Source organism: Euwallacea similis, chromosome 24 (genome assembly GCF_039881205.1).
Source record: "Euwallacea similis isolate ESF13 chromosome 24, ESF131.1, whole genome shotgun sequence".
Lineage (NCBI taxonomy): Eukaryota > Metazoa > Arthropoda > Insecta > Coleoptera > Curculionidae > Euwallacea > Euwallacea similis.
In genome coordinates, this window is record NC_089632.1 from 1,148,576 (window position 1) to 1,205,881 (window position 57,306).

Below are 57,306 nucleotides of genomic sequence, written 5' to 3' on the forward strand. Positions count from 1 at the left end.
AAGGTCTAAGTAATCATGTCACCGTTGGGAAAAATAAAAACGGTAAAATCGTTATATAGGAATACTAAAATAAAAAAAATAGAATTAATTGAACGATCTCTGTAGAATTGAAGTTTCTGATATAATTAAAAGGATTAATTCTAGTGTTAAATAAAGCATAGATTTTTTCCTAATTTCATTTTGACATTTTGAAAATCTTATGTGATGGGAATCGATATGTATTTTTAAGCGCCATATTACAGGAGATCTTTATCTATAAAGAAGGATTTCTTTTAACTGTGAAACTTTTTAAGTAACTCCAACAAAAAAACTAAGAGGTGCTGAATCAGGAAATCTTGCTATCCATTCGATGGAATATCATCTTTCAACAATCAACATACATTATCTAAACTTTAATGGGATATTGCGCCACGTTATAAATTTTAATTTAATAAGCTTATTTTTTTTCGCAGAAAACAAAAAATGTCTTTAATTTCAAATTAAAACTATTTCTTACAGAAAATAAGTAATTTATTATTGTTAAAAAAATAATCAATATTTTTGTTTTATTCACTATTTGATATTTAACTGATAAGCCTGTCAGTTTAAAAAGATAAGATGAAGATTAAAGTACAGTAAGAACTTCTACCATTATTTGATAGAGAAGAGGTAGTTTAAATTTTCCAAAATTTACTTACGAACGCTATCACATGCCATTCCAAAACGTATATTAAATTCGAATTACTTTTAAAATTCTAAATGACAAACCGCATTTCTCATGCATCACAGCTAAATGTTTGTAGTTTTTAAAGAGATTAAAGGTAAAAAGATTCATATTCAAGGTTAAAAGGATTAAAGTAAAAAAACGTTGTCTAAATGTTTTTTCACAACAAATTTCTTCTTTCTGGTGCCCTTATGACATTTATTTGATGATAAGTAATTAGACTTCATTATACCTTTTCAGTGTGCTTAGAAAGATATGCGACTTATACAATACATTTTAGAAACAAAGAATTCCTAATTTTGTAAAAGTAATTTACGCATTTCACGCTAAACCCGAAAAGTAAAAGGTGAAGGCCATCAGTTGGTTATAATTGAGACATTTGACCATGGTAATGACGGTGATTACAGTACGGACTAATAGTTCCTTGATAATGGTTTCGCCTTTCAGGTACTTGAGATAGCACAGTAATTTGCAGTTATTTATGTGTAATACCTGACAAAGTGATTAAAAAACATGCTATAGACGCTCATTTTTTGTGAGTAATTTTATATGTTCTCTCTCTCTCTCTCTCTTTCTCTCTCTCTTTCTCTCTTATCCATAAGGAGTTACAGATACTCAAAACATAAAAAATTGTGAAGTATGTAGACTGTCAAAATTCTGAGGAAATATTTTACTACATTTTTTGTTACTTTCAATCCAATGCGTGAACAGTCAGATGTATTTCAAAAATGGGCAATTAGGTGGTATGGTATGACATTATATAATGGACTTAACAATTATGCAGCTTAAAATCCGGAGAACCAATTATGTCCGCTCCCATTTAATTCTATTTGAAGGGTAACGTGTCATTCAACGGAAATCTCAATATTTGCACGTGACTGTTGGCTGTGTTGAACCCAACGAACATGTACTTTCCTATCAGTTAAAAACTATCTTATTGAAGAAGGATTGATTACATTATCCCTCTTACATTTGACGTACTAAATAAAACCGTATTTTGTCAATTGTTGCGATACATTTTTAAAAATAATTTTCTTTCTGCAATTACTGCAAAAATTGCGTTTTGTTTCAGCCAGACTATTATTTAAAAATTACCATGTCGAGCCCCGTGAAAGACTTCTATAAGAACAAAAATGTGCTCCTCACTGGTGGCACTGGTTACTTAGGCAAAATGATGATAGAAAAACTCCTCAGAACTACCGAAGTAAAAAATATATATATTGTCGTACGTCCAAAACAGGATATAGATGTTGAAAAGCGAGTAATCAAAATGTTCCAGGAACCTGTAAGTAACAAATATCAGAAATTGATTCACAATCGTGTTGCATTTATGAATCATTTTTAGATATTTGCTGATATTTCTGAGAATCTATTTTTGGAAAAAGTTCATCCCGTAGAAGGGGACTTAAAAATGAAACTCTTAGGGATTTCGAGCGAAAAAATGTTACACCTTAGGGATCAAGTGAGTACTTACAAATCTCCAACTAACTCAATTTTATTTATTACACTTTTAGGTCAATATTGTGTTTCACTGTGGTGCCTCTTTAAACATGGACGCGAACTTAGCAGACGCGGTGTCGACTAACGTGAACGGCACTGCAGAAATTTTAGAAATCATCAAAGGCGCTCAATCTCTTGAAGCCTTCATCCTTGTCTCCACCGCATACTCTAATTGCTTAAATAACGTAATCGAAGAAGTCTTTTATGAGCCACCTATCGACTCTAAATTACTCCTCCGAATCACCAAAGAAATGAAACCTGAGCATCTGAGTAACATCAGTAAAGGGTAAGTTCTCAATCTCTATTTTAAACAGCTGAAGAAGTTGTTAATTAATAATTGCTTTCATGGGCGGCACAGTTCCACGTTGTAATGTAAATAATGAAGAATGGCGTTGCGGAAATGTTGGCTAATTTGAATAATGGAATAGCATTCAAAAGAAATACAGATAAAATTGCTTGTTAGGACTACTAAATCAAAGATATTGTATCTGTGAATTGCTTGGTTTGGTGGTTTCTTTCAAATTTCATCAATATTTGCACAGCAATGTAAGATGATAAACATAATTGTCAACTATTAATCCATTTCTACTCCATTATTAACACTTTAATAACACTTACAATTCTTGAGTTCTACTATAGTTTCTACGTTTTCTACTTTTGTGGTTTTGTGTGATTGGTGAAAAATAATGAAATAGTAAATTTGTAACTTTGAGTATTTAATTTAAAAAGATAAACAAAGAAACATTAACTAGAGCTTAAGACCAACAGTAAAAAACGACCGACTCAAGAGCGGTTCAGAAAACCATCAAAATGCTGCATCATCTCAATCGGTTTTCTGTTACCAAAACAAAACGAAAAAGCTTAGCGTCAACCAAATCTTATAAACCATGGAATCAGTCAATATTACTTTTATTACTTTAACATATACCACCGTTTACGAGCTCTAATAATGAATGAATGAATGTAATAAAAATCAATATTTTAAGATTAATAAATCATTTTAAATGGATTACTTTACGCCAACAAATTGCAACAACTAATAACTGGGATATCCTCCTCTAACAAGGTGCAACGTCGTTCTTAACCTTAATTACTAGGTTTTCCAAATATTCCGGAACAATTTTCGCACGAAGTTTCAATGTAGAACTTTGTTGACTTCTCGTAAATAGCTTTTTATCTAATGCTAAACATTTTTAATAACATTCAAATCGGAAGTGCTGGAGGGCCAAAACAGAACACATAAATTATGTTCTGCAAACTACTGTCTAACACTTTTTGCCAAAAATAAAAGTGTAATTTTTGTCTGACCGAACAAACGTTTTATTTTGTATGAAAATGACACCTCACACACAATTAGAAGTTGTTACAGTAATGGAATTTGACACCATTCTCAGCTAAAACTAATTGAGAATAACATTCATTCTTTAAAGGGCTTGGACGGAAACCCTTGTTAACGTTTCAATGTCAAATCTATCACTGTTTTCAGAACCTAGGAAAAATGATAGAAAAACAAAACATAACAGAACTGAAGGGTATCAAATGTCAGTTTAAATAAATGTATGAAAAACCCGAAAAGTTCTTCGTTTCAATCGCTAAGGATAGTTTTCAAGATGAGTTCCGTTATTATATTAAAAGATTTCTTAGTAAAAATACAAGCATCATTTCATTTAGTGCTGTGACCCATAAAATTCTCTTCATTTTTAGTATAATTTTATGAAATGTGATAAATGGAATTATGAAATAAAATTCATTTTCTGTAATTTTATATATACCATTTTTTATACGTTCATTTTTATTTTGTGGTTGTCCTTTATCAGCTTTGAACTTGGGTATTTTCTGTCCTAAAAATTGTTTTAATATTTAATTTATTTCCTAATCGTTTGACTCGATACATGTATACTTACTAGATATGATATAAAAAGGTTTGTAAAAGATTTATTTTTATTTTTTTACTGCATATTAATTTTGGTCAATGCATAAATGTTTTACAATTCTTTTTTTTTACCACAATTGCATAGTTGTATTTATAATTCAAGGAACTGTCTGTATGAGATAAATCCTGGAACATAGTCTTGTTTTATCAAAATTTGATACATTCAAAGTATATTTTTCATATAAAAATAATTCTTCAAATAAGTAATTATTAAGGCTCGGATAGTATTACTATTCAACAACAGCTCCTCTTACACCTCAAAAATATTTCAATTCCTGAGTAATTCGCGAACTTCTCCAATAGTTTGTTCAGATATAGATAATCTTAACATGCATTACGATCATCACGAATTTGTTACGACAGTCAACTACATTTGCGTCTTACATATGTTTTAACTGGCCATCACTGCATACTAGGAACATGCCAGTTTCAAACTACAAAAAAGTAGAAGTAGTACCTTCAACTTTAACAACGGACAGAGTAAAATATTTTGAGATAATTCTATATGAATCTTGTCTTAGCAAGCCAGGATGGTTTCATGAAGCTGGGCTAAAATATCTTTTTTCTTCAGGATTGTTGACAAATTCAGAGAGGAACGTTTTTCTGGTAAATTTTTTTAATCTTAATAGCCTTTTAGATCTTGTTCTTCAACATATTTGCAACATATTTGTATTCTTCAACATATTTGCAATTTAATAAGTTATAATTAATTCAAAAGTTACAGCAATAATTTTGATAATATAAATAATTAACTTTTAAATGTAATCTCTCTCAACTAGCCTATTTGAATACATTTTTCGATTTTTTTGCCATTTTGTTTAGCAACGCGTCAAAGTTCCTGAATGTGTTGAATTATTACTTTCCAAGGCACTCGTATTACGAAATAAAAAAGTGAATTTGTAATAATTTTGCATAAGACCAAAACGATGAAAAAACTAAAAAAGGGAATTTTGTCATGAAACTTGGTATATGGGATTAAAATAATATTCCGAACAACTTTTTTAATAATTTTTTTCGATATCTCTAATGTGATGCAAAATATCGAGAATTAACTCTGCTTGTGAATTTGTAGTAGGCAGAGTTTGCAGTTCAGATATCAGTTGAGTATCTTAAAAAATGTGACTCACCAACCTGTACGCCTATGCAAAAATTCAAACCTGTTCCCTTTCAAATAGCGAAAATATGGAGGTGTCTTCATTTTAAATGCGACACACTGTATATTCATTGCTCGGGTGGCGATAAAGACATTTAACTTAATAATATTCTGTTTAGTATGCAGTTGTATGCTTCCAATGACTTCCAAAAATCCCATATCAGCAAATATCTCTTTTTGTTTCTTCAATGTAATCACGAGGAATACCTAAATGATTAATAGGTATAACTTTCAAAACAAAGCTAGAGTATTAACCGCCTTCATTTCAATCAGAAATTTTTGATAAATTTTCGTTACAAAGTTTGTAACTTTTCTGATAACTCTTGAGCTTTCCTTAAATAATATCCTGTGTGATTTTTGCACCACACCTGGATGCGAGAGTTTTTGTTCAGTTCTATACTCGAAGCTCGAGCTATCCAGAGAATAATTAATGGCTCTTCTTTATAGAGGAGTAAACATATCTGGCGCCTCAGGCGACAGTAAAAATACTTTATTCTCGCTTGGAAAAGAGTAATTTATACGCTACCGTAATTTTATTTCGCTCTAATGCGAAATTTACTTGCATTTAGAGTATTGGACTTCAGTATTACAATTTTTAGGTTCAATTTAGTGAAATATAAACTAAATAATGGCAGTTATTTTCTGTGAAAGCGTTTAGTAGCTATAAGTAGATGGGAATATTACAGAGCGTTGTTCTTATAGTGTTTACGCTTTAACAAACCTTGTACAACATACCATACTACGACAATTACATAAAAAAGACTAAATTTTTCTATAATGGTATAATTGGTCATCGGGTCCAAATAAATTTGGTCATTTTTGGTCAGTAATTTGGAAATTCATGAGTTAAATATGCGGAAATTTTCATATTCCCTGCATGGAGGATTCAAAATTTTAATATTTCTGCTCATATCCATTTTGAGTCTTGATATTTTTTATAAAAGTCAGCAATCCAATGCTGCTTTGTAATTGCATTAATTCAGGGCCTTGTAGCAGTAAAATTTTAAAAGAACTTTATCATGATAAAGCGATTTTACATTATTTTATTTTTTATTTCAGAATATTGGGGAAATGGCCAAACACATACTCATTTACAAAGGCTATAGCTGAAAGCCTTTTAATAACAGAAGGAAAAAATATTCCTGTGGCAGTTTTTCGGCCAACAATTGGTAAGTTTTGATTTTTGACAATGAATTGTTAAATTGTTAGTTCACAGCATAATACAAGCATATAATAACATATACGTTGTTAATTAAGTACGAAGACAAATTTTAAGAGGTGAAAACATTTAAGATAAGATGTTCCTATTAATATGAGTTATTAAGCTTCCTTCGATAAACGAAACCACGAAAATAACAATTTGGTTTACGAAAGTGGACTGTATTAATTTTCACTTATTTTAATCCCTTAAGTACTAAACCTGAGGAGCTCCAACCAGGGGCGCACCACTACCAAGAGCCCTTACGGGCTATGGCCGCGCCTGATGTCATAAATCGCAACCATCGGGTGAATACCTAAACAAATCGCTCTTATTGGAATATTGCAGACCCATCGAATTGCAGATCGAAGCAATAATCCAATTTAGAAAGCTTCTTTTAAGAAGAAAGATAAAGAACATTTTGATATGGCCTACGGCTTGGGTACGGTTGTCTGACATCCAGATGGAATCCTCTAAATAAATGCCGATATACATGGGCGTAACTTAAGGGATGCAAGTACGAATAAATTAACGAAGCAAATTACACCAAAAAACAATAACCTAAAGTCCTTAACATGGGTAATATAGGCACCATAGTCAAGTTCTCAAGATATCATCGGGTATTCAAATGAAAATTTTATTTTTGCTTTTGATTTTATTTTTGGACAATAAAGCATTCTGACGAAATTTTGCATAAAGGAATAGTTGATGAGGGCTTGAGAAGACGTCGTATTTTATGATATACCTGAGTTTAAATATGCATAATTTTTTTGTATCTTTTACTGGTAAAAATAAATGCAGAATAAACTTTCTCTATTCAAAAGTTACATACAGAGAGCTACAATAGGATTATGGTTATTTAAATTTAGATATGTTACAGTAATACAGTGCTGGTAAAGAAAAAACTGAGTAAATATTTGAGTTTCCCATAATAATCCAAAAATATAACAAAAAAAGAAAATTCAAATTTTAGTTTCAATACTCTGCATCTCGGAAGCTTATCCATTGTGCATCCGTAGTAATCTGAATTCGTTATCATATAATTCTGCAAGGAAGCAACCGTTAAAGTTTGTCTATATGTATATTAAATTAACACCATCGTAAGTTTTAGTAGATGGCATCTTGAACAAAAAAGACATGTGTCTTTCTAACTAGTGTCCCTTCCTGTTTTAAAGTTCACTGATATGTACTAAAAAAGCCCTTCTATAGAATTCATATTGGAAATGTCCAAATCTACGTTGACATTGTTCAAGTTTTCTATTTTAATTTATTATTGATGTTGTCTTGCTGTGTGTTACGTTACATCCATTAAGCGCACTGCCTATTCGTATTTAAGCTCAATAAAAAAATTGAACTCTTCCTAATAAGTTCGTGTTTGTGCTCCAATCCAAACATAAAGTAAGATGTCAAAATGGGTATTAATGCATCTCCACTCCACCTAATACAGTTTCAGTCAAATAAATTTCTATTTGAGATCTCTCAATGGCCCTTCAGAACTCCCAAAAATGCAATTACAAGATACTTTCAGCTACCTTATGAATTTTTCAGTTACCTCTACGGTGTCAGAGCCTGTGGCAGGGTGGACGGACAACCTTTACGGTCCCTTGGGCATACTTTTATCCTCAAATTGTGGAATCCTGCGTGTAGTGCAAGGAAATCCCTGGGTAAAAGCGGACACTGTGCCCGGCGATCTGGTCATCAACGGACTATTGTGTTACGCTTGGGAAGTGGCCACTCAATGGTTTGTATCTTAGAGCGTACCAAGAACAATAGCGAATTTGAGGAGGGTCAAATAATGACTTCTGACGTTCGGCCTCGACACCTTTTCGAAGTGCTTATTGATGCGTGGCAACTAGGTCTGCTTCGTAATCATTCGATCTAGATTATCATTAAGGTCTCTTATCAAACTCTAAAATATTAGAGAATAGGTCATCGTTTAAAACCCTTAATTACGCTCTGTAGGACGTCCTTTATTTTAAGGACGCCAAACACATTTGGGAAGCTTTTATGTTTAATTACCTAATAAACGCTAGGGCCTCGCTTAGACTTGCTCTTAATATTTAGTTATTTATCTAACAAGTCCGGAAAGTGATACTTTAACGCGCTGAATGCAGTTCGCTTCGCGTCGTTCAGTCAACAACCGAAAGTTCAATGTAGTAAAAACACTCCCGCACGTGTTAGGTGCCAGCACATTACACAATGAGCATGAGATGTTATCTTTAGTCGCACACGTGCGGTAATATTATTTACTGCATGCATTGCTCACAAAAATTGCAACACTGGCAAATGCCACCTTGATTTTTCGCAAAATGATAAAACGTATTTTTCCGTAAAAAGTCTATTTTACTAACTTACCGTACCACAGTGATGTTTGTAAATTTGCTTAGAACTTGAAAATGATTTAAGTAATGGAAAAAATAAATGGGTGTATAAGTTGTATAACACATGTTCCATTATTAGATTTGGATGTTACGTTGGTAGTACTTAATCGAGTACATTTATAACACTACTACGAGCATAGTCTTTAACCAAAACATGCATGTACCATTTAATGTGTTAATGAACATTTCTTTCAGAAACTGCGAAAGAAGAAAAAGTATTTTAAAAATCAGTTTCGTTGGCATTACGGAACTAAAGTTCTTCTGATCAGTCTTGTTAACTTTTGAACCAGATGAAGACTTAGATTTTGAGTTAAAAAAATGCGTTAAAAAAATCGTGATCATATTGTTCTGAAACATGTTGACATACAACTGGTTCCAAAGCTTAAAAATAAAAATCATATAAACGCTACAATTTTAAAAATACGATTTCCTAGGAAAATTCAAATTGGCTGTTTTCAAGAAACTGACTCTTTCACATACATCTTGAATTCAACGCTGAAATGTGATTGCGTTGCAACTCTACTGTCATGTGAAAATTCCAGTAGCGAGTTAAGTAAACCGTTACTTGAATGTTCGTTAAGATGAAATGACTTACTGAAGGTGAATGACTTGCTTCAGTTGACCTTTTCACATTGCAATTTAACTGATTAATAGGATACTATTCCAATACCTCGAACTCCTGAAGCCAGAGCGTCTCTTTTCAAAGAAATTGCGAATGAAAGTCTCGCTGAAAACCTTATGTATAGTTGTTTACCTCTAAGCATCCAACTGCTTAAGGCTCAATATATCAAGGCAATTTTACCAACGAGATATTTTCCATAGAAATAACGAAATTCAAACAGTTTGTTGGGCATTTTTTCCATTTCCATGGCAAATATCTTCTCCAAACCATTACCATTACTTTTATATGTTGAACCTTAGGTCTTAAGGGATCCATCAGAAGCTGCTGGAGAAGCCAGGTGCGTCAACCTGACATTTACATGAGTGTTGGGCTTACATTAGTTATAACTATGCCTGGCATATGGATTCTTCTTTACAAATGACAACATGTGACAGCATGACGACACAAAATGACAACGCCAGGAGCCAATGAGCCACTTACGACGGTATGCTACCACCAAAGGCGTTGCTGTTTGCTGCTTTGAAGGGGTTGCCATTTGCAGCTATCTTGATTTGTGGGCCATGATTAGTCTCTGTTTTCTTCAACATTCTGGTTTTCAACCGCTGCTCCGTTGCTGCTAGATTCAAATATTTTTATTAATCTGCTAAAATTATTGCAAGGCCTTTGTCCAAATGTTAATATTACCCTTCTAAAATTGGCCGCATTTTCCTGATGCAAACGATGGCTCCAGTGAGAAAAACAGTCATCAGTTCTTATCACTTTAATATCGAGACCACAGAACTAAAATTGTTATCGCAAATGGAAACCAAAAAAATACTCGCAGATAAATGTCTCTATTTTTATTTATATTAGTAATGTATGTTAGAAAAGCCTTTATTTACATTTCTAACAGACTCCTTGAAAATGTCAATATAATCTAAAATCCAGTTCGGAAATGTGTACATTGAAAGTGTGTGGGCTCAATCTAGAAACAAGATAAAGGAAAGGCAATGCTCTTCTTATTTGACTGATGCTCAACTTCAGCTCGGGGTGTAGGGATAATTCGACCCTTACACTTCTTAACTCAATTGTTAAATACGTATGAGTGGAATACTAATTAAGCTATCTTTTTTTAGGAATTCGAATCGTTCCAACTATAAACCCTGCGTCATGAATTTTTCTGGGAGTTCGAGTCCATTGTATGTGTCGATAAAAGAGTATTCGTCAACTGCTACAAACAGCGGGTAAGAGAAGGACGCCTACTATTTACGATTCACAAACTCTATATAGTTCTTTTTTATACACCCATTACAAAATACGAGCAAATCAGGGAATAGAAAAATGTCTATTTTCCGATAAATGCGGATATGCCACTTTATAACTCAAAAGCCCCGTCGGCTCCAAAATTCTTGACCGAGACCATTTTTCTTCAACTCCATAAGAAGGAGGAAAGACAGACTTATTCTCCGTAAAAGTCCTGAGAGAGGTGTAGTATTTTCTTCATCCTTAACTGTCACTTTTTGAGAAAAATCTAGGTAAACTTTATCCAGCGAAGTGTTAAGCTTGTTCCCTATTAGCAGTCCCATCTGCGACTTTTCTCTTTCTCTTGTCGGGAGAAATATGCTGAGTCAATAGATATGTCGCTATATTTTTTTTCAGCCATTTTCTTTAATGCTCTCTTTACACTTTCCACCATCCTTTTAGATAGGCAATTACTACTTGCATTTGCATTAAAAGTTCTTTAAATTGTTGAGATATAAAAACTTCCATTATCGAAAATGCACACATCATGAATGACATGTTTCCTGCCTCATCATCAATCCTGACCATGATTACAGTTGATGTTATAGAGGCCTGTCTCTTTTCCAACTACTTGAAATAGAAGGATAACACTATAGGGAAAAAATTTCCCTCCACTCCGTCGAAATTCAGATGGAGACATGTACACAGATCTTTTATCCACTCTCCAGGATACATTAGAGATGTTTTTGACATTTCTCTGGATTCTTGACATACTGCACGAATCTTTATTACATTTTTCACCTCCTTGTCCAAATTCAGCCACCCTACATGGGAGCAGGGTAGACTCTTTACTTTCACTATGCCGGAATGAGCCTCATGAGAATCTATTCTAAAATTACTCCATACAAACGGTAAAATTTTAAAATATGAGTTAAAGTGAACATATAGAATAAATAAATGGAGAAGGATAAAATAAGTTTTCTATCCATTTATTCCATATATTGACTTTGACTCTCATTTCAGAACCAAATAGATATACGAGATTTAACAATAAAATTCCCGAAATCTACTCCTAAAAACTTTATTTGCATCTATACAAACTAATATCTATGATCGCCTTCAAAGTACTTCCCTTCCGCGACGATACATTTTGTTAGAAGATGATGCGTTCAAAACATTTTTGGAATTCCTCTTCCGGAATGCTCTTTAGTATTCCGGCCACGAGCCTTTGAATGTTAGACACATGAGAAAATTGGCGTCCTTTTATTACACTTTTCATTTTTGGGAAAAGTCAAGAGTCGCAAGGTGCCAAATCTGGCGAATAAGGTGGATGGCCCAACTTTGCGATTTGTTTTTTAGCCAAAAAAGAGTTAGTGGTTAGTGCATTATGTGCTGAAACATTGTCATGGTGAAGGAGCCAAATGTTCAGCCAAAGTTCGGGGCGCTTTTGATGAATAGCTTTGGGAAACCTTGTCAACACATCTAAGCAACAATGTTGCTTTACTGTCTGTCCTTTTTTAATAAACTCAAAGTATACAATGCCCTTGTGATTTAAAAAACAAATAAATACGGTTGTGATTTGTGATCGTAACATTCGCGCTTTTTTTGGTCTGGGCGAACCTTTTGTTTTCCCTTATCTGCTCTGGCGTTTTATTTCTGAGTCGTACTGAGAGCACCAAGTTTCATTTCCAGTAATTATTCTGTCAAAAACATCCAAATGGGGATCAGATGAAATATCAGGGCACCTCTCCTTTTGCTTGTCAGTCAAAATTCCCGGAATCATTTTCGCAGACACTTTTCTCATTTCTAAATTTTCGGTCAAAATCTTTCTTACTGTTTCCTGTCTAAATGTAACTCCTTTTCAATAATCCGTACCCAGCCGTCTATCAAATCTTACTAGTTGTCGTACCTTTTCCACATTTTCACATGTTCGATAAGTTTTTGGACGCCCGGACCTTCTATCATCTTTCACGTTTTCCCCTCCTTCTTTGAATTTTTTGTGCTATTCAAACACTGCAGAGTTTTCATAGTAGCCTCGCCATACGCCATTTTTGTCTTATTTGTCTTAGCGTGTCTAAAGTTTCACTTATTCTTTTGCCTAATTTAACACAGAATTTGATATTAACGCACTATTCGAACATTTTTATGTCCGATAGAAAAAACGGTTTTGAGTAATTGGCGCTATAGTTTGACAGCTGACAAGTTGATTTTGTTTTCATTAATCAGAGCAGTAGTAGAGACATATTGAGTCATGGCAAGTGCAATAGTTCGACATAGATTACTTTATCTAACAGGCGATAGCGGTTTTCCGGGAATTATATTGTCAGACCTTGTATAATATTTGCTTAATGTATTCAATTATCTGCTTTATTTTGTGGCAATTTATACTCAATTTCGTTCCCTGTAATAATCAATTGCAACTAATGCAATGGTTGCAAAGCAGATTTGCTTGTAATTCCTGATTCTGTAATTTTATTATTTCATATTTATCATACCTGCTTCTGCACAAACGCTAAATTATAAACTTGCATTAAATCAGAATGTTCCAACTTTCATCTTTCAGGTACATACCATTCAAGAAGACAGTTTGGAAACCAATACTATTCATAGTGAATAACAAATGGTTGTATATGGGTATGAGATTCCTCTTACATAAAATTCCCGCTTACTTATTTGATTTATTCCTCGTCATCAGCGGAAGAAAACCTCAGTAAGTAATCTTCTGCAAAATAAATATAGTGTAGTGCAAATTCGACGAGATTTATGGTTTTCATAGAATCTTCACAGAAGGTTACGTTTTAAGTGAAATGATGATAATCAAGCATTTTATTAGCGCAATTATTCAGACAGAGAGACGTTTGTGACCCACTTGGAAGGTAACATGTCATGTATCTGAGAAAATAAAGGTACTTCCGCCATATTTTAATTTTTGGTAGTACTAAAGAGCACTTAAACCATAATGGGCATGAACTGTATTCTAATCTCTCTTATTATGGTCACTGCAACTTTGTGCTGTGTCAATTCTTTCTTATATACGAACGATCTATAGATTGAACGTATCTTCATTCGGTTGCTGTTAAATTTCTTCATGTCCCTTACAAATTCATGAACGAGGCGGAATCTCTCTTCCAAGTCAGCTGCGTAGCCAGGAACTGTGGTTAGTTCATCATTGGGAAAGAGAGCATACCAAGTATGAGGTCTACAAGTAGCTTCATCTCCTTCTCTTTGCAGCATCGATGGTTTGTCCTGTTAATTCATGTCGCGAACTATGGTGAGCCAGGAGGAATAGATGTTGTTTGGTCCAGATATGGCGCGTGTACGTGGTTGGGTTGATTCACCCTTTTAAATACGAGAACCGTGAACTACGAAGATCGTGGACTGGATGGATAGTTTATGAAGGATCACCCTGAGTTCGCAGTCTCAGAGACACTGTTTTTCGCGTAAATAAGAGAAATCAAACCCCTTAACTTAACTAAGGTTTATTGGTAACATAAACAACTTAGACTATAGACAACATTGAGAAATACGTAATATTAGGTCAAACGAGTATCGCGTCGCTTGTACAGGTCAATGGTTTCGTTAAGTCTTCGAGAGTAATTCGTGAATTAAAGTGGTAACTTGAGAATAGCGCGTGATACAAGCGAGAAGAGTCTAGTACTCTCGAGTTCGCGAAGAGATAAAAGAGACCCATTTCCGTTTCGCACCCTCCTTAAGTACTAAAACGAAGGTTCAACACCCATAGACGTACCCCCGATAAAGCCCCACTCACGGTTTCTAGGCTACTTTGTCGTGTTACAGCGTAGCACTTAGAGGCATAGTCGATGAGCCTTTATTGGAGCACAGCCGTTATATTCGCTAGGCGGTACTTTGAATTGGACACGAAATTTAAGTCCGCCAAAGATAACTGTTGGAAATCCCACTCATAAACTAACTCCCATCTGCAGAAGATGGGTGTTAAGCGCGGGAATTTCTAACCTACATACCAACTGGCTAGGGTTGTCCATGGGCGTAACATAGATTTGTTAAACTTACCCTAGACATTTAAATTAATAAATAACGTGATAACCTATACTAACAATATGACGCAAGTCATAACAGATGTAGTATCCCAATTTTTCTGGGTGTCATCGATAAACATGCAGAAGGACTGATTTATGGTCCTTTTATGTCTCTCGATCTTTCGAATTATGAAATTTTAAATGCCATTTCCATATTTCACATTCAACATTTCTGCCTTGATCGATATGATCATGGTTATTCGGTTTTCAGTAATGCACGCATAATTTAGTCGAACCATAATTTTTCATCACCAGGGAAACTGGAAAAAATTGTAAAAGAATTTTGTCGTTCTTTAAATATACACTTTCTTGAAAATGGACAGAGCTCCGTGACATCTTAACATGACGAAACTTGGCGCAGGGATAGACGTCGAGGATATGCGTTTCTAATACTTTTTGGTTTTGCTGTGCGGTTTAATAGAAGCAAAAGAAAAAGAAATCCGAAAACTTCATTTTTCAAGGAAACGCTTATGTCCACGCGGAGACGTAAGTGCTCCCTCCATTCCTAGGAGACACTGGTAGATCCGCCCTATAGCATCGAAAAGGTTATCGTCCGGACTAGTTTCGCCGTATTTATTAGTTGCTTGGGGGTGCCCGTCTAAGGAAAGTAAATTAAAGTTAAAAATTTCGACGTCAACATCGGCCTTATTTTTAGCGCATTTTCGTCCGTCACGGGTCACGAAACACTTGAAAAAAATCGCTCCTTTAATGGCCTACAGCACGGAAAAAAGAAACTTATGAGAGGGTTTGCATAGCTATTATACTAGGCGTAGTTATTTAACCTTCAATTTTTCACTTTCGAGGCTCATTTGTGATCGTTTTACCACAGTTCACTCTATACCTTCCGAACGCAACGAACTAGAAATTTGAAAAACATTTTAAAAATCTTCCTCATATTCCTGCGTGAGCCTGCCAAAAATGGAAATAATCAGATGAAACTGGAATTTGCGACGAATTTGTTAATTTCACTTATCACCGTCTGATTTTGCCACTAATTTTAGAATTCCCCATAAGAGCTAAGAATTCCCTTATAGGCCCAGATGAAATCTCCATAAAGGGTCATATCAAATCTTGGAGATTTACCTGTTTCCCTTGAGAAATCAATTAGGGTCCATAATTCTCGCGTATCTGCGTCACTTTCAATGAAACGTCTCTTTGGAAATTTATTCACGTCAATTCGTAAATATTCAACTTTGATCGCTGGTCTTACGAAAACGTGGCCTCGATCCGGATAAAACTTGGGCGACGAGTGAAAATTGGGATTCTTATATGAAGGTTTTCCAGGCTTCACCAGCAAGCCCCGTGTCCTTTTTGACAATGTTTCAAGTCTATGGAAATACCGTATCGAAATGTATTCGTTTACATGCTGCAAATGAACCATTAAAGCTATTAGACAAGCATGAAACGGCTTAACCGTATGTTCTTTACATTTATTTATTAATTATCCTTATTTTTTTAACTTTTTCGTTATTGTTCAATGTTTTGGACTAAATCGATTTTTTCTTTTTTTGTTAGTTTTGCTATGTTTAGGTAGGAAAAGACTACTTCATTTCCAATTCTTAATAATTTATTCTTACCAATCCTAATATCAAACTGTTCCATTAGGTCTACTCTCAGAATCAATGTGTCCACAATATTGGCAAAAGTAGCTCTTCATTCATGTTCCAGGCTACCGATGAAGATTTTAACTACTGCTTCCCCATGAACAATTTTCTAAGTTGTTATTACTAATTCAAAAATAGGTATTTGTTGTAGCGCCTCTGTAGATGTACAGGGTGGTCCAAATTCGAGGCGTATCATTGGGATTTCAGAAACTATAAGAGATACGAGGTCGCTTAAATTAGGGCAAAGTCGCGCAATTTAGTGTCCAACTAAATACTACTTCATATGTGGAAAAATTCCGAATACTTTCGGAGATATCCATAAAAAATCGAAATTTTGCTATATCAATTTTATTTTTCCCTGACTTTATTTGAAAAAATATTCCAAAACAGATGTTACTTCATTATTTCCACTTTTTTTCCCTACAAAATGGCGTTGTGAAATTTTAAATCCGACGTTTCATCTTTGAGCAACCATCATCAACTTAATTTTTTTAAATACGGACCTGGATTTTTTATCTTTCCTTTTATTACCTTTTGCCCTTCTTAGAACAATGGCCAAGAAAATTTGTAGATATGATAAAAATACCCTCTTAAAAGGTGCATATATCTAGCACTCTCCCACATCTTTTTTAATATAGGTTTGTCTTCCTTGTGCTCATTGTTTTATTGAGAAATTATATACAAACTATTCATGCGAGGTTCTTTTCGCGTAATAGATGTTTTCAATCAATTTTAATATATGAAATAAATAACATAAATAATTTTATATAAAGTATCACAATAGATAGGACTTATTAGTATTAAAACAACACATATGGACAAGCAGGTGACTATGATTGAGTTCGTTCTACTTTTGTTTTAAACAAGTAAACAATAATTATTGAAAATTTAACAATTATTATCAAATTTTCGTTCTATTAAATGGATTCAGTAAATTATAGTTTATAGGTTTAGTTAAAGTTGATATTAATGATTATTAAAGTAAAATAAAATGTTTTCATTACTTGAAAAGCATTGAACATTTTATTTAATCTTATTTAGTATGTATCATTATTATTATATAGTATAAGCATTATTTAGGCAAGTAAAATAGGATTTAGTTAGTAAATAATGAATTTTCTAAAAAAGTTTAAGAAAATTAAAATTTTATTATTTTATTTAATATTATATTTAATATAAATTTAATAATATATTTAATAAAAAATTAAAAATTTTAGAAATTGTTTAAAACTTTCAAACTGATATTAAAAATGATCTAGTTGAATCTAATTGAATTATTTAAAATGAATATGTGGAAGAGTGCTAGATATATGCACCTTTTAAGAGGGTATTTTTATCATATCTACTAATTTTCTTGGTGATTGTTATATGTCATTGTTCTAAGAAGGGCAAAAGGTAATAAAAGATAAGATAAAAAATCCAGGTCCGTATTTAAAAAAATTAAGTTGATGATGGTTGGATGGATAACCTAAAGTCCTTAACAATAGTAGTCTCCTTACTTTGTCCCCAGGATATTTTAAAGGACCTCCAGAACTTCTCAAAATGCCAAATTTAACCCAGTGGTGTTTTGAACGCACCTACCTCGAGCTTACGGTTGTGTGCAGCTTCTACAGCATTTCTCCGTCGAAGTTTGCCCCTTTCAAATTTCCAGGTGTTGAACACTATCAGTGTGTGTCACTTTCCAAATGCGATGTTTCGACAGATTTCTTAAAGGCTTGGTCGTTGGTTTTCTCGGTTCCTATCGAATAGTTTATTGTGGATATGTCTGCCACAGAATCTATAGGTCTTAACTAATCCTTTACTTTTGTCAAAAGCTAAAGAAACATACTCCCTGCAAGGTACCCCCTAGGATTTCTCATGATCTAGTGAATTTCCCTGTCGAGTAACAGTATAGGGAAACTATTAGAACCGGTAAATTCTTGTTAATTTAGTGTAATTATAGTATATGTATAAGATAATTTAGAATTAAAATATGCAATTGTCGGGCACAGCGCCTTCGTGATACGCTTATGAGCTTCAGTAGTTTAAGTTTCACTCCCGCCAAACCACCGACTCATGAGTCCTCTTACTCGTTAAAAAAATGCCTCCCGTAAATTAATGTGTGAAGTGGTTCCCGGAGGGTCGAGCAGAAATCCTGGAGGAAGTCGCTGATTCCGACTGGTTGGTCTCATGACGGATTCTTCGGAAGTTCAAAGTTAACACGCCTTAAACAGTAAGTTCAGGAAGTGTTAGCGCGACATCCGGCAACAGAGAAGAGACACAGGTTAGTTGTAGTTTACCTAGCTTATGCTATAGGGGCCGTTGTTATGAACGGCCCCTATTGTACAATTAGTTTTAAGTTGTAGAATGTCCAAGAGAAAACTTTCTTTCTTGTAATCCGGTTAGTTTCCAAACTTTCTTAGGTTAAGCTGTAAAAGCACCGTTAAGGGATCTTTCAGAAAAACTTAGGTGGTACCCCTTGCAAAACAAAGATAATACACGATAAATTTTTTTCTTACGTAAATAAATTCGTTATACAGTAAAAGAATGGCCTACAATAATCCAAGAAGCAACAAACAGGCTTTCTTCGATTCGTTAAGAGGTGAAGAGGATGATTCCCCAAGTACCATTGAGAAAAGAGTAAGTTTGGCCGGTATGCCAGCGACAGGATTGGCCCGAACGACACCGGTGCCCCGCCCGCGACTCTTCAGTAACCCCAGATTCCACAATAAGTTCTGATTCTTTATCTAAAAGTCTCTATTTGGGCGTGTGAGCGTCTATTGGGCTTCTCTGATCGACTGGTTTATGTAACCCTGTTGCCGATTTAAAATTGGTCTGGTCGTTAAGTTCTTTCTTTTCTTCTTCCAGATAACGTTTTTCTCACTCGTCTTTCTCTAGTCTCCTTCGTTCCTCTTCTTAACGTTGTCCCCTTTGTCTTTGTACCTCTCGTCTCATGATTAGCTCAGGCAGTTTCTTAATTTCACTCATCTCGCCGCAGTCGTTTGATCTCACCTGACCATATCCGAGTACAGACTGAGCAAAAAATTCTGATGAGTCGCTCTGTATATCGCCTAATTGTTACATTGTTTATTTAAAACTCCAAATGATGAAACATTAGTAATTAATAGAATAACAAACACATTTATGTCGATTTAGCGGAAATATTTAGGAAATAACTGTATTTCATTTTATCCCATTTAAAGCCACAATAGCCATACCATAACAGTGAAATTTATCAAAGAAAATTAACTCCACTCGCCGAAAATAATTGCGGCAATAAAAGCTTTTTTCTTCGATGAGATCGCACACGAAATTGCATAACGAAATCGATAGCTCTTTGTTTCCAGTCCGGATCAGTTATCAATTGATCCTGTGCAAACGGGTTTCGGCGGATTAGGCGGTTAATTTATTTTCATTTTATTTCCTAACTCCCTTGATAATTGTCTCTCATTCTTTGTCCCGGCGATTGGCACATTTGTCATTCACTACAAAGCGTCTCCGGTGTTAAATTGAAACAGAATGGTCGAGACATAAGGACCGATTTACAGTTGAATTGTTTGACCCATAGTTAATCAATTTTTGTTTCAGGATGAAAAAACTTTATGTGAAACTGGATAAAGTGACAAGAGTTTTCCATTATTTTCTGACGCAGGAATGGACAATTAAGAATGATAATTTACAGTCTTTATGGCACAAATTGACTCCCAGTGATCAAGAAAAATATAATTTTGACTTGACAAAAATCGAGGCCGACCCCTATTACAGGAACATGATGATAGGTTTGAAAAAGTATACGCTCAAAGAAGACATGTCTAAAGCCCAATATCACAAAGCTAAATTTCAAAGGTAACGATCCATTAGCCGCACCTGACACTGAAGATACATTACGAAGTGTAAAAGAACCATTGATGATTTTAGGAAACCGTAATTGTATTTCACAGACAAACTAATACACTAATGTAATCACAGCCGATGCATGCTGCTTCGATAATTGTGCATTACTTGCGATAATAATGTCCTCGATGTGCATGTTCCGCATGACTTTACTAGTTTGCCACAAATAGTTCTAGCACACTTGTAACTGTCTATTACACGTATTGAACATTCTGATCTCTTCCAGGTTGCAGTTGCTTCACAACACCCTCAAATACATAATCGTTTTTCTAATTAGTTATCCAGTTCTCCGAAATCTGCTGCTCAGATGGATCTCTCTAGCCAAACACCACTACAATTTATAATATTTCCTATTACTCTCTTAACATCTGGTAACATCATTTTTTACCAAAGGAACGAAATGTCTGTATTTCAAAGGTAAAAATGTCGTGGCCCATCAAAATCTGCAAAGAAGATATTACAGAACATACATCAACATACTCAACCTTTAATCTGAATTTGATGTGCTGCGGCAGGTAAAAGTATATCCAGCCGAAGCCCGATACCGTGAAACATATTATTAATAAGAAATACGAGTCCTCTCCAGACATTTTCAGTAAAGATAAGATCCTAAGAGTGGATTTTATAAGGGCGATTCTCAAAGAAGGAAGTTTAAGATGGGGCTGTAGAAATAACTGCCCTTGCAAAGGTTAACGTAATGCAGAGGTTGAAATAAAATTGCCATTTTATGTAGGTACTTTAGGTATACGAATTCCAGGATTTATTTTTAAACGTTTTCTGCATGTTTGACAATTTCATTATAACAACTAATGCAGATGCTTTTGTATGTAAATGTAAGTTTTTCCTCATAATGACTCTGATATTCTAACTGTTAAAGATTGCAGATGAAAGAGTGTAAGCATGAATAGGCCTTACTTAATTTGTTTGTAATTGTAAATGTAATCAATGAAGAGAATGTCCCAAATCGAATAATCTCTATCGCTTAGAGGTTTTACAGTTTATAATAAAAATTTGATAGGTTACTCAAACAGATTTAATCTCAATAAAACTTGGTTGATGGTCCGCTGTCATCATTTTCCTTATCGCAATTAAAACGCAAGTAAAGCGAACAACCTCCTGCTTTGAGCCATCATAGGCACCTTCGTGAGTGGGGCAAAACTCAGCTCATACATGGACATAGACTGGATGAATTGTCCTAAAGTCCAGTTAGTGGTAATTATTTCAACATTTTGTAACGTGCCTTTTATGTTCGTCTTGATTATCTTAGCCACCGAGAAAATCTAGGACGCCCTAGATCTTAGGTCGCCGGACATATATAGGGTGTCCCAACTAAAAGTTGCACTCCATGAAATCTCTGATTTCGTCCAAATGTGAGAAAATGCTAAAATATGTCAATTTTAACTTGAGAGGGGACCAAATTTTATCTTGATTTTGAAGTAATTTCTGCATCCCTTTAGCACCCAGAACCACCAGTTTAAAAACTTAAAATGACAAGAGGAGTTACTTCCATTCTCTATGCTGTATTTTTTTTCAAGTTTGAGCGATTTATTTTTCAAAATCACGAAATTGTTGTAGGCTCATTGAAAATTTTAATATTGTTAATCCGATATGCTCTCGTTCAAATTGCAAACATTTTTTTTTTTTGTAGAGCCAGACTAAGAAATATTACCTTATCTACGCTACTGTGCGAAATTTTTAATTCCCTTAGATTTCTTTTTCTGGAGCTTTCTAAAGTCTAAGATTTATGCCACACCGCCTGCTTCTCTACAAATCCTTCGAGAACATAGAGTATAGCTTGATCACGCCAGAAATATTGCAAAACGTTAGAGAAGCATTTCAAAATTGCTTGTACTATTGTATGGAAGTTTGTGGTGGACATTTTGAGCAATATATTCGTGAAATTGAATTGTTTTTTCATAACCGCTTTAATTTCTTTTCACAGTCATCTAGGCAGTGTTTTGGAAAACCAATCGCTCAAACTTGAAAAAAAAAACATACAGCATAGAAAGTGGAAGTAGCTTGAAAATGATGTATCACTCGGCCCCTCTTGCCATTTTAAGTTTTTGAAGGAGTGGCTGTAGGCGTTAGAGGGATGCAAAAATTATTTCGAAACCAAGATCAAATATGATCCTCTCTCAAGTTAAAATTGACAGATTTTAGCATTTTTCCCATATTTGGGCGAAATCGGAGATTTCATGGAGTGCAAATTTTAATTGGGACGCCTTGTATATATTTCTCACTAAAAAGTCACTTAACTGAACGCACGAATACATTCTTGATAACTCGACTACATCTATCTCTTGTCCGGAACTCCCACTGGAAGCAGCCAAAGGAACAACGGCATTTACGACCTGATTTTGCAAGCTTTATCGACATTGCGCCTTGATCTAACTAAATCAAAGTTCTGATGCCGGCTGAACTTTCTGTCATAAATATATGTTCGGTGCGTGTACCATACAGTACTCGTCAAGTTTTAGGGCCAAAGGCGTGAAGTCATTGCTGGCCTTGCTCAATAGACAGGTGGCGAAATATTTTATGCCTTTGTCTGTCTTGCTGCTTTTCAGGGGTAGATCGAGTCTCTGCAAGCATTGAACTGAAGGTCAGGGGTAATCTGAAACATAAATCCATCTTCTTTAGTAGTAGCAGCTACATCTCGTTAGGCATCGTCGGGAGTTCAAACTTGAAGGTCAAGTACCCTAGAGTTTATCTTATGGGATCGATTTTCGCATCAGTATTCATAGCAAGATGTAGAACTCAAAGTTTATCTACCCATGTAATCTGGTTAAGTTTCGTGAAAATGGCCATCTGGGCTTTTAGGTCCCTATTTTTTCTTTTTAAATGGATTAATTTGGGGATGGTAGAATAGAGAAAGAGCCTGCTGGAAGACGAAAACGTATAAAGCTTTCTGCATAGCAGTAGTTTTTGGTAGGCACCAAATTAGTCCATTGGTATGACATCGAATCATTGTGCCTGAATAGGCATTTGAAGTAAAATGGATAACTTCACGTTGGTAACTTATAGTTCAGAAGCCATCGAAGAGCTTGATGATCACTTTACATAATCACCGGGGGATATTTAAATTTTCCTCTAAATTTCTGTACTACGAAAAAATATAATCACTGGGTGCTGTTTCGGAGATTTTTTCATCCAGGCCCTTCCCTTCTGTCACCAATTAAATCTTCAACCACTCAAACGCTATCTGCTTGGTTCGACCGCATTTCCATTTGGAATTTTCCCTAATTAACTCAGAGACTCAGCATCCCGAAAAAAATTGTAAATAAACCTTTTAAACCAATGAGATTTTGCGGAGGGCCGGAGCTCACCTGAAATACAAAGAGGTACATTGGGGAGTGAAAAAGGACCCTAGGGGGCTTAATGACAGATTTCAGCTAAACGATTTACTGCTATTATATCTACGGCAAAAGTAGTACGTGAGGAAGACCAAAGCGGAAACGATCCATAAATTTGAAATAAAATCCATAAATCTAAAGCGAAGACGTGAGCGTAGATAAGCCGAAGAAATCAGAATAAATTCTGAATATGCCAAGTGGTATCACACTATTCATATCAAAGTCTTATTCCTGTCCCTCGGTTTAACGTCAATTTAATGATAATCACTCTTAAAGTCAAAGATATTCATGAATTTTACTTATGGGCCTCGGAAAGTACTTGCGTAGTGACACTGCCTCGAGAGTATCATCAAACAAATCAAAAACATGCTTGCCTAAGGGATTGGTTTACTGCTAAGCTCCAATGAACCGTTATCCTCTGCAGCACACTGTTCAATTATTCTCTCTGATCGGCATTCAAGAGGAATTTCTCTCATAATTCCTTAGCCTTATCTCCTCAAATTCCACAGTATTGATTATTTTAGTGCTGGTATCTGGATTCAAGGCAAATACGCATGTATCACTGAATGATCGACTCTCTAGATAACAGTAACTCTTAGAATACGCTTTCAAGATGATATTGATGGCTTGTAGGAAATCTACTCTCATAAAAATACAACTGTGTAGAAACGACTGTGGCAAAATTATGACATTGAAAATCAACGAATCAGAGTTATATTGGTGAGTTAGCTACCGTGTAAAAAATGCCCTCTTGTAGAAGCTAACTCTCATCATTGGTCGGGCTGTACTCAATTGGTAGATGTGGTAGTTAGCACATTGTTGTAGGGAAGTTAGGAGGCTATAGTACTTTGAGGTTTGTATCTGAAATTCCATGGGTACACAATTTTCTGCCATATTTACAATAGGACTCTGAGTTCGGAGAGACCTTCGCAGTATTTGAGGACAAATTCAAAGGGCAATTCAAATTTTGTTCCATTAGTTCCTTGTGGAGTATCGACTCGTTCCAACAACAATCATCCTTCGTGTGTTCCAGGTTCTTGAAATAAGCACATTTTTTTTGTCTTCGTAGTCAGGTTTGGGATCAGGAGATTTCTCCTCTTGCTCTTTGTTTATAAAGATCTCTCCCAAAATAGATGATTGAGTTAGAACATATTGGAAAGGAATGGCTTTGTCTAGAAGCACCATTTCTCGAATTATCCGGTTTCGCAGACCATAAATTCTCTCAATTTGTGTTGCGTCGGTTAGTATTCCAGGAGGCAACTATATCTCGGGCTTTGTAAATAAATACATCAGGTTTAATTTAGAGGTTGTATTCTTTAGAAAATAGCTCTTTCTAAACTCGTATGGGCGTTTAACAGCGCCAAATGTTGTCTTTAGCAAGGCTACAGAGTCTGCTCACGTTGTTAGATGTACCTTAACGCTCATGTACCACGCTGCAGCAAATCCTTCCAGTAGCATAGGCAAACCTATCAGTACTTTATCATCACTAACTCTATGAAATGTTTCTTATAGATTTAAAGGGTGACATGTTTTCACATCTGCGTTCTTCGTTCCATCAAAAAGTAAAAGGCACTCGGAAAAATCTCTTGCGTAAGTTTGAGTGGTTTGCAGAGATTGTTGTTGAACCATCGATACTGCACCAACAGTCAACGCAGTTGTTTTTCTGTGAAACTTATCCTTATGGTGGGATGCTGGTTTCACCGAAATCGAAGCAAAAACGGATTTAGCTTTTCACAATTCATAAACACTGAATAACTTCTACAGAATTAAAAGTGTTCATATCGATATACAACACCCATAAAGTTCATTCAGCGGAATTGGACGTTTTCGTCGACTGAGTATTAACAAGTCCCTTTAATGTGCAGGAAATCGTTCATTAATGATCCCCACGATAATTTTTATTAATACACGACTTTAAGCAACTTTGGAATTGGTTTCCTCTCAGACAAATGCGCAAATCCACTTAGAGCAATTAAAATTACTTTTAAATTTGAAGTAAAGACGGTGTAAAAGTTCAAAAAATTTCAAAATTAGATTAATAACACTTTTTCGCTAATTAGTATTACTTAAGACTTATAATTATGATGAATAGGAAATTATTTAGCAATCCGTATTAACTTCAAGAGACCACAGTAATAGAGCAATAATCACACCGGTATCACTCGGAATGAAATTTATGGGTCGTTTGGCACTGAAAGGTGTAAGTTTATGATTGCTTGGAGAATGCCTGGCTCTGCCTTATTTATCATTTTTATAGGTACTTGAAAGCTTTCTTTATCTGCGAAATGAGAAGGAATGAAATGCATCACTATCATATTTCTTGCATTTATTATAGGTCTAAATTCTCGCTGCACAATGCCAGTTGATTTGTCTGTGTCTGGTTTGCAAATTTGTCATTGTGCATAAACTGATGTGCATAATTCCCAAGGATAATTTCCGCATCGTATAGCTCCAGCTTAGCCAGCCATAATTGTCTCAATTTAGACAAATAACAGTCGAGCATTATATTTCATATAGGGGACTTCATTACTTTGGCAAAAAATTGGTTCTTACAATAGAACTCGGGTCAAGATTAATTGTAGCTATAGTGAGCCTGTGGCGCCAATAAATCACTTGCTCTAATTACTGTGAGCTTTAAAGTCATTAACAAAACCACAGCTTTGTATTTATTATTATCTATCTGTCTCGGGGAGAGATTTTGTAAAACGTTTTCTGTTTTTTTTAGCTTAAATAAATATCACGGTTGTTGTAAAAGAAGTATTTAAACCTCGGATTTGGATTATCCAAACATGATTTCGGATTTTCGGGGAATATAAGGGAGCGATGCTTTAGCGAAAAAATAAAACATAAATCTCCGTGAAGTAACAGTGAAATTGTATTAAAGTATTAACTAATATGTAGCAAATCTGTAACAGTAAAAAATTTCATGGTGCGTGTACATATGTTTTTGGAAATTATGTGAGGTACATGAATTAGAAGGGAAAAACTCTCGAGTCGTCCGAAAGAGTCATTCTGATGTTTGCAGAACATGGTTTTTGACTCTGCTTTTTAGTGAGAGGAGGGAGAGGCATTTTAGAGAATTTCGGATTGTGAATTTTCAAAAAACAACTGTAACAACTTTATATTCAAAAATATTTCGATCATTGGTAGGAAATTTTGAATAAGCAGAAATAAACAAAGTCATAATTAACAACTACTACGTATTTTGCTCACCGCCTAATATACTCCAAGTGATATAACCATTAAAAACAACCCCATAGTTGTTATTTTATTTTCTGAACAGTAAATTCTAATTGACGAAGCCTTCGAAGTAACCAAAAGAATTTATCAAACAAAAAAGATGTCACGACGACAATATTGCACCTGTGAAAAATCAACCATCAAATTTATGATTAAATATTGTGGTTTTTGATTAAACTGCCTTTCGAGAAGTGATTATCTGTTTTTTATTATGTTTGCTTGAACATTCGAAACGCAGTGATTGTTTATGACGAACGATCAAAATTGTTGTCATTGTCCGCCTACTAATCTCCTATGATTGATGCTTATGAGGTTATTCCATGATTGGGGTGCTATTTAATTACCTTCCCGGTAGTGTATCCAACGAACAAAAGGTGGCTTCTGCATACCTTATTGATATTATGGACTATAGCTCATCCAAATATAATTGAAAATAATATAATATAATATCAACTGAAGAGATTAATTATCATGATAAGTCACAGAAAAATAGGTCAGAGATAAACATGCATTGCAATTACAGTGGTTCAAAATGTTGCTGAATGGTCAAAATCAAAACCACATTAACTGTATATACAATGTGTAACATTTAATCTGGAATATTGAAATATCTCGAATACTAAGCATCCTCTAAAGAAATGCTTAGCATCAATGTATTAGTGCTAAAGTTGATTCCCCTTCACTCCCCGTGTAGGCGGGGTAGGGGTTAACTTTTTAATTTCAAATGGTAATCCTCATTTTTTTACAGATTTATATAATACTGTTGAAAATATGAAAAATGTGTTGGAAACATTTTTTCGTTTCACGCTAGGAAACACTTTAGTTAATGAAATTCGACTTCCCTTTCGCTTATGATTTACCGAAAGGCTAGATGATATCTGCTTTAGAATAAAAACTTGAATTTTTATATAGTTTTTATTTAAAGTAAATACTTAAAATGGGGTCCCTAAATTTCAATATACCTATTTATTCGTGTTTTAAAGGACTCTTTACATGTACGAAATGTGTCTCTGAAAAATTGACACAAACATTTATAATTCGCAGAATCATATCGTCACGTGTCGTCGGTATTTCTTTATAAACCTGATCTTTGAGATATCTCCACAAAAAAAATCCGGTGAAATAAAGTCTGGAGATCTAGCAGGCCGATTCACCAAACCAACTCTACCAATCCATCGACCGTTAAATTTACGATTATGGACTTCCTGTGCCACCGCAGAATAGTAAACTGGACAACCATCATGTTAAAACCGCACATTCTGACGTATTTCTAAGTTTATGTGCTGGCGTAATATGGACAGTTAATTTTCCTAAATATTCCGGTACATTTCGTCATTCAAGTTGGCTTCAATTATGTGGGGAGCGATAAATTTACTGCCAATGATTCCACGCCATACGTTGATAGTCCAAGAACGCTGGTGCTCAACTTACCGAAGGCAATGTGAATTTTCAACATTCCAGTAATGTGTTTTATGCCTATTAACTGTACCATGATTTGTAAGCTATGACTCATCAGAGAATAATACACAACGGAAAAAATTGAGATTTCGTTCTATTTGTCCAGACCCCCATTCACAAAAGTTTAAACTGTTTTGAAAATCTTCCTCACGGAGCTTTTGGTGTAAAGAGATATGATAAGAATGAAACTCGTGCATCCTCAGTATTCTTCACATCTTTATATAAGAAATTCCTGAGAATACTAATATTTCTCTTGTGCTCACTTGGAAATTAAAAGTTACAAAACCTAGGACTGTAATTTGATTGTTTTCTTCACACACAGTAGCTGGGCGAATTCTTTTTTTCTGATTTACAGTCCTGTCATTAATAAATTTTTTAATTACATGAAAAAGAAAGAAGTTCAGGATAATGGTCTTTCAGAAAAACGCTAAACGTAGAGATTCACAGCATTTTCTAAATGTCTGCCAGCTTCTCCATATACCAAAACCATTCCGATTTTCTCTTCTATGGTCAAATACTTTATCGTGAAGCAATATTAACAACAGAATGTTTAAAAGTAGATGTTTTATTTGTCTATGTTATTGTTTATCACATTTTATGACCATAGATTTTTTTTGTCTCATAGAAATTTTTTAAAAGTAGTTGCCATTTAAGATGTGAATTGAATTTCGTTAATTAGAGTGTTTTCTAGCACGAATAGAAAAAATGTTTCGAACAAATTTTTTTTATTATTAGCCGTGTTATCCGAATCTGTAAAAAAATGGAGGTTGCTATTTGAAATTTAAAATTTAACCTCCACCTCTCTCACAAGGGAGGCGGAGGGAAATCAACTTTAGCATTAGTAAATTTTCCCCTCAGAGTGATTAACTAAACATTTCTTTATAGGATGCCTAGTATTCGAGATATTTCGATATTCCAGGTTAAATGTTTCGATTAGCACTGCTACTTTTTTTAGATAACTAAAAACTGAAGAAAACTATGTCCTTTGTATCTTTTGGCAGCGGTGACTTTCTAACTTTTTCACTACTTTCGCTACGCACAGTTTCTTCAATTGTAAGAACACCCGAACACTTTAGTTTACCACAAACTTCACACGAATTATAATTTTTTATTCGCTAAAATTTTTTTTAATTAGAAGAACTTATTTGTTTCACTTAAACTAAGTATAATGAGGATCAAATTAACACCATAACTACCAGTAGAAAATTATAAAGCAGAATCATCATGTCTAGTAATTGAAGGGCGGTTGTTACCCTTCACCCTTGACTCCTAACGGACTTCGCTTGTCCACGGCACCAAGCGTCCATGTGTTAGATAATATATGGACAAAGCAAAATGCGAAGAAATACAGATGACCACATGATGATCTAGATGGCCTTGTGAGGTTGCAGATAGTTCTGCGATGTTACGGATGGCTACATAACTCACGTTCAGATATAATCGGAAATTATCAGGTGCGTACAAACAAAGATTTATTTTACCTGGAAGAGCTATAGGTACCTGAATAAATGCTTAACTAAAAAAACAGCATTTATTAGGGCCCTCTGTTAAAAAAAAACTGTACAGTGCGGACTAAAATTAAGGAATAATGGATATTTGTCATAAACTACTAAGTGTAAAAAAAATCGCTGCAACATGTATCCTATATTTTTTCTTGGGCTCCAAGTACGACTAACTCTCATTATACAGGGTGAGTCACAAAAGCAGGGCAGTAATAATCTTCAATTTTTTAAACCAATACTCTACAATATTATTACCTTTTCAGATTCTCTGGTCAATTCTGCACATTTTTTCTGTACCATGTCCTATGTCTATCTTCTTTTGTTAGAAAAAAATGTTTTTATTTGTATTATTATTTATTATAACAAAAGCTGTCAAGAACACTTTCGCTTTTGGTCGACACTGTGTATGAAACGCACATTGAAATTTACAATTAATAAGATGTTTTAACATTTTCGATAGGTTGGACCACTGAACGCTTTATCAGGCGTCTAGACATTTTTGCTGCTGTTTTTGTATGGCCTATGGCGATGAACACTTTCTCCAATATTTAGATGAACTATAAATGGAATAACGCTTTTTAAGGAAAATTTATTCCTACATTACTCTCGTGCATACGAGTACGTTTTATAATAACTTCAAACCTAAATAATTAGTAAATGTTAATTGAACCGCTGCTGCCATAAACAAAGGCTTGGCGAAATAATTACCGCGCATATTGTGACAGAAAATAACGCGGTTTTTCGTAATTTACTTGTTTTTGCTAATGACTGGGAAACAAATTATTCTCTATCCCATTATATTGCGTTTCGCCTCCCTTGTTCCAAACATTATGTTATACTTAAGGAAGAATAAGGCATTTGACACCTAATTTATATTGTTAATTGAATTACGCCAGAAAGGGAACAAGAGCGAATCATAGTTACTTAAAGCTTACACCTACCTACGACTCTTTTAACAAGTATTAAATGTTGGCTTAATCCAAACCTATCAAAGCTGTTTGCGAAAAAATATATCAGTATTCAAGGCACGCACTTTTGCGACAGCAAAATGGCGGATGAGTAAAATGTATACCTTCACCAACCCTGTGTTAGCGTATCTAATCAGATCGTGTTAACTAATGCGTTCCCTCCATTAGCTTTCCCGATCACTAAACTTGTATAAACGAGCAAACCTTTCTCTCCATTTACGTGATCCACGCTTTAAATGGACGTGGGATGCAAAAAGATATGAGCACTGATAGAGGGGATATTGTATTGCTCAGTTAGGAGATAATAATGAATCCTTAACCGCAAAGCATTATTGCAGAGGAATGATTTTGTTACACAGGTCAACGGCAATATCGCAAACAAAGGGTGGAGTATAAAAAATTGTTTAAAATACACGGCTATAATAGTCGTGTAAAATGAGTGTTTAAAAAAGGTCAAACTTGGTAAAGGTAGAAAAATCACTTAGTAAGTTGCCAAATTCCCGTTCGATCATAAGGGAGAATTTTGAAAAATAGATATTGTACCCGTCGAATACATTTACAAACGCTCACAAGGAAAAAATGAAATATATTGAAAATCAGAATCAAAATTTAAACAGCCTTTTTGGCAAAATTGATAAAATCTCCAAAAAGACTTCCATAGTCTGAAAGCTCTTCCTGGTAACCACGAAAACTTGATTCAGATCGACAGATATTAATTACACGTTGACTCAAAAAACTCTACAAAAATGTGGAAAAATAAAATCCTTTCGTTTTCTGAAATGTAATAGAATTATATTGTTTTTTTGTTTCTGTATTAAGCCTTGTGTCTGTTAACAATGAATCAATTTTTATCTTAAATTTTAAAAAAATTGTAGTCCATTCGATCAAAACTGCATTATTGTGAATTGATGTACTATCATGTTGCTTTCTAAATCAAAAATTAATTTTGTGTTAAAAAAATCATACGGGTCATGGAAACATTATTATTGTAACTATTTTTCACAATTTTTTTTATTTTTGAGCCGCCCTGCACAAAATGTTTCACAACGAATTCAGCAAACCAAAACCAAATTCAAGGTTTTTTAAATATGTAACTTGAGCATAAATGCTAAATTTATATAATTACTAATGCGCTTTCCAATGAAGGACAACCTAATCATTTATTTTTATATATTTTTGACATTTTTGATTAATTAATTACTATGTGCAATTAGGTACGGTGTTAAGGTAAAAAAAAAGCCGAAATAAAGTGGATGAGGGAAAAAATTTCGCACGCTATGTGGGGGGAAATGGATACAGATTTTATGTTCTCCATTATCCCCCGACAGAGAATATTAAGCATGTTATAAGGAAAGCGGTGTCGAAATGGGGACATCCATAAACGAGAAGAAGACAAATTCAAAAAGCGTGGACTTCTTAAGATCGCTTCATAAATACTCACAAAATGGAATTTAAAAATGTAGGCTAGAAATAATAAGAACGTGCTTATTATAAGACAGAAAGAAAAAAACACCCTTTAAAATTAACTAAGAGGATAGTCTCAGAAGTATCCAACCTAACACTTAAAGAAAAAAAAATGGAAAATGTTACTTTGTTTCTTATAGTCTCCTTTAAGATTGACACACTTTTCCCAGTGATGTTCCATGGCTTCTATACCTTGTTTATAGTAAGAAGGTTCCAATATTTAAAAATAGGCATCAATCTCAGACTCCACCTCTTCATTATTGGCAAATGTCTCTTTCCGCTGAGTCATTTTTTTAAAGTTTGGGAATAGGAAATAATCTGAAGGAACTAAATTTGGCGAATAAAGTGGGTGAGGAAAAAGTTCAAAACCAAATTGATTGATTTTGGCTATCGCGATGACAAAAGTGTGGACTACGACTTTGTCTTGATAAAACAAGGCCTTCTTTTTCTTCAAGTGCGGTCGCTTTTTTCTAATTTCTTTGCTCAAAACCTGCAATAAATTTGTGTAATATTCTTCGTTTATTGTTTTTGCTTTAGGAAGGTAGTCAATAAAAATTATCCCCTGTGCATTCCAAAAAACTGACGCCACCACCTTTCCTGCACGTGGAACCGTTTTCGGCTTCTTTGAAGTTCACTCTCCCCTTTAAGTCTTTTGTTTTGACTGCCCTTTCATTTCAGATATGAAATGATAGACCCATGTTTCATCGCTCTCTTGAAATATCCTCAAAGCACTGTTTTTGTTTAATTGTGGGTAATCGCGGCACCCATTTTGCGCACAACTTTCTCATATCCAATTGTTAGGTTAAAATGCGAGGTACAGTACTTTTTGAAACACCTATCACATCTGCTAACTCTCGCCATTTTAGCCGACAGTAGTCTAGTACAGTTTTGTGAATTTTCGCCACAATTTCTGAAATGGTCACTTCATTAAGTTGACCACTACGGAAACTCTGCCACCCAATATTTTATAGTGGTTAACGAAGTACCAAATTTTCCGAGAGCACAATGTAACTCCGCTTTGATATTGGATGGACTAAGACCTTTCAAATGAAAGTATTGAACGCATCGACGACCAATTTTTTCTATGTTCACAAAATCTCGAAAAGCGTTCACTAAAAACTGTTCCGAAACGAACATAAATCAACATAGTACCCTCAAACTTTAAACATAAGCTTTTTAAGGTTAGGTTTTTGTAATATAGGCAAATTTTTAATAAAAGAATCGCTATCTATATGTCAAGCGGGGTACTTCTGGGACTACCCTCGTACATAAAGTACTTTTCGACCGCCCTATGGTAACAATTGAGGGCCAGAAAGCCGGAGACACGCTAAGTGTGTATCTGACTAGGGGAAATTAATATATCATGAACGAAATTTCGATGTGGAAAAGATATATAAATAATTTATGTGGAAATAATTATCTTAGTAATTTTACATATAATTAGTAATGAAACAAAATCAGAATAGACCTATTACTAACCCTTTTATGCCATACATAGCAAGTATATCAGACAAAACCAAACAATTAGAAAATAAATACAATATTAGGACAATTTTTAAAACAGAAAAAGTTACTTCGTCGAAACTACAAAACGAAATGAAGTCACAAAAAATCTAATACATAAAATTCCTTGTACCAAGAAAACCAAAACTACGAATACATTCAAAATAGGGTCTTTTATAGGCAAAATATATGCAAACATGCATTTGATAATGGTCACAGAATTAAATGGAACGTTGCATGCATCGCTAACAAGGAAACGTTACCGAAGAGCGTAAAACGAAAGAAATTGCATGTACTTTCCTCTATAAAAACCATGTGTAGCCTTTTATTAGGAAGCATGGATAATACTTGGTTACCTATATCAATAAATATCACTTAGAGTAATTGCCAACATAGAAAAGAAAGTTTTAAACAAAGGCGGTATAAATTAGGTGCAATGATGAAACACCAATCACTTACCCTAAATTAACCTATAAATAAAAGGGAGACATGACTCTTGTCAAAAAACTGTCATTTCTCAGTGATTGAGACGAAAAATTTGAGAGCATTTCACATATTTTACATATTCAAAATTTATACGCTTTAGCCCTCTTACTTTTTCGTATTTTTAAATACTTTTTCTCAGGTTTTCGCCCGAATCTTTAGTAAAGGATGAATGTTATTCTCACGCTTAACTGAGAATAGTATGCTCCAACTTCACACATAACTAAACTTCGTTCAGGTTAGTGTGTGAAGCGTTATTCTCAAACAGAATTAAAAAAAAAAATTCACAACCCGCCTCGAACATATAGAACATACTTAAAATTGTTTAAACTAGACCAGGAGCTTGCAGATAGATTCTACTATTGCATAAGAAACTTTCAGGATTATTAGTGGCGATCTGTTCTAATAAAGTATTTCTCTCTTCTAACGAAACTAATTCCGACACGATCACTTCATAACACATTATTTTATGCAGCTTCTAATTTACACTACTTAACAATTAATTGTCATTCTTCAAATAAAAGTGTAATACCCATCAGTCTGTTTCAAGCTGTATAATGGTGGGACAAGTGCGCTTCGTTAGAGCTTGATCGAAAGGTCTCGTACATTTGTTCTGACCGGGAATTTTCATAGTTTTTTTTCGAACAAAAGGAAATGCCTGAATATAATAATAATTGTTTTTCTATTCCGCCAAAGGTGTTCGCCCAAGAAGTAGAGTGGTAAATTCCTAGAAAAGAATAATGTTGCTATTCCTTTTAATAAATGTATTATCAAGTTTAATCGTGGCACTGGAAGGACCTGGCGAAGAAATCCTTCCGTCACAGGATGGATATTACCTAGATACTCTTAACGAAGTTGCCGCCGGAACAGGGTAAGTCGGATTATTCATTTAATTATAACGTCAAACGCTCTCTAATGGAGAATTGAAGACCCTTCTGAAGTCCGGTAATAAGCTTTAAATACTATATAAAGCAAAAAACATCGAAATTGTAATTTAGTCTTTTTAAAAGATCGTAAATTTAATTTAGTTCTTCATGAAACGAAGGTGCGCATTAGAAATTAGATGCTTTATTCGCAAAGTAATCCTAAATGTTCAAGGTGACTGATTAAACTGTTTCTTTGTTAGAAGTTTGTGAGCACCCTCTACCATTTGATCCAAATTTTATGGATTAATTTTTTTTTTAATATGAAGAACACATCTTGAAGATAAAAATGATTTTTCCAGATTCCATTTCTAGTGTTCAATTATTACCTCTCATACGCCGTCAATACTCGTGAGTCTTCCTAGGTACCGTCCCGAAACTATCCTGATAGTCTTATTCTTTGTTTATATCATTTCTTATTAGTAGTAAAGCACAAACAATATTGAATACTAGCGGTGAATATACAAAGCAGAGAAATAAACCAAAATTCAATTTCGCCATATACGATTTATTAGTACTAAAAATATTGGACATGTCCGCCGCGCCTGTCCCTAAAAGACTGGGAAGTACACAGGATTATTCGAATTCGCTGCTCACCATTAGGATCAAAGCCGTAAGACATACGAACCGTGGTAAATTGGGGTAAACTTTCGCATTTTTGTACTCAAAACAACTGCGCTTTAAATTTTTAAAAATTCCGATAATTTCCAGAAATATTCATCATAATACATCATAATATATTTTCTAAAATAATTTTTATTTTTTGCTAAGCTTATTTGAAGGTATTTCTTACAATAAGTTTCACTTCTTTATAGGCACTTTTCTTCTTTATAGGATGGTGGTTAGCAACCATCCACAGCATCATTCTTTTTTTATTATAGGTCAAAACCAAATATGGAATGTTCAGCAAAAGCTAAAAGGAAGCATTTTTGAACATTTGACATGGACTATTTATAATTTTTGTCGTATTTTATTGATTTTTTCATGAACGATTTCAAATTTTTCCATTAAGCTGCTGCGAACTGCGAAATAATTTCCAACATAAGAAAATAGCTCATATGTGCCCTTGTCGGTATCGCCATGTATACGTTCGAGGCATTTCAAATAATTAAAATTTTACAACGACGAGAAGAGCGAACCGTACAAGAGCAAATATTTCGCAATCTCCTTTGCGAGTTTTGGGAGCTTCTCACAATTTCCCTGTTTAACCGACTTCAGTACTCTGTTATACAGTAATGAAGGCCCTCAATGTCTCTCAATCCTTCGAGTTTCATCGCGATTTCTACGCCAGACTGCTCCATGATTTCAATTTGTTTTAGCAGACTATTATCGTCTATACCAAACCCTGCCATTAATTAATCTTGGCTATTCCCCGAATTTAATCAATAAATACTACAATAATAGCCAAATTCATTTGATTTGGAATTATACGTTTCCTAAGCAATCGCCACAGTTTGAGCTACCACTGGCTTTTCTATGTCATGTTTCCTTAACCAAGATTGGATACTGCAAAAATGTCAAAAAACACGTCAAAAATAATACTGTAGTGATAAATATAAACCAAAGTGTTCCTTATCCATCCCGAAATTATCTATAAATATGCACCAAATTGAAATCATTGTAGAAGAACTAAAATCAGAAACCACGAAGGAGTTCGAGCGGATCAAAATAGAAGCCATAACAACAGCTAACATGGTAAAATATAAGAACAAAGCTCTCGTGGAACTTACACTGAATAAATTCAAGCACAATGTGAATGAGCTTCTCGAAGGAGATCTGTACAAAGATTATATAAAACAAGTCCAATATTTGTACAAAGACGGAATAAAAAATATACATTTAATCCAACAAGCAGCCCAGGTAATGTTGAACGATGAAACTGTGGAATACAAAGAACAGATGAAAAAATGTTTTGAATATGCTTGTGTAATTGCAAGCAGGAAAGACAAGGCCTTGGAGAAAATTTACAAAACATGTAAAGATTTCTTGAAGAATAATATGCGTGAGGCTTCCATAGACATAAAAAAGGTTTAAATGAGCGCTCAAGAACAGATTATAGAGCTGTACAAAGATGCCAAGAAGAGGGCGAAAAGTGAGAAATGCAATGTAAAGAAAGTTCCTTAATAAAAGAAAGTTTCATGCGTCGTTCTAGTCATCAGTTACCGGGTGGCCCGATAATAACAATAGTAGCCAGCTATGTATCAAAAACTTAGTTATAGACTAATGCGAATCAATAGAATCTGATGAAGAAGTGCATTAATCTCTCATTAATATAGATGTTAGTTATAACATTTTTCCATTGACTGTATTTTGGAAAAAAGCCGAAAAGCAATAAAATTATAGACATTTCACCTTTCGGAATAAAAAGTCACTTTACCAATTATAAATTCTAATTCTATCCGAGAGTATGAAGATCTACTTGCAAAAGAAGTAAAGCAGGGCAGGAAAGCCGTGCGATTAAACACTAAAAGGCGCTTTTCACTCTCCAATCTTCTATTCTTCTTTACACCAGATAGGTTTCTGTTTAGTCTGAATATGCCTTGTGACATCTTCCACTAAATTCCTGGACGCGTCCAGGTTAGGTAAACTATCCTTGGCTTGTCTACATCAGGATGACTGTTTCCAATTTGGTTTTGTTCTTTCCCATGTATTCATCACGTGGGAGACTTGATTGACCCGCGATTGAGAACAAGGTTTGGCCAACTCGTTGGTTTTCTTTAACGTTCCTGAGATGTGACGTAGTATAATCCAACGTAGCATGACTCTCTTGGTACATGCTAACATCGGTATAAACTTTGAATTTATCCTTCTACTGTAAATAATTCGTAAGGCAGCTTGACTATCAGAGTAGTAAATCACCAGGTCTATTCCTTGTCTGACGAAACTTTAATCTGGAAAAACAGTATGTAGTAGTTTCTTAATGGAAACAATTCGCGGCTTCCACGGCCAGCCCTGTATATCCTGGCTCTCTATGACTATATACCAGTCATTCCTAATCCGACAGTGTACCAAATTTAACTGTCATTCTATGGCACTGAAGAAGTTCCATTGTAAATTTCATTTACTTACGAATGTTCACTCCAACCGGCCGTTTCAGCCTTTTTCTGCTTTTCAAGCCTTCGGGTGTACTGACCTTAACTCTATGATGAGAAACCATAATCTTACTCTTGATCTAGATTGAAAGCTTCGGCAACCCCAATAAGTCGGTGAGCACTGCTCTCTATGTGGCCCAAAATAACAGGTTTTGTCCATCCCGGACCACCAAGCCAATGTAGCAAATATAGTTTTAGGCCCTACCTCTTTTCCACTACCGTGCGCAACTGTCATGTCGGTCATAGTCTGATGGCATGTTTTTTTTTCATATAGCATTTCCAAGATATCTTGCACCCCCAAGTACTTAACCTCTGGCTTCAGTAGTAGGATTTCCCGTAATGCGTAGGTTACCTGACTTAAATGTTCATTTTTCTTATGCTGTAAAGGACTGATGGAGCGTCCAGTCAATTCTGCAAGATAGTATTATAACATGAGAAGAAATGATCTCTAACACCCGGCCACAAACTATAGTGCACGAGCTGCAAGCGAGGGTGACAATCTTGCCAATGTTTTGAAACACATTTTCACGGTTTTTGTACAATATTTTCGCACGCCCATGGTTCATGTAGGATGTTCATTAATAAGTAAAATAGTGTTCGATGGTTTTACAGCATATCTCAATGCGAAAATTGAATTTTAAAACCTTGTTGGTATTACTGTGAAATTTCGTTACCTTGGTTTTGTAGGTACGAGGTGTGTTAAAACACTCTGTGTTTTTGAATCCCTTCTGCATTTCATTTATCCAACAAGATATCAAAAAAATTAAAATTTATTTTATATTGAGTTGTCTTATTGAGTTTTTACCGTAACATCCAGGAACGTTTTCATCTCTTTCTAAACCATATGGTTTAATCGCAATTAACTATAATTAATTTTTTTTAATTGGACACCTTTTATATTGTTTGATATTTTGAATCGCCTTTCAAGCAGTTTTTAAAACAGCGACTAATTAAAAAAGATGAAAAAAATACGATGACTTGATTTGCTCGTGTTAATGTCTGAAAATGTTTCCAAAATATTTATGATAAACAAAGACATGTGTATAGGACTTTTTATGATTTTTATGGCCTAGCACATAAAAGTGCCATTGTACACCCGCAAACAACTAATACTAATTTAGCGAACTTTTTTGAAGTTTTTACGCCCTATGTGCAAATGGATGATTAAAATTATATTTTACAGAACGTAGATAAAATTAATTTGGAAGGAATTTTACGCCCTAGGGCATCGCTCTCACGAATTGCCGAACAAAAACAATACAATAATATAACATTTTATTTCAGACCTGATACATTGGAATGTCCTTCAGATAACATCATAACAACGCGATATAAATGCAACATGAATGGAAAATGGATTGACTGCACCAGACGCCATTGTTGTAACAACTATACTTTCATTAATGGAAGGTACTTGTACATGATATTGTTTTTTTTTTATTGAAAAGAAGATTTATTTTCTACGATAAATAGTTTAACTTTCAAAATGGAAAAAATGTTATTAATTTTTTTAGTACTTTTATCACTTACTTCATATTTAATGTATCTATTTCTACGCAACTGCCAAATATTCCAAGCTTAAAGTTTTTTTATTAAAAACGATCGTAATAACCTACTTATAAACCGAATTTCTAAAGTATCTACCAGGTCTACCGGTATGAAATGAGCGCTATTTTGTGAAAATAAAACACCAATTTCAACAAGGAAAGAAAAATAAAATTTATTCAAAATATTGACCATTGTTTTCTACACATTTTGACCACCTTTCTGGCAATTTATGGATACCACGCCAATAGAAATGTGCCTCTTTGGCATTAAACCAATTAGACACCCAATTTTCTACTTCTTCGTAGGAATCGAAGTGCTGCTCAGCCAATGCGTGTCCCATCGATGAAAACAAATGGTAGTCCAAAGGACCCAAGTCTGGTGAGTACGGCGAATGGGGTAGCAACTCCCAGCCAAGTGTTTTGATGGTATCCTGAACCGGTGTTGCTTTGTGTGGAGGTGCGTTGTCATGGAGCAAAATTACCTTCCCATGTCTTCTGGCCCATTCTGATCGTTTTTCGATCAACGCATTGTTTAAATTAATCAATTGTTGTCGGTAGCGAACAGTATTAACGGTTTCACCAGGTTTTAAAAGCTCGTGGTGCACCACACCTTTCTGATCCCACCAAACACACAGCATTGCCTTCTTGCCGAATCGATCAGGTTTTGCAGTCGATGTTGATGGTTGTCCCGGATCAACCCACGATTTTTTCCGTTTAGGATTGTGAAAATAAATCCATTTTTCATCTCCAGTAACAATTCGATGCAAAACTGATTTTCTTTCGTGCCTTTGAAGTAAAATTTCACTGGTGTTTTTTCGGTTCTCCATCTGTCTTTCATTCAATTCATGCGGCACCCATTTTTCACATTTCTGGATCTTTCCCATAGCTTTTAAACGATCAGAAATTGTTTGTTGTGCAACATTTAACATTTCTGCCATTTGCTTTTGACTTAAAGTGTCATCTTCATCCAATATTGATTGCAGTTCGGCGTCTTCAAACTTTTTTGGTGGTCTGCCACGTTCTACATTTTGCATATCAAAATTGTTATTTCTGAATCGTTGAAACCATCTTTTGCATGTTGCTTCTGATAAAGCATAATCACCATATGTCTCGACAAATATTCGATGCGACTCTGCAGCACTTTTTTTCAAATGAAAGCAAAAAATTAATGCTTTCCGCAAATCATCATCACAAAATTCGACATTTTTGGCACAATGAAATAATATAGTGTTATTTGTTCAAGGACATGATTTGTACTAAATATGTTTGTCAGTTTGTACACCAACCAAGCAAACAAAGAAAAAAGGTTTGTTTACAACAAATGCCCTATATCGAGACATTTATATCCTGACGCTCATTTCATACCGATATACCTGGTATTTATTGTATTAGATAGAATTTCCTTGAATGCAGAATTCAATCATTTTTATATTTTGCGATGTTTTCACAGCATGTTTTGAGGTTGAGTTTAATAATAATCTCGTTGATTTAGGAATCTTTTAAAATTGAACATTTCTAACCAGTTTAATTTCTAACTATGTAACTGTGAAAATATTACGTGCAATCTGACTAGAAAAATTTCAAACGCCTTATTATATGGCGAATGAGGTTGAATGGAAGGAAACGTTGAAACAAGAAGTTGTAACATTTCTTCAATGGCATAAAATGATAATACATTCAAGTGTACGGTATGTTCCAAACAAAACGAAACGACAATCTACTATCTTATTTTAAATACCACACCACATCTTAATAAGAATATATCCTGTAGCACATTTTACACCTAAATTAAACAGATTTCGAAGTAATTATCTCTAAACTTTGGAATAACAGGCTGATATGATTACAAGCAGTCGTAGATTATTTCATTAATATCGTTTTAAATGGCTCTCGAACAGTTTGTATTATGAACTTTGTCATGTTTATAAATTTGTTATTAGTTGCAAACAATATTTAAGACCAGTTTGGAAACAATTAATAATTTATAATCATCTCTATTTTTAATTGTTCTAATTTTGAAAATGTCCGTCTTTTAATAGATTTTAAATGTGTAATTCGTAGTTTTTGCGCTGGTAAGAGCGACAGATAAAGTAATCGATGATTGCTTAAAAACATATGAGCCTGATATTGCAAAGTTGAGAAGTCATTATTATCAAACTATTTCATTTAGAGATATGAGGCGTTACTTGAAATATCCTTAGAATTCAATGGGTAATGAAAAATAACATTACACAGGATGTGCCAGTTAAAATACGAGAGTTGGTGTCGGCCACGGTTTTTGGCACGTTCTGTACACTTCGATGTGTTACCGTATTATGGCTTTCAAGAGACTTACAACATCTCTATTCAAAATTTTCTTCCATCTAACCACATTCCCAATGTAATGAGGTGATACGGAATTTCTGGTCACATTGTATAGTGTCCCATTGGAGAGTCGTATGAAAACATTTATATAAAATATTCAATATCATTCATATCAATTCATATCAATAGTAATTCAAAACAGATTGTTTAGTAACATTTAAATATTTTTTTGGCAAAATATCGGATGGCACGTTAGTAATTGTCACCGGCGACAATTATTAACGCATAGTACATACATATACAGGGTGTAAAATGTAAGGTAACAACGTTCGAACCTGTTGATTTTTTATTCGAGGGAGACTATTTTTTATTACATTTTCAATCCTCCAACTTCAACCCATGAACAGGGGTTACAGTTAGCCCCAAAATTTTTAATGGAAAGAGGTGTCGAGTGATACCTCATTTTAAAAGTAATGTCGCTCTAATTATAATCTCCAAGTTTAAGTTACTGTCATTATCGTCGTTGCTATGACAGTTTGTCAAAGTCTGAGAGGAAAAAAAAATTATTATTTAATTATTAATTTGTTACAATAATAGCTGCACACATCAAAATAAGGGTAGGAAGACCTTTAAACAGGAGTTATCACTAAATCATTTTGACAAAGATGAATTTTATCCTTAAAATTTAAAAGAGTACGTTTCTTTATTTGTAAGTTTTTCTTAAAAAATGTGGGTAATTAAAAAAAAGTATTACTTTTCTGATCAATTTATTAAATGCTGAAAATGACTGCCATTTACCTCCATACAATAAAATAAATTTTGTTGAAAGCGTTGTCTTACATTACGTAGCAATTCGGGTGTTTTCAGATGGCATTCATGAATTACACGATATCTCACGTTTAAAGATCTTCCTACCTTCATTTTGACGTCTGCAGTTCTGATTGTGATAAATTAATTATTAACTATTAGGTCGTGTAGTATGAAATGAGTAGATTCTCGAAATGCCACATTCAACTGCAAATAACTTCACTCTAAATCTATATTTGGACTTGACTTTTTTATGTGGAAAAGGCACATTCTTCCTCTTTCGATCAGAGTTTAAAGTGTTAAAAATTATTGAAAACTTTTATTTTTATAAAAATTTTTGTGCAGCCATGCAAAATAGTGAAATTCATATGTTAATGAAATATGAGTTCCACCGTGAAACCACAACAGCTCAGACGGCTCGCAATATTAATGACGTGTTTGGTACTGAAGTCACTTCACAGCAAACAGTATCTCGTTGGTTCATGAAATTTCGTTCTGGCAATTTTGACCTGAACTAACCTGAACAAATGAACCACGTGGACGACCTGAAACTCAAGTGGATAACGATTATCTGAAAGCCGTGGTGGAAGCGAATCCACGTCAAAGTGCAAGCGAATTATCGTTAATATTCAGTGTAACCAAAAAAACAATATTGACTCATTTGGCTGAAATTGCTGGACAAGTGGGTACCGCATGAGTTGAGCGACATACAGAAAGAACGACGTCTCGAAGCTTGTGTTTCTTTGTTGTGCCGGTGTAATAACGATCCATTTTTGAATCGGATTGTTACTTGTGATGAGAAATGGATCCTATATGACAATACCAGATGTTCATCGCAATGGTTGGATCAAGATGAACCACCAAAACATTGTGCGAAAAAAATCTTCATTAAAAGAAGCTTATGGTGTCCGTTTGGTGGTCCAACGCAGGTGTCATCCATCACAGCTTCATGAAACCTGGTGAATCGATTACGGCTGATGTTTACTGTCGACAACTGACCGAAATGATGAGGCAACTGACGGTTAAGCAGCCAAGGTTAGTCAATCGAAGCGCACCGCTATTGTTGCACGACAACGCTCGGCCACACACCGCACAAGTCACCTTGGCCAAACTACAGGACTTGGAATTGGAAACTCTTCGTCATCCACCGTATTCACCCGACTTGGCACCCACTGATTACCACTTCTTTCAAAATTTGGATAACTTCTTGGTAGGGAAAACATTCAACTCCGACGAGGCTGTCAAAGCTGCCTTCCAAGAGTTTATCGACTCCCGGCCTGCAGGCTTTTACAGCAGGTGAATCAATGAACTTCCCGTTAAATGGCAGAAGTGTATTGATAATGGTGGTGCATATTTCGATTGACAATAAAAACATTTCATATGAAAAAAAAATGACTAAAGTTTCAATTCAATTCTACTCATTTCATACTACACGACCTAATAAAAGCTTTTTCCCCACAGACTTTGACAAGCTGTCATATCAATGGAGATACTGGCAGTGGCTTCAAATTTGAAGGTTATGATCAGGGTGCAACTACTTTTAAAATAAGGTATCACTTGATACCCCTTTCCATTAAAAATTTTGGAAGTAACTATCACCCCTGTCTAGGAGTTGAAGTTAAAGGGTTGAAAATACAATAAAAAATTGTCCACCTCGAATCAGCCGAGTGTTGTTACACAGATTCATTTTAAATACTCAAAATCGAGATACAAAGTATATAGAATTTTGAGCCCCATTTAAGTTGTTATCGAATATCTAATAGATGAGGATATTTCATCTAATTAAATACATCTTCGAATAGATGTATTCCGAAAGACCAAGATCCATGCAAAATGAACTTATGCGAACAACGTTGCACAGTTTACCTTCAGAGAGTGATCTGCACCTGTTTTGAGGGCTACAGATTCAATCCAGATAATCAAAGGAATGGAATTAAACCTGTATGTGTGGGTAAGTTGTTCTGATTAATTAACAAATTTGATCAGTCAACCGAGTTTGAAGGTAAACTTGTGTCAAGTTCCTTTGTGGAACTTTAGTATTAGAGGCATTATAGGATGTCATGATATACCGAATTGATTTAAAGTGCATTGAATTGTAATGAAAATAAATCATGTCCCTATAAACAATAACGTCGATAGCCGCATTTTGATAAATATTATATTTCATGGAATTATGCAATGTCCTTTTAACATTCATGGAGTTTATCAATTGTCAGACCAACATTCAACAGATGAAATTTAAAATTAAAACAGGAGAGCCCCTACTTAGAGTATTGATTTGCTACCCAATGTTTATATTATACGTATGATTCGGAAAAAAAAATTACCGCAATTTCGGGTCAAAATCGTTACAGGTTACCCTTAGCAAAAAAAATTCAAAGATTTTTTTAAATCTCAAAAACTTATCACTGCAGCAAAAGTTTGTGAGTTAATAAACCTAAAACCAACTACCCCCAGCAGGCAACTTAATCGAAAATCGCAAAGGCAAACTAGGTCGCAATTCCGCGGTTTGTCTGCCCACATCTGGGTTAGTCATAAAGTGCAATCGAAAAAGTTCACCTCTGAACAATGGACAAGAAACCGGACTGGCAGAGGGCCAAAAGCACCCACCCGGTTTTGTTTGAAAGAGGCAAATTTCGTGTATGGCAAATGCGCAAACAATGCTCTTCTTGTTTTGACGCTGGAGAGTGTTTTATTAACACCCAACCAGCCGTGTTAGAGGAAAAAACTAAGGCCGGGACATAATGGATGCAGAAACAGTTTTTCTCTCCAAGTCGACCATACTCTTACATTAAAACTATCGAATTAAAAGTATTTCTTCAAGGTATTTTATATCGCCAGGCAATGAACTGTTCTTACGGACTGCAACCGCATAAAAATTAATCTCTCTCTTTTTTCAGACATAGATGAATGCGAGGACCGAAATGGGGATTGCGAACACAGGTGCACGAACGAGATTGGAGGTTATCGCTGTTCCTGCAAAGAAGGGTTCGTTTTAAGGGCCGATAACCGGACCTGCGAACTGGAAGCTGACAGTAGTCTACATAAGGGTGAAATTGAAGACCCTTTGAGAGAGACTATGGCCGGTCACTTGAATCGATGCTACGCAAACTGCGAGAGTTTGGTTAGGATGGATGAAAAACTGAAAACTTTACAAGAGAAAGTAAGTTCAGTTCAAGAAAATTGTATGTGTTAGCTTTGTTATCTTTAGCAAGTTCATCCAAATATTAGGATGAGGTAAAATTTTTACGCGCACATGTGCACTATGCGTATAATAATTTTACATGTAACAACATCTTTGTTGCGTTAAAGTTAATTTGCATGTGGCAAAAATATTTGTAATCATTTTGCCGCACACGCACTAATATGCTATTTCCAACAGGCAAATCCATGCAGCAAAGCTACTTTACAGCATGCTCATAGGACAATATCATTTCAGTGATCAATGATAATGACACGTGCATACACCACCTATGTATAAGACAAATTTACCTATTTGTGATTTATCAGGTTTCAGCCCTCAGTACTGCAATAAGACTTTCAAGCTTCGCGTCTGGGCCACCAGGACCTCTAGGTCCGCCTGGAGCACCAGGACCACCTGGACCAAGAGGATTTCCGGGTAAGTTCCATTCGTTCCATGCAGAATATCTCTAGACCTTAAAGAACGTAAAACATGTCCTTTGAATTGAACAATTTTGGGAGCTAGACGGTAGGTACTTACCTCATTATACGAAATTTATATTTTTTGGCATTCAACCCTACAGGTTAATTTTGCGGGAGAGTAGTTGATTTGTATTTATAGACTTAAGATCACTTAACACCTTAGAGAATTGAAAATCCAACTCTGCTACACAAATAAACAACTTCGGGATATGATGTTAACCAAGAAGAAACAGACGATTTGAGTAAAATAATACACCTATGTACTATATGTACCTGGAAAAAAGCTAGGAAGAACAGACGAAATTGTAGTCGAACCACCGAACAGAATAACCAAGTAGAAATCTACGATACAAATTATTTTTGAAACTCGTAATGTATGCTGTATTTGGAATGGAGTTCAAAAGATGTGGATACTGCTAGAGAAACACAAAGTAAAGTTCAGATGAAAAATACTAATCATAAGTCAACCATTTAGAGCCAGTGAAATCCAACGGTATGTTACAGCTAAAACAATAAAAAAAGACATCAGTTTGCAGGCTGCTCACTGAAGAGATTCTACCATGAGGAAATTACAGGAAGCTGAATGCTATTACTACATGAAGAAATTACTCAGTACTAACTTTTTACTCTTTTGCTTTTTTTGCAATTTTTAATCAAATGTAATTTTAATGTCTTACATGTCCAATATATTCATTGCCCCCTGGGGCACTGCCTTCAGGTTAAAACATTAACAGTCAGTACCAGTGTTTTCTTAAATAACTCAAATTTTAACGAGTATGATTTAGTGGCACTGATGAGGGTAATGGACATTATTTAAAGTTCGGTAGCTTAAGATTTTTTTTCTTACCGATCAGGATGAAAAACCCAAAATTTACTAATCTATGATATTAATAATTACAATACGTGACACGCCTCCATCATGTACCGATTGACCGGTCTTCTCAAGTTTAGCGTGTTCGCACAAAGTCGTTCCTTTAGGCGTTCATATTCCCCTCACCACGCATCCATCTAAAATTGCCGACTAATAATCCACCTCTATTTTGCTACCTTACTAATAATAATTAAGGAAAGCTTTTAAAATACCACTTCCCCCATAACTTTTATTTGTGTCTTAACTGGACTATTCCTAAATTCAATAGCTTTCTTACCAAAACAAAAAAAAGACAGATTGTGGGACTATCTAGTGATGATAAAAGTAATGATAAAAACAATAATCACCACCACAACTTCCAGAACGGATTGTTTGCTTTGCTGTAAATTCGACTGGTCCCTTGGAGTTTAGCCTGATCGTACAGTGTATGGTGGTATGCGTAGCAAGAATATCCGTTCTTCTTAGCAATATGACATTTAAACTATATAAAATGCTTAGAACATATTGCCAATCTTCCTTAATTCTTTGTTCCCTGAGTATCGATGTTATAACATAAAATGTGTGTAAGTAAACTAATCCAATTAAGATCCTACTCGATACTAAAATTTCTTAACTACACCATCACAATAAGTGACCCTAAAAAATGAAAATATAATTTTAGGAACATTAGGTTTAATTAAACACTATACATGCTACATTACTAACACAATATTATTAACTAAGCAAAAAGAAAATCCAACCTAATTATATTTATCTGTTCATACGGCTTTTTATTATCATATAAACGAAATATCAATTTAATGCCAGCGCTTACCCGAGTGCTGATAAATTTCCAGCTTTATAAGATTGTGATACACTTTTTACAGCTATTCAGCTCAGATGCTAAGTACTTGTCTCTCAGGAAAGAGGATTTTGCAGGAGTTTAAGCCTAAATTTAAGGAAAATTTTCATAGTATAGCGAACAAGAATATTATTAAGTTTTTAGGAGTTGTTTATCTCCAGAAAGTTGCAAGAAGTTTACTAATAATTATAAACTTTGTTGTAATGATAGTTGGAATAAATGCAGGAGGCAAAAATGCCTTTTAAATTGGATTTTCCCGACATTGACTCACAAAAGCCTTAGTTAGGCTAATTTTTATTATCTAATAATTAAATTCAGCATTCGAAAATTTAATTTCCTAATTACTTCGCGCAATACAACGAATAAATCAACGACAAACTGGAATAAATAAATAATTAGTCCAATAGCTCGGTGATCACGTTTCACAAAACACGAAAAACTGCCCTGACGAGGTAGAAAAAAATGGAACAAAACTGTGAAACAAAACGATTGTTGCATATTTCACAGGTTAGTTATGTCCGCTTTGTTGCTGCAAAAATATTTCCCCATTCGTTTAGTCGTCAACACTTTGCATCGCACGATTACAAATTCACTATTTATGACGATTATTTCCACCACCGACGTAATGAAATATGACCCCGTTGGGGATATTTGGGCATGTCGGTTTTGCTTGACATCTGGTAGGACATAAAAACGCTCGTTTCAAGAATTGAATTTGAATTGGCGAATTCATTTGCTACGAACAGGTCGTTGGCAGCAAGGGAAATGGGTTACGTGTAGTTTCCAAATTGTCCACATAATTCATTGATTTATGACACGCATTTTGATAGTCCCATTGATTAACCAGCAAATTTTTCAGGGTTGGATTCGAATGCTATATCTACTTCGGCATCTTATCCAGATTTCACGTATTCTATGTTAGACGCGTTTGTGCCGATATCAGACGAAGAGCCGACGCAGTGCAAATGTAAGAGAGGTGCAAGGGTAAGTGTAACCTGAGAAGTAACGTTATTTGATCACGGGTGATATCCGCGTAAGGTACTAAGAAAGGCCACCTGCTGAATCTCTAAAGTTATTTATCCCACATGGAAAATATAATATTTCAATTAAAGGAAATCGATCATGAAAACTAGATTGCAAATATTTTTCGGTTTCTCGTTAAGAGGTTAGAGGGGGAAACTAAATAGAAAAAACTAAAAATTAAAGCAACGCACGCGACTTATTAATCAAATTTTTAATCACGCATTAAAGAAAAATAATGGAGGTCGTTAATGCATGATTTTATCATTAATAAACATGTCAATACTCAGTAAAAAAAAGCAACTTCGCTAAACTGTTTGAAAGTGACTGAACTATAATATGCTAAAACAATCCATTTTCCCACTATATCTCAAAAACGATTGAAAATTAAGAGAGACATATACATATATGTATATGCGAGGGCATGATGTATTTAGTGTTTATTATTAATGAAGCCTGACAATACACACTTTACCACACTCGATAGTATTTGTTACCCTGGTCGTGTTAACAGGCCTGCCATATGTTTACAAACAGATATGAAATTACTATATTGATAGAGAACCGTGAAGTAAATGGTAGAATTTGCCTATTTGTTGTACATTTATTAAATAACTAATTTCAAAGACAACCCACTTCACAGACACGCAAAATGCGGCTTTTCTAGACAATAGAAAGACAATGTATAGAGATAAAAGCCGAATTTCTCCCCTATTCCCCAATTTATTTTGCGTGGCGTTGCCTGGTTAAAATTTAGCATACCGCTTTGTGACGTTACGTCGTTGCGAGAGCATTTCTTTTGGATTTTTCCCATAGAATAATTGATTTGATTTCTGTGAAATTCTACACAAGTGAATTTATGACCATTTCCAAGAATTTACTAACAAGTGCCAGAAATTTTGAGATAAAATTTATTTTTCCTATAGACCTCCATATTTCATGCAATTTTTATACATACGCATTCACCGGAAACTATCAACATCCAAAACATGAAACAAGAAGTTACATTCATTTGCAACGTTGGATCCAGGTGTTTAAAATTCGCTCCATGCCCCACGTGAAGTCTTCAACGACGCGACAGTTTGCAAACTACCTTACAAATTCAGCTCTTAACTGCGACTCGCACAACTGCAATAAAATCAAGATATACTTTCGAACGTTCAGTTTGAATTCCGAGTAAGATTCGAATAAATTGAACCTACTGATCCAATGAACTGGAAAATGTATTGTTCTAAATTTAACAAGACAGTAATTTAAGTTAACAGAGCATGCATCGATGTATTAGGTAAATAGAAGAAAAAAGCTATACGTACTTACTGTCCGAAATGTTTTCACGATAGAAACTTTGTTTTCAATAAAATTGGCACTTTTCTTCGTTCGGAAAATTGCTAAGCCGGCATCAGTGAGAAAAGATTTTATAGTGTCAATTCTCGTCACTAGAGACCCAACTAACTGTTTACAAAATCACATCATACAGTACTCATCACGCAGCACGAGCATATGAAGCCATTTTTTGATTACAGTCTCCTTTTATCGAAAATTGTGATCGGCATGATTATTGGGTGGGATAAGGGTACGAATCTTTTTCCTTAAGCAATCATCTAAAATATTAAAGATTAAACATTATCATTGTTAGAACAAAATTGCACGGAGTAAAAAAAAATTCTAAACTTTTGCAATCGCGGGACAGATAGCACGTGCGAAAATCACTTACTGCATTCATAAAACATCGTGCCACTCGCTTTCAGCCCGTGTCAGACGTCTTACTGGTGTGAAAACCCAGTTGCCAGTTGGTGTGCGGAAAAGCTCACTTTCTTACTATCAGAAAATGAGACCGTGGGTAACACCCGTGTTTAATAATTTTATATCATCTTTAACTTTAATGTAAAATTCCTAACAAAAGGTGTGCTTTGGCATACGCAGCAGAAGCCATATTTACCATTTAAGTTACCATTTCAATATTTTGTAAAGCGCTTGTAATATATGGGTTCGAGGAAACCAAGGGAACCTGATTCCCCAACCCTTGAAGGAATCATATTTCGCTTAACATAAACAGTTTGATTAATTTACGTTTAGACCTTTTAGCGCTTGCGCAGAACTAGGTATAATACAATGAATATGTAACATGTAATAAAAATACAAAATGGAAATATGCGAGCAAACCTGCTTTGCTGCCATTCTAAATAGTCACAAAATGAAACAGATAATTGAAGAAATTAAGCAAAAATGAAATCTGTCGGTTGTGGTACGTCGAGATCTGATAATGAGTGTAACAATTTTTTGACTGCTTTGCAAAATTAGAAATTTCTCTGAATAGTATTACGTCCTCTCTCGCATTAGTCCGATGTCGAGTTTCTACCAAACGGACAAAACAGAAAGTTGGCGAAAAAATTACAAAGTTGGAGACTTTTTGAAACTTTTTAGTTTCGCGACGGTTGCTGTTTTGTTTTCGGACTTTCAGCCAGAATCAGAAGCGGTACAGCGGATTTCAACGATTTTCCTCGGCTGCTTGGTAGAAAGAGTGTATTGCGGTTTACGGTTTGTAGTGTTTCTAGTTTTAATTTTTTTGCCATCATTGTCGGGGTTTTTTCTCTGTTATTTGAACAGCGACAACCGAAACACTGTTGAATTGCAGGCTCTATTGAAACACACCAGAAACTGAAACTAATGTCCAATAACATTTTTATTTAGTTTCACTTGTGTTTTAACTTCAGTCGCAAAAAACGTTTAAACCACAGTGGTAAAAATCTGCCACATAATTGCACTTAATGAGTGTCCGAATACGGCAACATCAGCCGATTACGACAGACTACCACATTTCATATTAATACTGTTAGCTACCTGTAAAATTCACAACACATTTCTTCATATGCGAAAATATTCAGAAGTGTTTTACAATATACACGTTTAACATCATTGCTAAAGAATCGCATATTTCAGGGAGAACCTGGCGCCCAGGGCGCTCAAGGCCACAAAGGAGAACAGGGAGAAAGAGGACTGAGAGGTCCCAAAGGCGATCGAGGGTCATTTGACTTTCTCTTGCTAATGTTAGCTGATATCCGGCATGACATAGTACACTTACAAAAAAAAGTGTATGTTAATGAAAGGTAAAAATAAAAAACAGGGGCTTGTCGACATTTGTAATAGGATTTTAAGCAAAGTATGTCCAGTAAACGTGTAATGCCCATCGGGGAACGTTTTGTTTTTTAAATGCTATAATTTGTCGAAGTGCATATTTTTAAATATTCTCTTCAGAGTTCCTACGTTCTTGTGGTATTATGTTCAAATTGGCCTTATAAGTTACTTTCGCCATTGTATGCACGAGCCGATGTGACGAAGTCAAATTTTCAATTCAATATTGTTCACACACTGTTTGTTGTGGTTTCGCAGACCCCCGAAATTCGATTTTGAAGCCTCTCTCTCAAAGAAAAAAGTCAAACACAAGCAGCGAATATTGCAGAAGCAAAAAATACTTCAGGCCTACGTCAGCCCGACAATAGAAACATCTACGAAGCTTGGTGGTACTGTCCGTAAAGCGACTAATGTCCCAGGAACTAGTACATCTCAAGTAAATCGAGCTGATGAAAGAAGTACTACGCAAAATTCCATTCAAGTTAGTACTATGCCATTGGCTCAGGAAACTGAAGAATTTAGGGACGTCGACTTCTCGAAGATTGAGGAGACCTTCGACAATAATAATTATGATGAATGGTCTGGTGAAGAAATGACTGAAGAAGATTATATGTAAATCCCAAGTGCCAAACTACAAGAGCGTATTTTCCGCGGCGTGTTTCACGTTACGATATTTCCGCTAAGTTTGAAGCATTAAAACATAAAACGTTTTTTCCTTTGAGTACACTGATACAAAATTATATACAGTCACAGAAGTATTGATATCTCAGTAGTTGTGTACTTTAAATGCGAGATATACGCTTATTATTTATTAATTGGATAAAATATTCATAGAAATGTGTAACAGAAATACAACCCTTTGAACTTATCAAAATTTTATTAGCAATAAATTTGTTAACATTACAAAAATATAATTTTATGATAGCAAGTAACAAAATCAGGCTCACAAGACTATTCATATGTAGGCAAATTGCAGTTTTTTTCAAATCAGAGCAGACAGAAATTAAGTGTCTGTTAACTTATTGGATGATTCATAACACAAGTAGGCATATCGCATTGGGCCGAAATAGACGTGAATCTTCGCTATGTAATAGAAAATTAATTTTCAAGTGGCATCAGGAAAGATACATTTTTCACCAGGACTGTACACTCGCCCACTTGTATAGTTTATCCTATACTAAACAATATTTTGCATTTCCAGCGTGTTGCGGCGGTGGCGATGTGAACGCAAACCAAAGCGTTCAAATCGCTCACACTGGCGGAAATACAATATACGCAACGTTCATCCTGTGCGTTTAGTTAAACTCGCTTGTAGATACATCTTATATTAGGACGGATATTCTTGACGTTTTAACGCATTAAAAGCGCCGCGGAAAATTTGCTCATGCAGTTTGGCATTAAAATGGTGTTAATGTAGAAAATAACTAAGGTGTAGGTATCAATTATATTTATTTATTGCTATTTTTATTTATATTGTTTTACCTATTTGTAGAAATACCTATTAATAAAGGTACGAGTACGAAACTAGTTGATTCGACTATTGGGTTATCGCACTGTCCAGTTAGTTACGATTTTATTTTAAATAATACGTCCATAATAACACAAAGTTTTTCATTTTTCTGAACCAGACACTTATTGTTTATTTATTTTTAGTTATCATAAAAAAGGGGGTGACGTCGTTGATACCAAGTGTGAACTACAGTACAAAGTATAACTATAGAGGTTTTATTGCTATACTTCATTTGAAGTTTCTAAAAGCCACTCGTGAGACATTAACAACAGAAAAATATCATTTACTTATTATTGAAATATATTTTATAAAGCGGTAAAATTATAATCGAGAAAATCGTAAACTAGTATCTTTCGTGGTTAAATTTCAGCCTATAGCCTGTCGCTTCAAGTAAAATAACCACATGGTGAAGAAGAATAAACTTCCGATTCGTTTGGATTGAAGAAAGGCGTCTTAGCAACTCCTTTTTGATCTCTACATCCTGCTTCAATAGTCGTGTGTGTTACAGCTTCAATGGGATTCTGCGCTGGAACATACTCATGACTCTACACTGCAACATATTAGACTCATCTTTCTAATCCGAGAACGGAATCTAAGAATTATAAACAAAAGACCTCTAGCTCTAGTTATAGAGATCTCTTTAAGAAAAATGACATGTTCATAGTTGCTGCAATATTCACCTACCAACACATACGTATTACTAAAGAAACATGCAAACATATTTCCAAAATAACGTTTCCTCACAATGCTCGCAACTTTTTTCACAGTTAGTTTACTCCCAACGATAATATTTGCCAACAATAATTGACAGTAAACTTGTAATAAGTTTTGTAACACCCTATTAAAAACTACTGACGATATAATAAAGAACTACAATTTTTGAGGTATCACTTGAAATTAAGCTATCTCTCAATACAAGGTGTCAATTTGAAAATTCATCACTCCTATTATCTCGACATGGAATAGATTGTTCCATGTTTGTTGATGTTGTCGAGAGGGAACAATTTTTATGTAGAATTTGCCGCATCTCTTTCAACCTTCCACCCTGCAGAGCCACCCCTGAAAAATTTTAAATGGTAAAGGGGATTAAGTGATCCGTCATTTTAAAAAAACTTTCCATTCTCTACATTTTGGTACCTTATTTGTTACATTCGACTCTTTCGTTATCAAGTTAGGCGTTTTTCATCATTCTAAAATCATTTTTCCTATTAATATAACGTTGAAATTGCAATAAATTAATTTACTAACTTATTGACTTATTTTTGGTCGAGACAACTATCAAAAGAAAATATGCATTAATCACTGAAGCGAATTTTTATCAATCTAATAAATTTCCTCGATCCTCGAAAAGAAACATCTATGTAGAATATGATTTTTTATTGCTTATTTTTGATTGCAATGGAATGCCATATCCATAAATTTTGATATTATCTTGCTTAAATTATCCTCGATTGAAAATGGGTAAAAATAGCAGTTTAAAATACGATTTAATTTGCCATTTCCTGGGATATCGTCTCGTTTGTGTTCGAGTCTCTGACGTCGCACGATCGCTAAGCAGTATAATTGAAAGAAGCTCAAATTGAATCAGAGTAAAAATTTCGAAGATTGAAAAGAAAAAACCATGGGCGGACGTGAGACTGGGCAGTGCAGTGCATGCTGTATTGAAAATAAATGGCAATTGAAATGTTTTTTTTTCGAGAACTAAGGAATGACAGTTTTTGTTGACAGGAATCCAAACGAATCATAATTCCAGAAGGTTCATTTGCGGTAAGTGTTTGATTATTGTGCCTAATTTAACCTCGCTTAATTTTATTTTCTGTGTTGACGACCAGTCTCAGTGATTTTTTGTCACTGTTTATATATCCTTTCTCAGACATACACACGCTGTATATTATTTCATTTCGCGTATCGTAGTTACGTTAACAAATCCCTTGTATATGGGTTAAATATGTTCACCTAAAACGAACCCATACAATAAGAAATTCCCACTCCAATTTGGAATATTACACCTTGTTTAAATTGCTGTTTATTGAATATAAAATAGGGAGCGCATCCCGATAAAGTATCTTTTTGCTTTCGTAAGTTAATCGTAGCAATTAAAATATTTGTTCTTGTAATCTTTATTTTAATAAAAGTTTTTTTATAACGTTACTTAATTCAAAAATACATTACACCCTGTATAACTTCGTTTCCATGGTTAAACTGATGAGCTGTACGCTAGCAAAAAAAGGGTGTAAAGTTATTTGAATGTTTGGAGGTCATCGTATCGTTATTATCATTCGTTTCATGACTCGCACCTTTGCAAAAGGCAGATTATAAAGTTTTTTTATACGTTTTCGTACGGATATCGATTCTTAGATGATCCAGTAGAGTGGTAGCACAACCAAGATATTCGAAATTCTGAATAAACCAATTAAGTTAACTCGAAACAAAAATTGTTTGGAAGTACATCTTTTCTAGTTTCCGAAATACAGCATCATTTTAGTTCCTAACTTTTGCCATTTTTTGGTGCCGAAAATGAAGATCCAAAGAGCGCCTTTCCAAAGCTCCACGATCTCTATGGTGGCATCCACTGGCAACATATATTCAAGATTTTTAATTGTAATTTAGGAAATTAAATTAAATGTTCTTGTGTTTCAAGTGTTAACTGTGTGCGCCTCTTGTTTGAGCCGAAATTATTTGTCAATTTTAGCTCTTACGGAGGCAACTCTAGCGGTTTCCAAGATTTTTTAAAAGTGTCCAGTTTATACATTATCGACAAACATATTATTAATAAAAATTGCAAATTCTGGACAATATGGTAGTGAAGCCGTTGTCCTTGCAAGATAGCGACACAATGCTTATGGCTATCGTTCATAAGAGAATTCAATTTATTAGATCACATACATATATCATTCAGCCCTCCAAGTTGTTAAATTTTAATACATTGAGACAAAATGTTAAGGCTGGTAGTGGCTTTACCTTTATTATATGTATATGTATATTATTTATGGACACGACGTAAAACATTCTAAATTAGTGTTGTTCTCGAAAAAACTGACATATTTTCGATGAAGTTCTATTTGCAATAGGAAATGTATTTTTTATTCCGTCAGGGTATGTTTGCACAATGAAAATGCTGTCTTCACTTCGCAACTTTTCTTCCATTTTACTAAATCTGGAAACATCGCATGTATCGTTTCTAAGACCGATCAGCTCTACTTTTACAAAAAGTAGGTTGTGCCGATATCACTTTGTGGATGATTCAGTCCAATGTTATCGCGGCGATAAACGAGATGTTCGTAATGCGCGCTACACTGATAATCAGGATAATGTGGTTTTCTTTTGTTTTAAAGACTCATGAAGTACGTTGTTGGTATATGTATGACTTAGTAAATAAAAG

At 34.7% G+C, this 57,306-nt stretch overlaps 2 protein-coding genes across 2 annotated transcripts; both read left to right on the forward strand.

Annotated features, from left to right (window-relative positions):
- The first annotated feature begins 1,795 nt into the window (after positions 1-1,795).
- LOC136416631 (fatty acyl-CoA reductase wat-like) lies at positions 1,796-20,590 on the forward strand. The gene is made up of 9 exons (XM_066401904.1): positions 1,796-1,988; positions 2,049-2,165; positions 2,218-2,489; positions 6,349-6,458; positions 8,036-8,228; positions 10,606-10,713; positions 13,275-13,421; positions 19,941-20,198; positions 20,473-20,590. Exons 1-9 carry the CDS (start codon positions 1,800-1,802, stop codon positions 20,588-20,590), a joined length of 1,512 nt encoding a protein of 503 aa, XP_066258001.1. The 5' UTR covers positions 1,796-1,799.
- A 14,179-nt stretch (positions 20,591-34,769) lies between these two features.
- Positions 34,770-53,790, forward strand: LOC136416611 (collagen and calcium-binding EGF domain-containing protein 1-like). Its single transcript, XM_066401878.1, has 8 exons — positions 34,770-35,085; positions 39,514-39,639; positions 44,690-44,838; positions 45,788-46,050; positions 46,398-46,506; positions 49,122-49,246; positions 52,223-52,389; positions 52,673-53,790. The coding sequence occupies exons 1-8, from the start codon at positions 34,955-34,957 to the stop codon at positions 53,028-53,030; spliced, it is 1,428 nt and encodes a 475-aa protein (XP_066257975.1). The 5' UTR covers positions 34,770-34,954; the 3' UTR covers positions 53,031-53,790.
- Positions 53,791-57,306: the final 3,516 nt, after the last annotated feature.

Coding starts and splice junctions, on each gene's coding strand:
- LOC136416631 (XM_066401904.1), top strand. CDS start 1,800: ATGTCGAGCCCCGTGAAAGACTTCTATAAGAACAAAAATGTGCTCCTC. Junction 8,229..10,605: donor TGGGAAGTGGCCACTCAATG/GTTTGTATCTTA, acceptor ATCTTTTTTTAG/GAATTCGAATCGTTCCAACT. Junction 13,422..19,940: donor ATCAGCGGAAGAAAACCTCA/GTAAGTAATCTT, acceptor TTTTTGTTTCAG/GATGAAAAAACTTTATGTGA.
- LOC136416611 (XM_066401878.1), top strand. CDS start 34,955: ATGTTGCTATTCCTTTTAATAAATGTATTATCAAGTTTAATCGTGGCA. Junction 39,640..44,689: donor TATACTTTCATTAATGGAAG/GTACTTGTACAT, acceptor ATCTTCGAATAG/ATGTATTCCGAAAGACCAAG. Junction 49,247..52,222: donor AATGTAAGAGAGGTGCAAGG/GTAAGTGTAACC, acceptor CGCATATTTCAG/GGAGAACCTGGCGCCCAGGG.